Below are 70,660 nucleotides of genomic sequence, written 5' to 3' on the forward strand. Positions count from 1 at the left end.
TCAGCACTTGAAGAAAACCCAACAAAAAATTCTCCCGCGTAAGCCCTGCGTAGTTAAAGATGAGTTTCATCCCCTGCTCCCGTGGAACAGGTCACATTCTCCAATTGGGAATCAACCTTTTGTTTTGATAACCATGCACATCTTGGCAGACACCTAGAGAAGTGTCCTTGGTTCTCACAGTTGAAGATTGTAGCCTCCACATTGCATCTCACCCTTCCCTCTCCCCCCAGTTCTTTGGCAAGTTGAAAAGGCTAAAACATATGAAGGACGGTTACAGGGACTGGCCATGGCTAGTCTAGTGAAGGATCATGGGAGATATGGTATCACTGTTCTAATGTTTGAGGGGCTGTCATAGAGAGGAGGTCAACCTGTTTTCCAAAACACCCGAAGGCCAGATAAGGACTCATGGATGGAAACTGATCAAGGAAAGATTCAACCTAGAAATGAGGAGGAACTTTCTGACAGTGAGAACAATCAACCGATGGAACAGAAGTTGCCTTCAGAAGTCATGGAAGCTTCATCCCTGGAGGCTTTCAAGAAGAGACTGGACTGCCATCTGTCAGAAATGGGCAGGGGGTTGGACTAGATGACCTACAAGATCCCTTCCAACTCTGTTAATCTGATTTAGCAATAATAGTCACAGAAAGCTTTAAACATTTTTCAATCTTGACACATCGTTTGTTTGGTACTAAACGCACAAGCTAGAACTTGTGGTCAGCTACCGTGCCATTCTCTACATTATTTCTGATGGGAAAAATTTGTTTAGTACTCATAGTTTTTGGTACTCCTGAACCAATTAACGCTCGTACTGAGGTACCACTGTAAATGATTTCAGTTTCCTTTCGCTTTCCATTCCAGCTGGAGACACAATGACCATCAAAGCTGAGCAGCCGCGCCTGTGCCCGGAAGAGTCGGTGAGACCTCGGGAGATGCTCTTCCAGGGAGAATCTCCTGCAGCAGCCGTTCTCGCTGTTCCTCCAGCAGCGGAAAGCTATGAGGCTCCTCGTGGGCCACCTGTCAGCCCCACCAAATGTAGAGCGGGTAAATCTCTGGAGTTAGACAGTGAGCTGCAAAGCATCCTGGGCCCTCCTCAGGGCTCTGCTGAACGGCCCCACGGCTGCAGTGAGTGCGGCAAGATGTTTGGGGTGAAAAAGAGCCTCAAAGTCCACCAGCGCAGCCACCACGGCCAAGCCCGGCCGTACGAGTGTGCCGAGTGCCGCAAGAGCTTCAACTGCCACTCAGGCTTGGTGCGGCATCAGATGACCCACCGGGGTGAGCGCCCTTACAAGTGCGCCGAGTGCGGCAAGTGTTACAGCCGCAAGGAGCACCTGCAGAACCATCAGCGGCTGCACACGGGTGAGCGCCCTTTCCAGTGTCCCATCTGTGGGAAACGGTTCATCCGGAAGCAGAATCTGCTCAAGCACCAGCGCATTCACACGGGCGAGCGTCCCTACCAGTGCGCTGAGTGCGGGCGCAGCTTCCGCTACAAGGAGTCGCTCAAGGACCACCTGAGGACTCACAGCAACGAGGCCTCGGCCCAGCGACTCCTGCCCGGGTTGGGGGGTGACGGTCTCCCTTAGCACCCCATAGCAGCGGGAGAGAGCCCAGCCTCTCAGCCCGTCCATCCAATCGAGCCCCCCCCCCAGCACTCCCTCTGCAGCCCCCAGTCCCACACCTTAATTCTAGCTGATGTGGAAAAACAGCTGGACAGATGGGCTGCAGTAGACAGACTCATTCTGAGCCAGAATCTGTGCCAACTGCCATAAAACCATTTCTGAAAAAGGACATGACAGTGTGCAGAGGTGATGTATAGCTGTTTGCAACCAACTACTGCACAAGTCTCAGTCCTTTTCAGCTGAGGATGGTACGTGCACGTGTGCAGGATGTTATTCCTTGCATGTAAGACACTTAACGACAAGCGGTCTCATTTTGCTGGATGCTCAAAGACATTGTGTGTCTTTCGGGCTTCTGTTGGATGCCGCCGGCTGCACAGTTATACTTTTCCCATAGGTTTCTGACAGAGTGACTCACAACTTATAGCGGCAGAACTACGCTCCGGATGGATCCTGTGCTTTAAAAAAAAAAGATGTTTTTCCAGATGTACGGATGGAACCATTTACATGGAAAACTTTACGTTGTGTAGCTCGCATTCCGTGAGACTTCTTGTTCGAGCCACCAATTGTTTCCTTTCTCTTTCTTTTCCTCTTCACTTCCTTTTCTGGTTCCCCGTTTTATTGCGAGCGCGGGAAAATCTTTCGAATTTTTGAAAGAAATGTGGGTCTGACCTGCAGCAACCATATTAATTTGTTCTCCCTGGGCTCTCTCCTCTGCTGCTTTTAGGATTTTAAAACTCCCTTTTATCTCATAAAATGTGGGCCGCCTCGTTTTATTTTTTAAACGAACAATATATTATTCACCCACAGAGAGACGTTCTTTTCAGGATGTAGTTTTGTATTGAAGGTGCATTGCAAATAAAGACAAATTACCAAAAAATGGAAAGAGAATCAGTTGGATTTTTTGTTCATTCATTTCAGGGATGTTTGCAGATAGAAATGGGCAAAAAGGCTGGGGAATAATGCAGTTACAGATAAGTCCTAGATTTACGGCAGTTCATTTAGTGACCGCTCAAAGTTACAATAGCACTGAAAAAGTGACTTAGGACCATTTTTCACATGTCTGACCATTGTAGCATCCCCATGGTCATGTGATCCAAATTCAGGTGCTTGGCAACTGACTCATATTTATGACCGTCCTGGGGTCACATAATCCGCTTTTGCGACCTTCTGACAAGCAAAGTCAATGGAGGAAGCCAGTTTCGCTTAACAGCCATGTGACTCACTTAATAATTGCAGTGCTTCACTTAACGGTGGCAAGAAAAATCGTAAAATGGGGCAAAACATATTTAACCGTCTCTTAGCAACATAAATTTTGGGGTCAATTATAATTGGAGGTCGAGGATTACCTGTATTTATCACTAAGGAACATCATCAGTGGGGTTGAAGGGAGGATGTAGAGGAGGTGGTGCATTGATGGATGATATTTCATCAAGTTGGTGTTGACATATCTTCCAGTTGCCCACTTCTCTTTCTTTCTATCCTCTCCAGGATCACGCAGTTTTCCAGAAACCAGGCATTATATATTGATGATTAAGTTCCTCACATCAGTTTTAATTCTTAGTGACCACATAGGTAGATCTTCCCCATGGCAATCTCTCCTAACCTGGTCTTTCAGGTCTTCTAATGATGCCCTCATGTCCATCTACCTTCTGCTGGTTGTCCTCTTTCCTTCCACCGTTCCTAACATTATGGACTTTTCCAGAGAAGACTTCAGGTGTCCAAAATAGGATAATTTGAACCTGGTCAACTTTCTTTCCATCTTTCCTACTACTATAGACTTCTCCAGAGAAGACATCGGGTGTCTAAAAAAAAATAATTTGAGTTGGGTCATTTGTGTCTTCAGTAGTTGAATTGATCTGTTCGATGATCCATCAATTTGATTGCTTGGAATTGTCATGAGTCTTCTCCAGCACCAAAATTCAAAAGTGTCAATATTCTTCCTTTCCTGTTCTTCAAACTCCAGTTTTCTCTTCCTCAGAGTGTCACAGGGTATACCATGCCTTCTGTGATTTTGATTGTTGTAGGACATATGGCATATGACTATCTTTTCCAAGACATTCCTAGATGTTCTACCGAGGGCTAGTCTTGGTAGATGGAAGTATTTGTATCTCAGTGTTAAATTGTGGGGTCCTTGGTACTCTCTGAGCTTGGTAGTTTTCTTGCAGACATTTTAGGATTCAATTAAGGAACAGCATCAGTGCTAGAAGGAAGGGGGGCTTTCAGGGACAAGGAGAAAGGGGGAGGTGGAGTAGAACTGTGGGATCCTTGGTGCTCTGAGTTGCATGGTTTTCTTGCAGACGTTTTGTGATCCAACTAGGGAACATCATCAGTGCTAGATGGGAGGGGGGGAAGGTTTGCAGGAAAGAGGAGGAAGAGGAGGAGGACAATGATTATGGGGGTCCTAGGTGCTCTCTGGGTTGGATGCTTTTCTTGCAGACATTTCATGACCCAACTGGTAAGATTTTATATACCTGGATTGATCTTATATTGCACTTTATATGGCTAAGACTTGGATTGTTAAAGAACTATGATTTTGCTTTTCCCTAAAAGTAAAATACTATAAAACCCAGTTTGTATGTTATTCACAATTACTCTCAAAACGTTTCCGTGCGTAAAACTCTTAACGGTACTCTGCTTTATAAACCACAACTTCGGGTGTAATTCAATAATAATCCTTAACAGTGCTGATTGTTGATCCTGAAAGCTGGCATCAACATCCGAGACGTCGGCCACAAACCTTGGAGGGGGCGCACAGTCGGCTGTTGGGTACTGGATGTTGGCATTAACGCAAAAGGGTGGAGGGGCATGAAGGAGAGATAGCTGCAGCCAGATCAGAGGCCATGAAGCCAGGCCCAGAGAATGATTGCTGGAGCAGGCCGGTAGCAGGCATGGGTGGGGCGTGCCAAGCCCTCATAGCCAGCTGGCTGGCGAAATTCGGTCATGCTGGCTAGAAAAGCTTCTGTTGTGTTCACCATGTGCCGAGCCGAGAGACCAGTAAAACCATTTGTTGGACTCCCACAGTGAGGTCATTTCTTTTGCTGTCCAAGCTTGGAACAGTGACAGATTGCTAGCATTACCAGCCGGCTGGGATATACTTTGTCCCCCATTTCAATAAATTCATTGCCAATTCTGAGGCCTGATTGTTCTTCTAGTTGCCCTGAATTTAATATTTAAATTCATACTTTAACATTTAATTTTGATTTCAACTATTTCCAATTTCATCCCTAAAAACATTTATTTCATGATTAAATCAGTATATCCCTTGACTTGTTCGGCTATTGAATTTAGTAGCTGGAGCTGGCGAAACGCACAACAGGGCAGAACTCGCAGTTGTGGTCTGTGAGTTAGAGAGGGCTGACTCATGCGTGAGGCAATCTGCGCTGTGATTGGTTGCCATCTGTATAAAGGAGGTGTTTCCCTTTTTTCCCGCCTTTTTTCCTTCTGTCTGTTCACTCTTCAATTTGCCTCATGAAGTTCCTGAGAGTTTCATTTTTCTTTCTTTCTGGGGGATGACAAAGACGGCTGTTAGCTTGAATGTTAAATATACATACCTGTATATACATATATGCTATATATTATATACACATATATACATGTATACTTATACATAACACACATAAAGTGGCAGGAATAGTCAACCCCCCAAAAGACAAGCTTAGGATCCAAAATGATGGGCCCCATCGGACAACATGAAATTAAATGTGGAGAAAAGCTAAGTTTTACACCTAGGCAGGGTTTGGGCATGTCTAGTTTAATAAAGAGAAGGACTAGGGGAGATATGATAGAAGTCTTCCAGTATCTCAGGGGCTTCCACAAAGAAGAGGGAGTCAAGCTATTCTCCAAAGCCCCTGAGGGCAGGACAAGAAGCAATGGGTGGAAACTAATCAAGGAGAGAAGCAACTTAGAACTAAGGAGGAATTTCCTGACAGTGAGAACAATTAACCCGTGGAACAACTTGCCTCCAGAAGTTGTGAATGCTCCAACACTGGAAGTTTTTAAGATGTTGGATAACCATTTGTCTGAAGCAGTGTAGGGTTTCCTGCCTGGCAGGGGGTTGGACTAGAAGACCTCCAAGGTCCCTTCCAACTCTGTGATTCTATTCTATTCTGTTCTATTTATATTATACATGTGACACATTAAACATAATTATACAGATACATACATGTACATCTACAATGTATATGTATAATGTATGTGTGTCTGTATATATAGATACACACATATACACACAAATATATATTTCATTTAATACTTTTTAATAGATAATGGGTAATAGATAAATATTAATATTTGATACCCTGTTTTCCCCTAAAATAAGACATTCCCTGATAATAAGCCCAATCGGGCTTTTGAGCACATGGCAATAAGGCCAAGCACTTATTTCAAGGTTCAAAGAAATATAAGACGGTCTTATTTTTGGGGAAACATGGTTATCTATCCATCCATCCATCCATCCATCCATCCATCCATCTACCATAGATACCGTAGATAGATAGATAGGTAGATAGATAGATAGATAGATAGATAGATAGATAGATAGATAGATAGATAGACAGACAGACAGACAGACAGATACCCTGTTTCCTCCAAAATAAGACACCCCCTGATAATAAGCCCAATTGGGCTTTTGAGCGCATGGCAATACGGCCAAGCGTTTATTTCAGGGTTCAAAAAATATAAGACATGGTCTTATTTTTGGAAAAACATGGGTAGATAATGGGTAATAAATATTAAATAATATTTAATAGATATGGTTAATAGCTATTTGATACGTAAATAATATTTATTAGTGTTACAATTGAAAATACCTAACCTGTTTTCTGTAAATATGTATATTTATATATATGTTAAATGGGATGCCCAGCCAAGTCCCCAGATTCCCTCGACCTGGAGAACCCACCCCTTGTGGCAAAGCGAGCTATCTGCACGTCGGAACGCGGACGCGTGTTGCAAAGACGCGAGTTTGCAACCTGGGAGGTGGGGAGGGCGTGGGGGCGGTGGGGGGGGGGCGGTCTCGTTGACAGCCGCTCTTTCCGCCTCTGGGCTGGGCAATATAAATTGCGCTGCAACTCATTCGCGATCCTTCCTCTTGCGCGTCAGTCCGCGGGGTCAACCCACCCGCCGTCCTTCTCGCTATTCGAGGTCCAGCTCGGGTAGCCGAAGAGCCGTCCGGATGGCCGGCAGAGAAGTCGGGGGAGTCCAGGGAGAGGTAGGTGGGCGAATTCCCGCTTGGCGCCCACTGCTCAACGGGGTTCCTATGCGGGGGGCGCCCGCTTGCAAATGGACCGACGGTCAGTTGCAAACGCTGCGCTTCTCGGCAGTGCAATGCGGGGAGCGTCCCGAGTGGGTGGGTGTGTCTCGACTTCTGACTTTTTCCCCCTTTTGGCCATTCCCCATCTCCGGGGGTCCGCAGCTTGGAACAGTGGGGACAGCCGGGAACGCAGAGTCCGCGCTTAAATCTTGAGCCCTATTCAAGATTTACTCTTTAGCAGCTAGCAAGTGCGAGTCTGAACTTGAATTTAATTTTATTCTACGCTTTTAAAATGCTTTTTACGTTATAGTATTTTACTTTTTAAAATAGAGTAAACCTTGAATAGGGCTCAGGATTTTAGCGCGGACTCTGCGTTCCCGGCTGTCCCCACTGTTCCAAGCTGCGGACTCCCGGGGATGGGGCATTTTACAGATTATTACTTGAATATTATTTTTATTTATTTATGTATGTATTTGATTTCTATCAGCAAACGACTCAGGGCGGCTCACAATCCATATTAGTTATTAAATGAAATTTCTACACTCTTTCTACCTTTTAATTTTTACTTTATTAAGTTCTTAATGCCACCTGTCTCTTCTATAAGGTGACTCTGGGTGGGTTAGAAATTAGGAATTTACTGTTAGTCCTTGATTTATGGCCACAATGGAGTTTGTAAACCCAACATTAACATTGCTAAACGAGACTGTTAATTGAATCTTTGCAGTCTTAAGTGAATTCCTGTAGTTGTGGTTTTTTTTTTTTTGGTTTTTTTTGCTTTAATTTATATGCCGCCGTTCTCCGGAGACTCAGGGCGGCTTACAATGCGTTAAGCAATAGCCTTCATACTTTTGTATATTTTATACAAAGTCAGCTTATTTTCCCCACAAACTGGGTCCTCATTTAACCTACCTTTGAAAGGATGGAAGGCTGAGTCGACCTTGAGCCTGGTGAGAATTGAATTTGCAGTAATTGCAAGCAGCAGATGTTAATTACAGTGCTTTACTCCACTGTACTACAGGCTCTTCCTAATTGTTAAATTAGACCCCTAGTTGTTAAAGTGAACTTAACTCTTTCACTTTCTTTATTTAAAGTAATTTTATGCCACCTTTATCTCCCTAAAAATGACTCTGGACAGCTTACTGATTATTACTTTTACATTCTACATTTGGCTTTACTAAAATAAATTATTACATTGAATTAAATTTCTATCCCACCCATGTTGCCTTAAGTGACTCTGGACAATATACCATATTTTCCTCCACTTAAGATCACAAAGGAGTCCAAATTTTTTCTTGCCAATGAGATGTTGATTAAGTGAGTCTTGCCTCATTTTACAACCTTTCTGGCCACAGTTGTTAAGTAAAGTACTGCAGCTGTTAAGTTACTGATACGATTGTTAGCAAAAGGGGATTGCGTGATCCCAGGACACTGCCACCATCGTAAATATGACTCAGTGGTCAAGCGTCCTGAATTTTGATCATGTGACCACAGGGATGCTGCAGCGGTCATTAAGTGGGGAAAATGGTCATAAGTCCCTTTCTTCAATGCTGCTGTAATTTTGAACAAACTGTTTGAAAAAACTCTTTTTTTAGGGGTGGTGTAACTCAGAATGGTCACTAAACGAATGGCTGTAATTCAAAGAGTCACTTTTGGCTTTTGCAATTTGAAACATGCCGGCTTTGAAAACCCATAATTTTATTATGGCTTAAATTGTGATCAGGTGCCGTTTCCATAGAAAATTGTGCAGTTTGGGTAAATTAAGCTTTGCTTTTCGGCTCTTCAGCCTTGCAGGAGTGAATGTCAAATAAAGCCAATTTGCTGATTTTACTTCTTTCTGGTGTTTAATTCCTTTTCTTTTGTTTTCAAAAGAAGAATGATTGCAACTTCAGAGAAGGTCAATCTTTTGCATCTGGCACCGATGAGATGTCAACAATTCTGGCTGGGAAAATTAAAAGTTTTTGAGACCCAGAAAATTTTCACTCTCAGTTAGTAGTCCCGGTAGGATAAATCCAAACAATTTGAAGAACTGATGGACAACTTTAGCTGCTTTTTTTCCAAAATAATTTCTTATTTTAAGTGGTTCTCTCAAAGGAGAAGCCGGATTCACTTAACAACTGTATTACTAACTTAGCAACTGCGGCAAGAAAGATCATAAAATGGAAAAAGAGTCACTTAACAAATGTCTCACTTAGAGACATTAGATCAATCTGTGTGGGCTGAAATAAAAATACAGGTAGTCCAAAAAAAGGCTGGTAAGTGAGTGGCACCCAATTTTACTGCCTATTTTGTGACTGTTGTTAAATCAATCACTTGGTCCTTAAGCGAATCTGGCTCCCTGCACCCCCCATTGGCTTGATTGACTGGAAGCTGACTAGCAAGGTCAGAAACGGTGATCATGTGACCCCAGGAAGCTGCAGCTGTGGTACAGGTAGTCCTCTACTTACGACCAGAATTGAGCCCAAAATTCCTGTTGCTAAGTGAGACATTTGTTAAGTGACTCTTTCTCCATTTTATGACCTTTCTTGCCGCAGTTGCTAAGTTAGTAATACGGTTGTTAAGTGAATCCTTTGGCTTCTCCTTTGACTTTGCTTGTCAGAAGGTTGTAAAAGGGAATCCCATGGCCCTGGGAGACTGCAACCGTCATAAGTATAAGTCAATGGCCGAGCTCTGAATGTTGATCACGTGATCCTGAGGAAGCTGCAAAGGTCTTAAGTGTGAGTAATGGTTGTGAATTTTTTCAGTGCTGTTCTAAGTTTGGACCGTCACTAAACGAACTGTTGTAAATAGAGGACTACCTGTATATACATGCCAGTTGCCAAGCATTCGAATTTTGGTCATGTTTCCGTGGGGATGCTGTGATGGTCGTAAGTGTGAGGACTAGTCCTAAATCACTTTTTTGCCACCGTAACTTCGAATCATGGCTAATCGAATGGTGATAAGTTAAGGACTCAAAAAAAATTTTATACTGCCAAGCATAATCTTACAAATCTTCGTTTAGTGACTATTCGACCTTAGCTTTGTTCCTACGGAACCTTGCACCCGTTTAAGCCGCGTTCACACAACCGGTTAGAACGAGGCTTGAGTTTGTGCAATAACTTGCCGCCAACTAACCAACTTTTAGGTTGTGTGTGTGTTTGTGAACCCTCCACTTTGCAAGGAAGAAGAGTGAATGGTTTGTTCTGTGCCCTCAACCCAGGTTCCAACCTTTGCATGTGTGAAGGGACCCCAAGAGTTATCCCAGAACTGATGATGTTTAAGCCAAGCTGATTTAAGCTTAGATTTGAAGACCAGACCTTGATCCTCTCTTTCTGTCCCCCCTCCATGCTTGTTTCCCTCCACTCAAAAAAAAATATTGGGTTGGGGAACCAACTTGCTTGTTTTTCTCCCATGCAGCCTTTCTCCTTGGAGGGGTCGATGGCGATCAGTTTCGACGACATTGTCATATACTTCTCCCCGGACGAATGGCGGTTGCTAACCAAGGACCAGAAGCAGCTGTACTGGGACATGCTGGAGGAAAACTACCAGTCCCTTCTTTTCGTTGGTGGTGAGCAGGCTTGATGTGGGGCTCGGGATGGCCAGACTGCGGGGGTGAACCAAGGACAGGTTTGTCTATAGAAGCATGAGAAGTGGGTTCGAGTCCTGCTCAGCCACAGAAGAGACTCCTGGGAAGGACTTCCTCTGTCTTGGACCAGGGTGGTTGTTTGGGATGAAAAGGAACAGACAAAGGGTGCGTGATACCACCCCTAATGAAAAGTGGGGTCGAAATGTAACCAACAAATCATTTAAACGACCCGTCCCTCGAGAGCTTAATTATAACACCCCTCATCCCCAGCATTTCTGCTTTCCTAACTGGGAATGAGGGACAGTGGGTGGAAGGCAGGGAGTTGGAGTCCAAGCATGCTGGTTAGAGAATTCTAGGAATTGAAATCCAGGCATGTCGGCTGGAGAATTCTGGGAGTTGAAGTTCAGACCTGCTGGTGGGGGAATTCTGGGAATTGAAGTCCAGGCATTGTTGAAGCGGGGGAGCCCTGGGACATCTTCTCTGATCAGCCTGTTTCCCTTCAAGGAAGATGTCCTATCAGCCCAGAAGAAGTCGTCTCCTGGGTTGAAAATAACGAATATCTGAAAATCTGCATGTTGTCGAGATTCTTAGGAGACCTTCCTCCTGGGATCCTTTTTGTAGGTGAGTGACGCATATATACAGGAGCCTTGGTAGTACAGTGGTTTAATGCACCCTGTTATTAATACAGCTGCCTGCAATTTCTGCAGGTTCGAATCTTACCAGGCTCAAGGTTGACTCAGCCTTCCATCCTTTCTAAGGTAGGTTAAATGAGGACCCAGTTTGTGGGGGCAATAAGCTGACTTTGTATAAATATACAAAAGGATGAAGGCTATTGCTTAACGCATTGTAAGCCGCCCTGAGTCTCCGGAGAAGGGCGGCATATAAATCAAATTAAAATAAATAAAATAAAAATAAATATGGGAACCGGACAACGGGCAAACAATCTTAGGGCTGTTCTTACGTTAGCAGTCGTTGCTGCTTTCCTAATTCCATCTTTTCCGATTTACCGTCTCCTGGAGTTCCGAACTACAACTCCCATCACTTCAGTGGTAGGAACTTCAGAGTCCTGCACGTATGGAAAATGTTTTTGAGGTTGAGCCACCCTTCCCTCAAGACGCCCTCGTGGCAGGCTGCCTGCTTTGGGAAATGCTCTTTTAATTGAGTGGGAAAATTTAATTAAACGTCCAAAGAGGTTAATCATCACTCTTCCGCATTTCTCTTAAACTTCTCCCTCTCTCCCTTCTCAGCTCCTGACGACCTCTCCACGGACATTTCTGTAATTTTTGAAGAAATGATATCCTTGGCTGTTGCCTTTTTTCAACCTGTTTTTGCTTCCTCATTTAAACTACGGCCCTATGATCTCCTGGTGGTCACTTTTCCCTGAATCAAATACCTTTGGTCATACTTTGCTTCTTATAAAATCAGCCAGGGTAGGCTGGAGTCCCCCCCCCTCAAAGACGGGACACACTCCTCTTTTCCTCTGTCACAATTATACATTCTCTTTTTCCTCCAGATAAAAAGCAACCCCAAATGGACAGAGACAGCTTTCCTGAGCAGGTGGGCCCTCTCAAGGCCATCTGTAAAGAAGAGGATACCTACTGTAGCGATGTCGAGGGGCATCCTTGTGTATCGGCAACTGAACAGAGAAGCGTGCCCGATTCTGGCGGACAGCTACGGACAGAATCGATGCAGTGGGCTTCAGGTGACGCGAGCACAAAGGACATCATACGGCCATGCTACGTGTTGATAGAGCTTCTGCCTGTAGTTTTGCCTGTCGTGGTGCCAGAAAAATCCGCCGAGCTGCCGTCTCGCAACACGACGATCCAGCCCCAGCATGATTTTGCCATGAGTGCGGAAGACCTTGTGAAGGAAATTCAGTTTGCGGATGCCACTTGCGACGAGAACTCCGTGGACGTATGCTGTCAGGCTGTGGCGCCAGCTCTGGCACGGAGCACAAGGAAGGCGCAGGATACTCGGCCGTCTCCCCTGGCAGCCCCCACCGAGGAGAGAAAACGCTACTTTTGTGCTTGGTGCAAAGAACCATTCAAACTGCAGATTAACTTGGAAGTGCATTATAGGTATTGTCGTCAGAAGCAAAATCAGCCCAGGCTTCTCTTGAAAGGCCTGAAGGTTCCCTCTGAGCTGGACGCAAGTGGGTCAGGCAGCACTGGGGACTTGGCGGATTCTGTCCTCCTCCCACAAAAGCCTGCCCAAGGCCCATCGTCCAACGATGGCGAGGAGGCCTTCTCGGATTGCAGACTATGGCAACTTCAACAGAGACAGAGAGTGGTAAAGTACAAAGACATGTTTGACGCCAGAAGGGGTACCACCGAGAGAGTGCGCAAATTGGCGGCAACGACCTGTGCGATGAAGAAGCTGTGGCGGTGTCTGGAATGCGAGGAAAAGTTTGTGTACAAGTGGCAATTCATGGCTCACCTGCGAAGTTGCACGGAAAACGTGCCTGGGGAAAACCACCTGCCCCCAGAGTCCCAGGGCTTAGCCGCAAAGGGGCTCTCCAACAGTGAGGAAACACAAGAACCGTGTGTCGCACCGGTTGTGCGTCCGAGCACTTCTAAAAGCTCGACACTATATCCATGCGACAAATGCGGCAAGAATTTAAGCAAGTGTTACATACCCACGCACCGTGCCTTCCACGAGGGACAAAGGTACAAGTGTATGTGGTGCGGGAAAGTCTTCAACTTTCGGAGCGCGGCAGTGAGGCACAAAAAACAGCACTACAAGCTTGAGGAAGACATCAAGTGTCCCAACTGCGGGAAGCCAGCGGGCGACAATGATTGCTTTTGCATGATCAAAAAAATCACTGTCGCTCCCGATTCGGATGGCGGGGAACAATCCAGGCCGGAGGAGCCCAAGTAGCTTTTTTGCAAAAGACAGGCAGTTTTTTTGTTTTTGACTGCTGCAGGTTCAAGAGATACCGCAACAGGGGTTTCAAGCGCCACTCCTGCGTGAGAGGTTTGGAACTTCGCTCGGCCTCTCTGCCCATCGGGAACACTATGCAAAATATGCTTGTTCCAGATGTTGCGAGAAATGCCTTTTTCGTCAGCCCCTCGGCAGACACTGGGAAATACACGTGAACTGTATATACAGCTGTACACCAGGAAGACACTACGAATGAAGTTGCCTTTTATTTGCTTCTCACTTGCACCCCGGATCCCGAAGCAGCTTGATATGCTCTGTGGGCACCGGCTTGAGGATGGATAATAGCCATAATGTACACCAGCAATTTTACTTTGTGCCTTAGCTAGATTTGTAAATATTCTGTGATAAATCTGGTATGATAGAAGGAACGATGATGCACGGATCTATTTCACCAATGTCTTAAGACAATGTTTCTCCACCTGGGCAGCTGGAAAATGGGTGGACTTCAATTCCCAGAATTCCCCTGCCAGCTATGAATTCTGGGAGTTGAAGTCCAGAACGGACCGTCCTCCAACAGTCCAGTTGAGAAATGTTGTTCTAAGAAATCAAAAATTTGGGGTGGCAAGGGTGTTTGGGACCTGACTCCAGCACATGTGGACAACTTGACTTTTTTTCTTTTTTTCTTTTTAACCTCAGCCCACCCAAATCCTTCTATCCCCTCCCCAAAGCCTAATTTAAGGTCCTCACCATTTTGTGGCTAATTTTGACTGATTACTACACTACAACGCGTAAAAAAGTTGTAGGAAGAAAAAAGACATTTTCATGGCGGACTTCAAAATAATGTTCTTTAATTTTGGATGAATTGCAAACAAAGAGAAGACTGTTTGCCATGGTTCTGGATGAATTTGAAATGCCAATTCATTGTAGCGTAAATGTAATTAATTGTCAATAAAAGCATAGATGGAAGTCCTTTCTGTGTGTATGAATTCCAAATTCTGGCAATATTAGTACAGGAAGTCCTCGACTTACAACGGAGCACAAACTTTTCGTTGCTAAGAGAGACGGTTGAGTTTTGCCCTATTTTGTGAACTTTGTTTGTCCGCCGTTGTTAAGTGAATCACTGCGATTTTTAAGTTAGCCACATGGTTGTTGAGTAAATCTAGTTTGCCCATTGAGTTTGCTGGTCAGGAGGTCGCAAAAACTCTGGGTCACTGCAACCGTCATAAATATGAACAGTTGCCAAGCATCCAAATTTTAAACGGTTACTAAACGAAAGGTTGTTATATTGAGGACTACCTGTATTTGCTGGCCCCATGACTTTCCTTACAATAATTTATTTTTCAACCACCAATGATAGAAGTGTCCTAGAGTCCTTGAGATAATCTAGTCTGACCCACCCAGCTCAGAAATCAAGCATTTTTTGTGAGTTGACAGGCTGAGCTAAGAACTAGATTTCACTATGGAATGGATAACTAGAGAAACGGCATTTCATTCCAGATGCAGGCAGTCCTCAACTTGTGACCATTCATTTAGTGACCAGTTACAGCAGCACTGAAAACAGTTGACTTAGGACTGTTTCTCACATTGACATCCCCATGGTCACATGATCAAAATTCGTTACTTAAGTGATCCGTGTTTGATTTTATCTTCTTTTTTTTTTTGCCATGGTTGTTAAGTGAATCACAGGTCATTAAGGAAACCCAGATTCCCCTATTGACTTCACTTGTATGAAGGCGGCTAGGAAGGTCACAAAATGGTGATCACATGACCCCAGGAAGCTGCCCCCGTCTTAAATACATGCTATTGGTCAAGCTCCCGAATTTTGATCATGTGACCGACCGTGCAGTCATAAGTGTGAGGACCAGTCGTAAGCCACTTTTTTCCAATGGAGAAAAAAAGTTAACTAAATGAAGAGTTATGAGGGGAAGACTGACCATCTGTAGTGCCAAGTTTTTCAAGCTTGGCCACTTTTAAGACCTGTGGACTTCAACTCCCAGAAACCCCCAGTGAGCCTAGATAGAAGAAACAGGAAAGACAATCAGCGAGTCTCATAAATAAAACTCAACACAGGAAGGTTTTATTGGTGCTTTTTCTTCTAAAAAAAAATTTACAGATTATATATATATATATATTTATATATTTGTTTTCTGAGGTTTTCGCGGGTGTTTGTAGGTCTTTGGTTATTTGGGTTTTCTCCCGCGTAAAATTGGAAGTGTCTTGGCGACGTTTCGACGAAGTCTCATTCGTCATCTTCAGGCTGGTGTTTTCGACTTCGTGCTTCTAGGAGCATTCTTCAATGTCTGCGATCACACATTGCTCCTAGAAGCACGAAGCCGAAAACACCAGCCTAAAGATGACGAATGAGACTTCGTCAAAATGTCACCAAGACACTTCCAATTTTACGCGGGAGAAAACCCAAATAACCAAAGATCTATATTTATATATACATATACATACACCAGTAGAGATGGAAGGGACCTTGGAGGCCATCTAGTCCAACCCCCTGCTCAGCAGGAGACCTGTTCTAGGGATTCAAACAGCCCAACTGCCAACCTTTCTGATCGACAAGCTCAGCGTCTTAGCCACTGAGCCATCTAGTCAGGCTAAACAAGACTACATACATACACACACATATATACATACATACTCATACACACGTTTTCCCCAAAATAAGACCGGGTCTTATATTAATTTTTGTTCCAAAAGACGCATTATGACCTAATTTCTGGTTAGGTCTTATTTTGGGGAAAATGCAATACTAAACTCCTCTGTTCATGATCTTAACTGGGGATTATTTTTGGGGGTAGGGCTTATATTACGAGCTTCCTGAAAAATCACCCTAGGGCTTATTTTCCAGTTGGGTCTTATTTTGGGGTCTTACACACATATACACATACATACATACATGGATATATGCATATTACTTCATGAAATGAATGTTGAGAAACTCAAAAGAGTCATTAAGAATTTATCCTGCCATGGAGACACACTTGGACGGCAGATCTGTTCGGAGGGGCACCTTTTGCACTGACACGCCTATCCATGCGTGCCCGTCTATGCCATCTCTTCTCTGGTTTTATTTGACCGGGGGATTTGATAGAATTGATTTTGTTCTGCCTTGATATACTCCTCGACTTACGACCACAATTATGCCCAAATTTCCACAGCTACGCAAGAGTGTTAAGTGTGCTTTGCCCCATTTTGTGTTGTTAAATGATTCGCTGCAGTTGCCAGTAACATGGCTGTGAAGCAAATCTGGCTCCTCCACTGATTTGGGGAATCTGACAAACCAGAAGGTCGCAAAAGGGAAATCACATGACCCTGGGACACTGCAACTGTCATAAGTCCATGCCAGTTGCCAAGCGTCTTGCATTTGATTATGTGACTACAGGGAGGCTGCAACCACGTGTTCTGATATTAGAGTTGTGCGAGAAAACAGTCCCCGATGACTTCCACATTCGCTGGATACCCTGGCTGTTCGGGGCACGTAGCATGCCCAAGTGTCCTCACACATGACATGTCCGTTAATCCTGGGCTTTGCAAGTGCTCATCCCACCTATCTGTTGCTCACCAACAACCTTTTGTGACGAGACACGGACCCTCGGGGACGCCCCCTCCCCCGCTGGGGCATACCCTGAGGACTTCTGAGCTCAATACCCCTCTCTCCCCGCCCATCATTCAGCAAAGATGCTCCCACGAGGCATGATTCGGTTTTGCCGGGGTAGAACAGTGGGACATGTTCAGATGACGGCTTGGGAAGTGATGCCTTGGGTTTCGGAGACAGGCATGGCAAAGTGAGCTCCGCGCCGGTTGGTGAAGCACGTTCCTGGCGGGAAGCTGCCCGTTCCTGCCGCAAACACCGCAGCTCGTCACGGATCTCAGTGAGGACAGTCAGCAGCTGCAGCTGGAGGTCCCTGTCTCTAACCCGCTCCTCCCGTTGCTGGGCTCGTTCCTCTTGCCACACAGCTAACTCATGGTGGTAGAGCTGGTCCCACTGGTCTTCCATCTCCATTAAGCGATAGAGAGTGGCCCTGCAAGGTACTCGGCGGTTCTCCCGCAGGCGGGAGCCCCCAATTCTCCACGGCAAGGAGTGCGAAGGAGATAACCGCTCTGTGCAAGGTGATATAGGAGGCAGGGACTCCTCTGTTAGAGTCCCCGTGCCGAGTGGAGATACAGATGGCTGCTGCTGCTGATCCTCGTATGGCTGCTTCTCCCACGCCGGACCCATCAGTCCCCGTGGGAAGGAGCCTAGATCAGTATTGGGGGGCTCTGACTCTTCCTCCTCTGTTTGGGGTCTCAGGACTGGAAGGTGAGCACTCCTGTCGTGACCGTACTCAGAGTGACCACCCGCCCGAGTAAGCGTGTCCTCTAGCTCAGATGCGAGCGATCCCTGTGAACTCCAGCGATGGAGGAGCATTCCCTGCCGGTTGGAGAACTTCAGGTCTTCCTCGGCTGAGAGCTGTGGATCGAGACCCTCATCCCCATCCGGGTCTTCCGCGTCCTCCTCTTCGGAAGTGTAGGAAACCCGGGAGTCATTTCTCAGTGGGGGTGAGACAGTCGACATTTCGGGAATCTGCAGCTCTGGACCAGAGTCAGCTGGAGGAGAGAAGGAAACAAAGTTGACCTGTCAGGAGTGAAATGCTCCCGGTTCGGACTGGATCGCCCGATCCGGTAGCGATGGAGGCGGGTGGTTCGGAGAACCGGTAGCAAAAATCCCTGCCCCCCACCCCCATGCCCAGCTGAGCCGCGCAATTATCGGAGCCTTTTTTTCTTTTAAATGCCTCTGACGATCCAAGCTGGGATTATGAGAGCCTTTTGAAAACATTTTTTTACAACCTCTTCACTGAAGAGGTTGTAGAAAAAATGGTTTTAAAAGTAAAAAAAAAAAATGGCCACGCCCACCCAGTCACATTACACCCCCCCCCCCAAACCAAGCCATGTCCACAGAACCAGTAGTAACAAATTTTAGATTTCACCACTGGCTCCCATCCCAGGAGATGGTGAGTTCTAGTCCCACTTTAGGCATGAAAGTGAGCTGGGTGACTTTCGGCCAATCACTGGGAGATAGTGAGTTCGAATCCCACTTTAAGCATGAAAGCAGATGGGTGACAATGAGCCAGTCACCAGGAGATGGTGAATTCTAGTCCCACCTTATGCATAAAAGCTGGCTAGGTGACTCTGAGCTAATCACCAGGAGACAGTGAGTTCTAGTCCTGCTTTAAGCATGAAAGCTGGTTGGGTGACTTTGGCCCAATCACTCTATTTCAACCAACACACCTCACAGGACTGTTGTGGGGAAAATCAGAGGAGTAAGTTATGTTGGATTTGTTCACCACCTGGAGTTTGTTGTCAAAATAATAAAGGCGGATACACGAATAAGAAAATTCAACCTCTCTACTTTGGTCTCACACCCTCCGAGCGTAACTTTGAACTATCGCTAAACAAACGGTTGTAAGTCAGGGACTGCCTGTCACTTTAGGGTTGTAAGTCAGGGATTGCCACTTTAACGCAGGGGTCCGCAACCTTAAACACTCAAAGAGCCACTTGGACCCGTTTCCCACAGAAAAGAAAACACCGGGAGCCACAAAAACCCTTCCCATGCCTGACTATTTCTTGGAGCGGCTACAAAACGAGCCTATGTAGTCGAATTAAACATTGTTTTCTTCTGAAACTTTTATTTTCTTGGATTTATCCATGGTTGGCCTACCGGGGGTTGAAAAGTTCAATAAATCGCGTGCTGGCGGGTGTCACACATTTTGAGTGACAGGGAGGTGCAGCAGAGAAGGGTGAAAGAGCCACATTTGGCTCCAGAGACGCAGGTTGCTGACTCCTGCTTTAACGGATGTCTTTGTGCCAGATATAGTGGGGAGGTGGATGCCAAGAGAAGGGGGCTCGAGCCCAGCACAGAGCCTGCACTAAGCAGAGGACTCCCCCCAACCCTCGGACCGCTCGTGGGTTGCAGCCTATCAGGAACTGGTCCGCATGAGTGGTGGGTCTCACCTGCGGCCGGGCAGCGCACACCTGTGCAGCTCCATACGCACGAGTAGCCAACTGGCGCATACATGCCCATGCCTGCCCACCGTTTGTGAGTTGATCTGCACGAGGGGTGCAACAGACCAGGGGTCTCCAACCTTGGCAACTTTAAGCCTGGCGGACTTCAACTCCCAGAATTCCCCAGCCAGCAAAGCTGGGAGTTGAAGTCCGCCAGGCTTAAAGTTGCCAAGGTTGGAGACCCCTGCAGTAGACCACCACTCGTGGCCCAGTTCCTTCCCCCCCTCCCCAAGCCAGGCCGCCAAGCCACAAAGGTTGGAGACCGCTGGACTAGATGAACCCTGAGGTCCCCTTCGAACACTACGATCCTAGAACAGCAGCCTCGCTTCCCTGGTGGACAGTCTAGGCAGCGTCCAGTTGCCTTGGAGGACTTACCAGAGCTGCTCTGCTCTTCGCCTCTGCTGTAGTCTCCAATTAGTGACAGGTCTGGACTCCGGACACCCAGGTGGGGTCCAATGAACCCCTCCATTTCTGGCAGAGTGGACGGCTGCCCGTTGGTGTGGATATAAATACCAGGGTGGCTGGTGGCAGCCTTCATGGGCCCAAACCTCCATTGGGAGGTTCCTGGGAAGTAAATCTCTGCAAAACAAGATCACCCCGTGTTTGTGATTTTCGGGGTATCCACCATCTGCCACCCACCCACCTACCCTTGTTTCCAAATTGCTGTTGTTTTGCAACAACCGCCACATTATTTTTGTCTTGCAAATTTCTAATCCGCCTACAATCTGAGAATGCAGGGAGTCCTCAATTTACGACCGTCATCAGGAGCAGAATTTCCATGGTTAAGTAAGGCGGTCCTTGAGGGAGTTGCACCCAACGGCTTTATCTTTGTCCTGGTTGTGAAGTGGATCGCAGCAGCTGTTAAATCATGCGTTCGTTAAGGGAATCTGGCTTCCTCCATTAGAGTTTGCTGGGTGGAGGCCGGACGGGAAGGTCGCAAATAGAGATCATGTAACTCCAGGATGACGCAACAGGGGGCATGTCCACCAATGTTATGACTATTCATTTAGTGACTGTTTGAAGTTACAAGTGACTTATGACTAGTTTTCTCTCTCTCTCCCTCCCTCCCTCCCTCCCTCCCTCTCTCTCTCTCTCTATTTATCTTCCCATCCATCATCCCATACCATTTATCTATCCATCCATCTACCATCCATCCATCCATCCATCCCCTATCTCTCTCTCCCTCTATTTATATCTATCATCTATCTATCTATCTATCTATCTATCTATCTATCTATCTATCTATCTATCATCTATTTCTATCTATATAACTATCTCTATCTATCATCTATTATTTCTATCTATATCTATCTCTAATCTACAGTATCTATATTTCTATCTATATCATATCACTTGTCTATCTATATCTATCCATCCATCCATCCATCATCCATCCATCCATCCATCACCTATCTCTCCCTCTATTTATCTATATCTATATCTATCTATCTATCTATCTATCTATCTATCTATCTATCTATCTATCTATCTATTTATCTATCTATCTATCTATCTATCTATCTATATCTATATAACTATATCTATCATCTATTATTTCTATCTATATCTATCTCTAATCTACAGTATCTATATTTCTATCTATATCATATCACTTGTCTATCTATATCTATCTATCTATCCATCCATCATCCATCCATCCATCCATCCATCCATCCATCCATCCATCCATCACCTATCTCTCCCTCTATTTATCTATATCTATATCTATATCTATATCTATCTATCTATCTATCTATCTATCTATCTATCTATCTATCTATCTATCTATTTTTTTTAATTTAATTTATATTTATCTATTTCTATCTCTATCTCTATCTATCTCTAATCTACAGTATCTATATTTCTATCTATATCATATAGCACTTGTCTATATCTATCTATCTATATCTATCTTATCTATCTATATCTATCTATCTATCTATCTATCATCTATCACTTGTCTCTCTCTATCTCTCTATCTCTCTATCTATCTCTCTATCTATAATCTATCTATATTTCTATCAATCATCTATCACTTGTCTATATCTATTTTTCTATTTTTCTATCTATCTATCATCTATCACTTGTCTATATCTATCTATCATATCTATCTATCTAATCTATCTATCATCTATCACTTGTCTATATCTATCATCTATCTATCTATCTATCTATCTATCTATCTATCTATCTATCTATCTATCTATCATATCTATCTATCTATCTATCATCTATCAATCTATCACTTGTCTATATCTATCTATCATATCTATCTATCTATCTATCTATCTATCATCTATCTATCTATCTATCTATCATCTATCTATCTATCTATCTATCTATCTATCTATCATATCTATATCTATCTATCATCTATCAATCTATCACTTGTCTATATCTATCTATCATATCTATCTATCTATCTATCTATCTATCATCTATCTATCTATCTATCTATCTATCTATCTATCTATCTATCTATCATCTATCTATCTATCTATCTATCTATCTATCTATCTATCTATCATCTATCACTTGTCTATATCTATCTATCTATCTATCTAATCTATCTATCTATCTATCACCCATCCATCCATCCATCCATCTATCATCTCTCTCTCTCTCTCTCATCTAGTGTTATTCACATTTAACGACTGTTGCAGCATCCTGGGAGTCAGGTGATCAAAATTCAAGTGCTTGGAAACTGACATGTACTTAAGACAGTTGCTGCGTTTGGGGGTCACGTCAATGGGGAAGCCAGATTCTCTTAACAATGATCACTGAACAATTAACATCTAGCTGAATAACTGCAGGGATTAATTTAACAAGGGTGGGGAAGAAAGGATCTGAAAGGGGACAAAACTCACTTAACCACTGTCTCATTTAGCAACAGAAATGTTGGGCTCAATTGCGGTTTTAAGTCAAGGACAACCTGTCTGCTTATTCCTCTTTCACTCCCCTTTTCACAGCTGTCTGCCCCAGCTAAAATCAAGATAATGACATTTCCTCCCACTTTTTAAATTCAAACTGAAACAAAAGGACTCCCAATGTTTCCACACACTTAACAGTGGTCCTCCCCATCGGGCCCAGCAGTTCCCCCCTCATTGAATGTGCCTTGGACAGTCATCCCTCAGGGATGTAGTAATCCTTTGGGGGATGGACTAGATGACCTCGGGGCGCAGTTTCCATTCTAGGATTCTCACAGCAGTTTGCTAGTGGAATGACTAATCCAGGATGCGGAAGACCTTCACTGCACGAGGACGGTCACTGGACAGTGACGTTGAATTTAGGGACCGTGCCAAGGAAGGGGTTAGACTAGATGACCTTAAAGGGTCCCTTCAAAGTTGAGATTTGATTCCTTAACAATCTGGATCCTAGTTTCTCAACTTTGGCAGCTTGGAGAGGTGTGGACTTCCAACTCCCAGAATTTCCCAGCCAGGATGCTTTAAGAGGAGAGGGCTTCCACTCCCAGAATCCCCCAGCCCAGATGCTGACTGGGAATTCTGGGAGACCCTTCTGACTGTCCCGCAACTACCCTGAAATGGCGCTCTCTATACTTAAGGCCCAAATTTTCCCCGCTCACCGGGGTCCAGGACGATCTCCGGTTCTGGGTCATGGGTAGGCTGAAGGAAAGTGGAAGCCACCATCTTCTCCAGAGGTGTCAACTGTGGTTTGTAGGGGGTTCCAGCCTGGTGGGCAGCCTGAGGCTTCTTGGCGCTGATCTTCTTCTTGACGTCCAGCCGTAGATCCCGCCATTTGTGCTTCAGATCGTCGATCGAGCGCTCGGTGTAGCCAAGAAGGTTGACGCGGCTTTGAATTTGGGTCCAGAGCTGCTTGCGGCGTACGGGGTGCGCCCGGAAAGTTTCGGAGCCGTACAAGGCGCTAAAATGCCGGACTACATTCCAGACCAAGGCTTCCATCTCATCGTTGGAGAAGTTCGCTTTTCGTTTGCGTCCAGGAACTACGCTCAGAGATGCCACGGATGAAATAGACGGGGAAGGGTCAAACTGGACGCTCCATCGCTCGTTCGCCGCAGCTGAGGAAAACATGGGACTCCCGGGCCAAATCGTGGCGCAGGGGGACTGTGAAAATTCAGATGGAGGAAAGACGGGTGGGGTGTGGGGTTAGGCTAGATGTGGGGTGGTCCCTAATGGGTCTGAAGGTCCGTGGGGTCTTTTCTGACTTGTGGACGACTAAAGTTGTGGTCCAAGGTTGTGCAGTGTCATCTCCAGGACGTCTGGCAAAAGGTGGAGAAAAACAAACAAAGAAAAAAGGATCACAAACTTTCAAAAATATGTTGTCTGCATTGCAAACTCTCATTTAGTGACCGTTTGAACTTACAACGGCCCTGGAAAAAGTGACATATTCAGATGCCTGGCCACTGGCATGTACTTATAATGGTTGCAGTGTCGCGGGGCCTTCTGACAAATAAGGGGGAAACTGGATTCGCTTAATGACTGCATGATTCACTTAACAACTGCTGTAATTTGCTTAACAGCGGTATCAAAAAAGGTTGTAAAACGGGGCAAAGCTCACATAACAACCGCCTTGATTAGCCACGGAAATTGAGGTGGTATGTTACTTATATATCATTGAGGGATGGAAGTTCCTGTCCCGATTGTCGTTGTAAGTCGAGGACTACTTGTAACTGTTTAAAAAAAATCATCTGGGGAACCCTAGCAAAAAGAAAAAAAAAAAGAAAGAAAATCTTGCCTCTAAAATGATTATTTTAGGGTCTAAGAGTTACAGCTCCAAGGAAAAGGGTTAAGGTTAGACTCAGGGGTCTGCAACCTTAAACACTCAAAGAGCCACTTGGGTCCTTTTCCCACAGAAAACAAAACACCGGGAGCCACAAAACCTGAGTGGGCGTGGCCAACTCGACATCACTCACTCCCACCCAGTCACATGACATACACACACACACCCCAGCCTCACCTCCCCAGGTTTTGTGGCTCCAGGTATTTTCTTTTAAACAGGTCTCTCTCTCTTTCTCCCTCTCTCCCTCTCGCCTCTTTCTCCCTCTCTCTCCTTTCTCCTTCTCTCTTTCTCCCTCTCACACTTTCTCATCTTTCTCCTTCCCTCCCTCCATTTCTTCCTCCCTCTCTCATCTTTCTCCTTCTCTTTCTCCCTCGTCTTTTTCCCTCTCATCTTTCTCCTTCCCTCCCTCCCTCTTTTTTCTCCCTCCCTCATCTTTCTCCCTCCCTCCCTTTCTTCCTCCCTCTCATCTTTCTCCTTCTCTTTCTCCCTCTCCCTTTCTCCCTCTTACACTTTCTCATCTTTCTCCCTTTCTTTCTCCCTCTCGTCTTTCTCCCTCTCCCTTTCGCCTTTTTCTCCCTTTCTTTCTCCCTCCTTCCCTCTCTCCCTTTTTGCTCCCTCTCATCTTTCTCCCTTTCTCCTCTCCCTTTCATCTCTTTCTCCCTCTCTCATCTTTCTCCTCTTTCTTCCTTTCACCTTTCTCCCTCCCTTTCTTTCTCCCTCTCTCATCTTTCTCCTTCTCTTTCTCCCTCTCCCTTTCACCTTTCTCCCCCTCTCATCTTTCTCCCTCTTACACTTTCTCATCTTTCTCCCTCTTTCTCCCTCCCTCCTTCTTTTTTCTCCCTCTCATCTTTCTCCCTTTCTCCTCTCCCTTTCACCTCTTTCTCCCTCTCTCCCTCTCCCCTTTCTCCCTCCCTTTCTTTCTCCCTCTCTGATCTTTCTCCTTCTCTCTTTCTCCCTCTCATCTTTCTCCCTCTCATCATTCTCCTTCCCTCCCTCTCTCTCATCTTTCTCCCTCTTACACTTTCTCATTTTTCTCCCTTTCTTTCTCCCTCTCATCTTTCTCCCTTTCTCCCTCCCCCTTTCTCATCTTTCTCCCTTTCTTTCTCCCTCCCTCCTTCCCTCCCTCCCTTTTTTCTCCCTCTCTCTCAACTTTCTGTCTCTCTTTCTCTCTCATCTTTCTCCCTCTCTCTTTCTCATCTTTCTCATCTTTTTCTTTCCCCATCTCTGTCTCTCTCTCTGTGTCTCTGTCTCTGTCTCTGTCTCTGTCTCTGTCTCTGTCTCTGTCTCTGTCTCGTGTGTGCGGGGAAGGACCATTTCCAAAAACAGGCGAGAATTGGTTTGTTTTTTTTTTCCTTTCTTCTTCGGGTGCTTTTTACCATACAATTTAATTTTAAATCGAGTCATTTCAGGATAAATGAAACCCTTTTGTTCCCCTGCTGTGGCTCCCTGTCAGCTGGCTGTCTCCGTCCCCCCCCCCACTCTCCCTCCTGGCCTGCCCTGAGAAGAGAAGGGCGGTGGAGGCGGATGGAGACTCGCTCCGTATTTCAGAGCGCGGAAGCAAAGTGCCCCTCTGCTTAGTCTTTTTCTCCGGCCCTGGTTGGGAGATGCGCAACTTTCTCCACCCCGAGACACCAGTTGGGCCACCCCAGCCCATGCTCCACATCGTGATGGGCTCCAAGAGGAGGAGGAGGAGGAGGAGGGGACAACATGTCTCCCCCCATTGTGCAATGCGCTGTTTACTAAGCCTACTACCACCAATAGCCTCCCACCGTCCGGTATGCTCCCATAGAGAGGGGCTCCTCCGGGTGCCGTCGGCCAAACAATGTCGACTGGCGGCCCCCAGGGGGAGAGCCTTCTCTGTGGGGGCACCCGCTATCTGGAACGAGCTCCCCCCGGAGATACGGAGGATCCCGGATCTGCGCATCTTCCGCCGCGCTCTCAAGACTTTTTTATTCCACCAGGCAGGCCTGGCCTAATCCTTTCCCTCTTTTTAATTATGCAAATTTTAATCGGTTTTTTAAATGATTGGGGTGTTTTAATCTGTCTGGGCCAAATTGTTTAATTCGATTTTACTTTGTTTTTAAATTTTGTATCTATGTATTTTTATTGTTTGGCTGTTCACCGCCCTGAGTCCTTCGGGAGGAGGGCGGTATATAAATCAAATAAAGTAAGTAAAGTAAAGTAAGTAAATGCAAGAGCAGAAAGCAGCCACAGAGGCGGACAGAGGAAGATGGGGAGATGTGTGACTTTCTCCGGCTGGGGGGCATCTTTCCCATCTTCCTCTTGCCACCTCTGTGGCTGCTTTCTGCTCTTGCATTTAAACTTAGCGCACTGCACAATGGGGGAGATGGCGTCTCCTCCTCCTCCTCCTCCTCCTCCTCCTCCTGGAGCCCATACACGCAGCATCGGCTGCAGCCGGTCGGCCCAGCCAGTGTCTCTTTGCTCTGGCGTCTCTCCCAGCGGCCGAGATGCGCACAGCACCAACAAGGACCGGGGAAAAAAAGAGGGAAGTAGAGGGACGCTTTGCTCGAGCTCCGGACTACAGAACGAGTCTCCATCCGCCTCCACCGCTCTTCTCTTCTCAGGGCAGGCGAGGAGGGAGGGACGTTGCCGACCTCCGGGCTAGAGGAAGAAATGAGCGGGGGGGCGGGGGTCAGCCTAGATGACCTCTAGGGTACCTTCTAAAGAGAATTCTCCTGATTGATGGGATCTTGTGTAGCCTAAGGCAGCTGAACAATCTCTGTTAGGGGATGCTCATTGTGGGGGGGCATATTACGCCTCACCTTCTAAGTCTTAACAACCGACGTACAGGTAGTCCTTGACTTAACAAGGAGATTCATTTAGTGACGGTTCGAAGTTACAGCACTGAAAAAAAAGTGTCTCAAGACCGGTTCTTGCACTTATGACGGTCGCAGCATCCTGGGGTCCCATGATTGCCCTTTGCAACCTTCCCACCTGGCTTCTGACAAGCAAAGTCAAGGGCGGAAGCTGGATTCATTTAACGACCGCATGATTCACTTAACAACCACAACAGAAAGTCATAAAATTGGGGGCGACTGATTTAACGGTCGCTTGGCTTAACAAACAATCTTCTATTGTTTGCTGTTAGCAGAGTGTTGGTTACCCAGCTTGGAGATGTGTGGACTTCAACTCCCAGAATCCCCCCCCAGCCAAGGGGATTCTGGGAGTTGTAGTCCACACATCTCCCAAGCTTCCTAAGGTTGAAAAAAGCACTGCATTAGGAAACAATGTTTTGAACAGTTCGACTCTTTTTTTTTCCTCCCAAAATCATGAAATGATTTTAATTGTTTGGCTTCTTACCGCAAATTTTAGGCTGCATGTCTCAAAACCTTATTTATTTATTTATTTATTATTTAAATTTATATACCGCCCTTCTCCCGAAGGACTCAGGGTGGTGTACAGCCAAAAATAAAAACATAAAAATATAAAATTTAAAACAATTTAAAAGTATATTAAACAAATTTGGCCCATATTAATTAAAAGTAGTATCAATTTATACCTGAAGTATCAAATATAAAATTATAGATAAAATTAAAGTATTTTAAATTTAATTCAAGCTTTATCTCAAGTGTTTTCCCCCAACCCATCTGGGACTTTTTGCAAGGGTAATGATGAAAGGAAAAAAGGATGAGAAATTTATTCGAAACGAACTGGAATCTCTCCTGTTGGGGACCCAGGCCTCTTCCCCACGACCCCATTCCCTAGCACAGCGCTGACCCGCATTCCGGGTGCATGCCTGCAGATTTTTTAAATTTTATTTTATTATAATTTGTCAAAACAAAAACAGGAATAATATAAAAATACAACGACAGGGACGATAGCGCGCTTAAGCACGCCGCTCTACGGACCTCGTTATGTATGAAGTGAGGTCCACGGAATTGCACGTGTGTACGCGAGATCCGTTTCCGGCCAAGACTCCCCGCGGGAATTCAGAGACCAAGTTTTGGCTCCAGCAATGCGAGAGATTTTTCTGGCGTTGAGCCTCTTTGCAAAATGGCGCCAGGGAAGATGGGGTGTCTTGCACCCCAAATCAAGAGTGGGGCGAACTGGGGCTCTTGGGGCGCACCCCGAAGTGAGCTGCTGGGTGCATTGCAAGCCCCGCTCCATCTTCCGCTTCGGGACCCAAAGCCCCCTGGAAGGAGAAAGGCTCTTCGCCATGCAAGCGGTAAAAGGCCGGTTGCAAATGCGCCCCCCGATCTCCGGGGCAAGAACGACGCCGCCCAAAGCCCGGGCAACGGGCCCCTCCGTGCAAAACGCGGGGATGGTTGCAAAGGACCTGCCTGGTGAACGGGAGCCCCCTCCGAGCCCCCCCAAAGCGGGTAGGGGGCGCGGAGGGGCTGCCCCGCCCTTCCGGCCAGAAGAGGAGCTGGCGCCCGCGGGCGCCTTACCTGCTGTCGCTGGGCTGGTAGTTCCTCTCTGGCTTGCTTGGCAGCAACGGGGGCTGAATGGCTGTGGGTCCCGGCCGCCGAGGAAGAGGAGGCCCCAACCGGCTGCCTACCCGCCCCCCGGCCCTGCCCTGCCCTCCGTCTGCTGGAGCCCGCGGGGGTGGCGCTGCTGCCCGCCTCTGCAAGCGCCTGGCACGGGGTGGGGCAGGCGAGCTGCCCGACTGGCCTTTTGCAAGAGCCCCCCCCCTTTCCCCTTCCCAAAATTTTGCACACCGGGGAATACCTTCAAAGGGTCTTGGCGCTCAGACTGGTCCAAAGTGGGTGGCTTGGGGGGGGGGGGGAGAGAAGAAGGAAGGAGAGAGTAAGAAAGAAGAGGAGAAGAGAGGAATGAAGAAGAGAAAAAAGGAAGAAGAGAAGGGGAAGAAAGAAAAATGAAGGATAAGAGAAGAAAAGATATGAAAAAGGAGGTAGAGGAAAGGAGAAAAGAAAAGAAAAAGGAAGGAGAAGAAAGGGAAGGAAAAGAAGAGAAAGAAGGGAGAAGAGAAGAAAGTAGAGAAAGAAAAGTAAGAGAAGGGAAGAGGAAAAAGGGAAGAGAAGAGAAGGAGGGGGGAAGAAGAAGGAAGAAGAAAAGAAAAAATAGAAGAGAAAGAAGGAGAAGGAAAGAGAAAATGAAACAAGAAAGAAACACAAGAGAAAAGAAGTGTATCTTGCTGGTTTTATTTCATTTTATTTGGCTATATACATCTCTCTTTTCTGGGGCTCAAAAGTATTTCCTAGCAAATAAACCTTTAAAAAAAAATCCAGAGTCCCCCTTAAAACCTGAACTACTGAAGTGCCCCTTTTTCAAGAAAACAGCATAGAAAATCTTAAAAAGTGGATTCGGAGCCTTTGCAAAAGTTCTACTTTATTTTTCTAGATTCATGGTGATTTTCCATGGAAAGTGAAACAGAAAAAAAAATTGCAAGAATCTGGAAAGGGCTTGGTTGTCCTTGAAATTGCTCTAAAAGAAGTGGATTGTTTCAATTTCAGTGAATTGTTCACTGTCGGGGGCCAGATTAATAAATCCAGTCATCTCTTTTGGGGCTGCAGTCAGAGAGTTTACTAATACAAGCATCAGTTTTAACAGATTACCAGTTAGAAGGGACCTTGTAGGTCATCTAGTCCAACCCCCCCAATCTACACCAGTTCTGATAGATGGCAGTCCAGTCTCTTCTTGAAAGTCTCCAGTGATGAAGCTCCCACAACTTCCGAGGGGAACTTCTGTTCCATGGATTGATGGTTCTCGCTGTCAAAAAATTCCTCCTTATTTCCAGGTTGAATTTCTCCTTGTTCAGTTTCCATCCATTCTTCTTTGTCTGGCCTTCGGGTGCTTTGGAGAACAGCTTGACCCCCTCCTCTCTGTGGCAGCCCCTCAAATATTGGAAGACTGCTCTCCTGTCTCCCCTGGTCCTTCTCCTCACTAGACTAGCCATGCCCAGTTCCTGCAACCGTTCATTGTATGTTTTAGCTTCCAGTCCTCCCATCATCTTGGTTGCTCTCTGTACTTTTTCTAGAGTCTCAACATCTTTTTTATGGTGTGACCAAAACTGGATGCAATACTCTAGGTGTGGCCTTACTCGGGCTTTATAGAGTGGTATTAGTACTTCATTTGATCTTGATTGTATCCCTCTATTAATGCAATTTAGGATTGCGTTGGCTTTTTTTAGCTACCGCTGCACACAGCTGGCTCCTATTTAGCTGGTTTGTGCACTAAGATTCCAAGATCCCTCTCACTGTTACTGATATTAAGCCTGGTTTCCCCCAGTTTATATGCGTGCTTTAGGTTTTTCTTACATAAGCGTAAGAATTTACTTTTCTCTACACTGAATTCCATTTTGTTAGATAGGGTCCAGTGTTCAAGTCTGTCAAGATCCATCTGGATCTTGAGCCTATTTTCTAGGGAGTTAGCTATTCCTGCGAGCTTAGTTATCTGCAAATTTGATGAGTTCTCCTTCTATTCCCTCATCTAAGTCGTTCATGAAGATATTGAAGAGTCCTGGCCTAAGACAGAACCTTGTGGCACCTCACTGCTTACTTCTCTCCATGTAGACTTAGACCCATTAAGGACTACTCGTTGAGTACGGTTTGTCAGCCAGCTGCGAATCCATCTGGTGGTGAAGCTATCCATCCCACTTTTTTCTAGCTTACAGAGAAGTAGGTTGTGGTCTACTTTGTCAAATGCCTTGCTGAAGTCTTAAGTATATTATGTCCACAGTATTTGTCCTTTGCTTGAAAGGAGGTTTAAAATTTGGAAAAAAAGTGGATTTTATTCCTGACTTCTTAGAACGGTGCTTCTCACACTTGGACCTTTTAATATGGAGGGCTGGACTTCAATTCCCAGAATTCCCCAATCAGCATGAGGGGGGGAAAACACCCCAAAACTCCATCTGGCCTTCTTTTCAACTGACTTTGGTTCCGAGCCGGAGGCATTTTGAAATGGACCTTCCTGTTTCAAAGATGGCCACTGCCAGATCAGCAAAAGCCCAATTTTGCAAGAAGCCGAAAAGGGAGGCATCAGGAGTTTCTTAAAGAAATTTAATTTTTAATAAGGGCAAAACTGCCTACTGTGGGGGTTTTTTTCTCCCTTGCAAAGGATAGTTAAAGGAAATTTTTATTTTCTCACAACCATCTGGAATGCAGTTGCTAGCACTAACAAAGCTTGCAAAAATGCGGGTGCATGCCAAATATAAGGGTTCCTCCCCTGACTGGGGGTTGGACTAGAAGACCTCTAAGGTCCCTTCCAATTGTATGATTATATTCCTATTCCTATTCATTGTGAAAGGAATTGTATTGTAGACTAGAAAGTTTCTGCTCAAGGAGGAACCAGATCAGTTGGGGAAGTTGAAGTCCACTTCCATGGCTGGGGAATTCTGGGAGTTGAGATCCAGGCATGCTGGATGGGGAATTCTGGGAGTTGAAGTCCATGTGTGCTGGATGTAGGATTTGGAAAGCTGAAATCTAATGCATGCGTGTCCAGGGAATTCTGGGAGTGGAAGTCTTAAAGTCGCTAAGATCGAAAGACACTGATCCGACGCTGAAATGACCACCTGTCTTATAACAACAGGGACTAGTACGGGCTCAGCAGACTGATAGCATTGTGATTAACACCAGCTGTCTGCAATTTCTGCAGGTTCGAATCTTACCAGGCTCAAGGTTGACTCAGCCTTCCATCCTTTCTAAGGTAGGTAAAATGAGGACCCAGATTGTGGGGGCAATAAGCTGACTTTGTATAAAATATACAAAAGAATGAAGGCTATTGCTTAACGCATTGTAAGCCGCCCTGAGTCTCCGGAGAAGGGCGGCAGATAAATAAATAATAATAATAAAAATAAAAAAAATAGTGTTTTAAGAAAGCATTTTTTCCTTTCAAAGTCTACAAATCAGGTATGTTCCTTGATAAGCTTCGTTGAAATGCCTATGTTTAAGCTAGGTATAAGCTTTAAGAAAACACGCTAGAGTCATCGGAAAAACACCTACACATGTTCTTTTGCTTTATGGTCTCTGACATGTGTCTCTCTCTTCCTCCAACTTCGATAAACGTTTTCAAGTTGGAGTAATTACATAGAACTGCCTCCAGAGGGCAGCAGCACACTCCCCGGAGGACCAGTGCCTTCGCATAGTTCAATTCTGAGCTACAGATATTTTTTTTCTTTCAAAATAACATTTCCTATTCACAATTTATCGTTGGCTCCTCTTAAGAAGATGAACTGTTTAGCTAGGTTTTTGTCTTGCAATATTATATTGATTTTGTTTTTTAAGGAGAGACTGGACAGTCACTTGTCTGAAATGGTAGAGCCGGGGCTGGACTACAAGACCTCCAAGGCCCCTTCCGGCTCTATTCTGATTCTGATTCTCGACTGGGAGGGATTTGTGTTTATAGAAATAATCTCAATAAACAACTGATTAAAAAAAACCAAACCTTTCACTCGGTGAACCTTTAAAAGTTGCCTTGTTTTTAAAGTTATATTAAAAAAAATGCAAAAGTCTACGGACAGTCCTTGATTTATGACAGTTCATTTAGTGACCGAAGCAACAACAGCACTGAAAAAAGGGACTTTTTCACACTTAACGACCGTTTGCAGCATGATCAAAATTCAGACCTCTGCCAACTGACTCATGTTTATGACAGTTGCAGCATCCCGGGGGTCAGGCAGTCCCCCTTTTGCGACCTTCTGATGAGCAAAGTCAACGGGGAAAGCCAGATTCGCTTAACGACCGTGTGACTCACTTCACAACCGCAGCGATTCACTTTTAACAACCCTGAATTGGAACCCTGAATTTGAATTTTTAAAGAAAAGACTTGAAAGGGTATCAGGTTTCTTGCTTGAGCAGGAGGGGTTAGTCTAGAAGACCTCGAAAGGTCCCTTTTAGCTCTGTTCTGATTGATCGATCTTCAACAAATTTGACCCCGAAAATATGAATCCCCAATTAAGTGATCCAACAGAAAGTCATCACATACAGCTAATCCTTGAGTTACGATTGTGACTGAGCCCAACATTTCTGTCGCTAAGTGAGACATTTGTCAATGTCACCCCAATTTATCAGCTTTCTGGCCACAGCTGCCGAGCGAATCACTGCCATTGTTAAGTTAGTCAGTTTGTTTCACTTAACCGGGTTTTCCATTGGACATGGCTTGTCCGAAGGTCGTAAAAGGGGATTGCGTGACCCTGGGACGCTACAACTCTCATAAATAGGAGTCAGTTGTCAAACATCTACATGGTCACTAAACGAAGATCTGTAAATTGGGGAATAGTTTCTAAGTTGGTATGAAAGTTAAAGATTTGCCAGAAAAAAAATTGGAAAGGAACGCAAATGCAGGAAATTCTGACATAATGGATATTACGAAGGATAAACTGGACTTTCTTAGCAAGGGGAATGCTCTGTTTTTATGAATTTTTCAACAGTATGTGGGTGCAGAGCAATTTACATTTATGAACTTTGGGAGGTAGTCCTCGACTTACAATGGTTCATTTAGTGACTGAAGTTACCTCGGAACTGCAAAAAGTAACTAATGAGCTTTTCAGTGCCATTGTAACTTCAAACGGTCACTAACTGAATTGTTGTAAGTTGAGCACTACCTGTATTTCAAATGTATGTTGGAAATGTAAATGCAACATTTACATTTAGTGACCAATGTTACAAAGGCACTAAAGTGACTTAAGAGAAGTTTTCACACTTACGACCATTACAGCTTTCCTATGATCACATGATCAAAATTCAGACTCTTGGCAACTGACTCGTATTTATGACGGTTGCAGTGTCTTGAGGTCACGTGATCTCCTTTTGCGACCTCCTGACAAGCAAAGTCAAGGGGGAAAGCCAGATGCACTTAATAACTATTTAGTGACTGTTCAGAGTTACAACGACACTGAAAAAAGCGATTTAACGACCATTTTTCACACTTAGAGACCGTTGCAGCATTCCCAGGGTCACATGATCGAAACTCAGATGCTTGGCCACTGACTCATATTTATGACGGTTGCAGTGTCCCCAAGTTCATGTGATCCTCTTTTGCGACCTCCCAACCGATAAACCCGATGAGAAAGTCCGATTCGCTTAACAACCATGTGTCTAAGTTAACAACTGCAAGGATTCACTTAACAACGGTGGCGAGAACGATCATCTAATGGGGTAACACTCACTTAACAAAGGTCTCACTTAGCAACAGATTGAGTCAATTGTGGTCGTAAATTGAGGACTGCCTGTATTTGAACCTGGATGGATCAGGCATAATGAGATGATTTTGGTGATTTTTGGTAGATAAAAAACCAAGTAAAATACAATAACAGATTTATTAATAGAGTTCAAAAGGCCTGAACTTTAACTCTGCTGACGTTTAATTAGGTCACTAGTTAAAGACAATCGATGACAGATCAAATCGGGTTGCAAATAGATCTAGAAGTTAATAAATTTTGAACCTATTTTGCAAGAGGGGGAAGTCATTGTTGCTACAATATTCAACTAAGGGAGACAACGTGCATTTTTGTTTTTGGTCCTTTTGATTCGTATTTTTTCAATGTTCGTGACTACTTTCGTTTTGCTTTTGCTCATATTTTTTCCCCCTTTGGATTTTAATCTTTTGAATAAAGTCAAAATTAAAAGTCAAACGAATCCAAGGGCTGGAAGGAACTTTGGAGGTCCTCTAGTCCAACCTAGTCCCAACCCTACCTATACAGGTAATCCTTGATTTAACAGCCAGAATTGAGCCCCAAATTCCTGTTGCTAAGTGAGACGGTTGTGAATTTTGTCCCATTTTACGACCTTTCTTGCCACAGTCGTTAAATGAATCACTGCAGTTGTTAAGTTAGTTGTTAAGTGAAACCGGGTTTTCCGTTGACTTTACTCGTCAGAAGGTCGCAGAAGCGGATCACGTGACCCCGGGAACGCTGCAACCGTCATAAATACGAGTCAGTTGCCAAGCGTCTGAATTTTGTTCGTGTGACCACAGGGAGGCTGCAGTGGTCTTAAGTGTGAAAAATGGTCGTAAGTCACTTTTTTCCAGTGTCGTCGTAAGTTTGAAACATCATTGAATGAACTGTTGTAACTTGAGGACTACCCGTAGACTCTAGCATGCCAGCTTAGTGGCTTCCGCAGAACATAAAAGTAAATAAAATACGGCGCTACCACAAAACAACACAACGCTGACAAAACTAAGCAATAAAGCAATAAATAAAGATGGCGTAATCAAACGGGATCAAAACATCAAGGTGCCTTCATGGCTTGGGACCAGGTGATCTGAGGGACCATCTCTTGCCGGTCACATCTACCCGACCCATCAGAGTGGGGAGGCAGGGACCCAGAAGAAGGGCCTTCTCCGTGGTGGCTCCCTCTCTCTCTGGACCATCATCCCCCCAGAGATTAGAATGCCCCCCCCCACTCTTAACTCTCTTCCGGAAGGCGCTGAAGACATTTGTTCTGCCAGCGGGCCTGGGGAACACAGAGCGGGAGGGAGCCCATGAAACGGTTCGTGTGATCGGCTGTCGCCGGGGCAGGAGGTGATTTTATTATATTATATTAATTTATTTGATTCTGGTTTTTTTTAGTTTTTATTGTTTTAAATGCGGTCGTTTATTCTGTAAGCCGCCTTGAATCGCCATGGGAGAATAGGCGGCAATACAGATTCAATAATCTGTACGTCTGGACTATTGTAACACTCTCTACATGGGGCTCCCCTTGAGGTGCGCTCGGAGGCTCCAACTGGCGCAGAGTGCGGCCGCGTGGGTGGTTATGGGGGCGGCGTGGAGCTCCTCTCCTGCGCAAGCTGCACTGGCTCCCGGTGGTCTTCCGGGTGCGCTTCAAGGTTCTGGTTACCACCTTTAAAGCGCTCCATGGCTTAGGACCTGGTTACTTACAGGACCGCCTACTACCATCAATAGCCTCCCACCGACCAGTACGCTCCCACAGAGAGGGGCTCCTCCAGGTGCCGTCGGCCAAACAATGTCGGCTGTCGGCCCCCAGGGGGAAAGCCTTCTCTGTGGGGGCACCAACGATCTGGAACGAGCTCCCCACAGAGATACGGAAGATCCCGGATCTGCGCACCTTCCGCCGCGAGCTGAAGACTCTTTTATTTCATCAAGCTGGCCTCGCCTAAATCTTCTCCTTTTTAAGTGCAAATTTTAAATTTTAATGTGTTTTAAAATATGGGTATTTTAAATTATGGGTATTAATTCAGCCAAATTTATTTAATTCATTTTATTCGATTTTAAATTTTTATATGTATGTGTTTTATTTCGTGGCTGTTCACCGCCCTGAATCCTTCGGGAGTAGGGCGGTATAGAAATTCAATAAAATAAAATAAATAAATAAATAAATAAATATAAATAAATAAATAAATATATTCTGTCTTCCCTCTGTCTTCTGTCATCTTCTGTTTTCTGTCTTCTCTCTTTTGTTTTCTGTCTTTTTCCCCTCTTCTTTCTTCTTTTTCTCTTTTCTGTATTCTCTCTTATTTTCTCTCCTCTCTCTTCCTTCTTCTCTCTTCCATTTTCCATCTTTCCATCTTTCTTCTGTCATCTTCTATTTTCTGTTTTCTGTCTTCTGTTTTTCCCCCTCTTCTTTCTTACTTCTCTTTTCTGTTTTCTCTCTTTCTTCTGCCTTCCATCTTCTTTTTTCTCTCTTCTGTCTTCCCTCTTCTGTCTTTTGGCTTCCATTTTCCATCTTCTTTCTTCCATTTTCCATTTTCCATCTTCTCTTTTCTGTCTTCCCTTTTTCTTGTCTTCCATCTTTTCTGTCTTCTCTTCTGTCTTCCCTTTTTCTTCTGTCTTCCATCTTCTCTTTTCTGTCTTCCATTTTCCTTCTTTCTTCTGTCATCTGTTTTCTGTCTTCTCCCTTTTGTTTTCCGTCTTCCCTCCATCTTCTGTCTTCTGTCTTTCCCCCCTCTTCTTTCTTCTCTTTTCTGTCTTCCCTTTTTCTTGTCTTCCATCTTTTTTCTGTTTTTTTCTGTTTTCTCTCTTCTGCCTTCCATTTTCCATCTTCCTGGACTAGAAGACCTCTCAGATTCCTTCCAACTCTTTTATTCAATTATTCTGAATGCGTGACCATGGGACACTGCAACCATCATAAATATTGGTCATTTGCATTTTAATCCTGTGAACATCAGGACGTTACTGAAAGGTTGTAAGTCTTGAGGACCGGTTGTAAGTGACTTTGTTCAGGGCTGTTGTAATACTGAATGGTATCTAAACAAAATGGTCGTAAATTGAGGACTACTTCTACATATATTGGTGAAGGTGCTGTCCTAGAAACTAGGAAGTTGGGAGTTCTAGTCCCACTTTAGGCATGAGTGCTGACTGACGGACTTCAGGCCAATCACCAAGAGACGGGGAGTTCTACTCCCGCCTTAGGCACAAGAGCCAGCTGAGTGGGCCAATCACCAGGAGACGGGGAGTTTTAGTCCTGCCTTAGGCACAAGAGTCAGCTGAGTGGGCCAATCACCAGGAGACGGGGAGTTCTACTCCCGCCTTAGGCACAAGAGCCAGCTGAGTGGGCCAATCCCCAGGAGACGGGGAGTTTTAGTCCCGCCTTAGGGACAAGAGCCAGCTGAGTGGGCCAATCCCCAGGAGACGGGGAGTTCTACTCCCGCCTTAGGCACAAGAGCCAGCTGAGTGGGCCAATCACCAGGAGACAGGGAGTTTTAGTCCCGCCTTAGGCACAAGAGCCAGCTGAGTGGGCCAATCCCCAGGAGACAGGGAGTTTTAGTCCCGCCTTAGGCACAAGAGCCAGCTGAGTGGGCCAATCCCCAGGAGACAGGGAGTTCTACTCCCGCCTTAGGCACAAGAGCCAGCTGAGTGGGCCAATCCCCAGGAGACAGGGAGTTTTAGTCCCGCCTTAGGCACAAGAGTCAGCTGAGTGGGCCAATCACCAGGAGACAGGGAGTTTTAGTCCCGCCTTAGGCACAAGAGCCAGCTGAGTGGGCCAATCACCAGGAGGCGGGGAGTTCTACTCCCGCCTTAGGCACAAGAGCCAGCTGAGTGGGCCAATCCCCAGGAGACAGGGAGTTTTAGTCCCGCCTTAGGCACAAGAGCCAGCTGAGTGGGCCAATCACCAGGAGACAGGGAGTTTTAGTCCCGCCTTAGGCACAAGAGCCAGCTGAGTGGGCCAATCCCCAGGAGACGGGGAGTTTTAGTCCCGCCTTAGGCACAAGAGCCAGCTGAGTGGGCCAATCACCAGGAGGCGGGAAGTTTTAGTCCCGCCTTAGGCACAAGAGCCAGCTGAGTGGGCCAATCACCAGGAGACAGGGAGTTCTACTCCCGCCTTAGGCACAAGAGCCAGCTGAGTGGGCCAATCACCAGGAGACGGGGAGTTTTAGTCCCGCCTTAGGCACAAGAGCCAGCTGAGTGGGCCAATCACCAGGAGGCGGGAAGTTTTAGTCCCGCCTTAGGCACAAGAGCCAGCTGAGTGGGCCAATCACCAGGAGACAGGGAGTTCTACTCCCGCCTTAGGCACAAGAGCCAGCTGAGTGGGCCAATCACCAGGAGACGGGGAGTTTTAGTCCCGCCTTAGGCACAAGAGCCAGCTGAGTGGGCCAATCACCAGGAGACGGGAAGTTTTAGTCCCGCCTTAGGCACAAGAGCCAGCTGAGTGGGCCAATCACCAGGAGACGGGGCGTTCTACTCCCGCCTTAGGCACAAGAGCCAGCTGAGTGGGCCAATCCCCAGGAGACGGGGAGTTCTAGTCCCGCCTTAGGCACAAGAGCCAGCTGAGTGGGCCAATCACCAGGAGACGGGGCGTTCTACTCCCGCCTTAGGCACAAGAGCCAGCTGAGTGGGCCAATCACCAGGAGACGGGGCGTTCTACTCCCGCCTTAGGCACAAGAGCCAGCTGAGTGGGCCAATCACCAGGAGACGGGGCGTTCTACTCCCGCCTTAGGCACAAGAGCCAGCTGAGTGGGCCAATCCCCAGGAGACGGGGAGTTCTAGTCCCGCCTTAGGCACAAGAGCCAGCTGAGTGGGCCAATCACCAGGAGACGGGGAGTTCTACTCCCGCCTTAGGCACAAGAGCCAGCTGAGTGGGCCAATCACCAGGAGACGGGGAGTTCTACTCCCGCCTTAGGCACAAGAGCCAGCTGAGTGGGCCAATCCCCAGGAGACGGGGAGTTCTAGTCCCGCCTTAGGCACAAGAGCCAGCTGAGTGGGCCAATCACCAGGAGACGGGGCGTTCTACTCCCGCCTTAGGCACAAGAGCCAGCTGAGTGGGCCAATCCCCAGGAGACGGGGAGTTCTAGTCCCGCCTTAGGCACAAGAGCCAGCTGAGTGGGCCAATCACCAGGAGACGGGGCGTTCTACTCCCGCCTTAGGCACAAGAGCCAGCTGAGTGGGCCAATCACCAGGAGACGGGGCGTTCTACTCCCGCCTTAGGCACAAGAGCCAGCTGAGTGGGCCAATCACCAGGAGACGGGGCGTTCTACTCCCGCCTTAGGCACAAGAGCCAGCTGAGTGGGCCAATCACCAGGAGACGGGGCGTTCTACTCCCGCCTTAGGCACAAGAGCCAGCTGAGTGGGCCAATCACCAGGAGACGGGGCGTTCTACTCCCGCCTTAGGCACAAGAGTCAGCTGAGTGGGCCAATCACCAGGAGACGGGGAGTTTTAGTCCCGCCTTAGGCACAAGAGTCAGCTGAGTGGGCCAATCACCAGGAGACGGGGCGTTCTACTCCCGCCTTAGGCACAAGAGTCAGCTGAGTGGGCCAATCACCAGGAGACGGGGAGTTTTAGTCCCACCTTAGGCACAAGAGCCAGCTGAGTGGGCCAATCACCAGGAGACGGGGTGTTCTACTCCCGCCTTAGGCACAAGAGCCAGCTGAGTGGGCCAATCACCAGCAGATGGTGTCAGCTAGCTGTCTGTTTGCTGCCATGGAATTGGGGTGGGTGGGTGGGGCTCAGTGGAGAATTTTTCTTCGCAGGTTTGCTACAACCGGTCTGGGCTTTGCTTATCTCCCCAAGGTCATTTCTCCTAGCTTCGGCATGCGACAACCAGAGACGATGCACTTGAATCCAAGACTTTCTCAAAACATTTCCTGGCCGGTTGCCTAGCTACAAGGGGGGGGGGTTGTTTTTTAGCCCTATGTTTCAATATGATGATGCTTCATGCACTTTTGGCTCTCCAAGTCTTGCCTGACTCGAGTTGCATTCAGTTCTTTCCTAGTAAAAGTACCACCTTTCCTCTAAGTCTACGAAGCCCTTCTTTCGTAGCCATTGGAAGGAAGCAGCCCCGACAGACGCCGAGTTCTAATCCAGCAGGCTGGATTGCTTTGGGCTTCTTCCTCTCTCTCAGCCCAACCCACCTCACAGGGTTGTTGTGGGAAAAACAGGAAAAGGAAGGAACGTGAAACACGTTTGCTGCCTTGAGTTATTAATAACAGTCATAAAAGTTGATGGAAACATCCATAATGACAGATGGGTGCTACTGGACTATTGTGAATGTTGTCCTCAGCTGCCCTGACATTTATTATTATGCCGATTAGTGGTTTTATTAGGTTTATCTTGGTTAGCTGCCAAGAGTTGCCGTTACAGGTGGCTGTAGAAATGCACTAGGTGAACTAACCGCACGGAGAAGCTCTACCGAAGTGGTGACTCAGAATCAACAAAGGCTTCAGGGAACATAATTAGAAGACAGAAGAGAAAAGAGGGAAGATTTAGAATTTAGAATAACAGAGTTGGAAGGGACCTTGGAGGTCTTCTAGTCCAACCCCCTGCTTAGGCAGGAAACCCTACAGCATTTCAGACAAATGGCTGTCCAATCTCTTCTTAAAAAGTTCCAGTGTTGGAGCATTCACAACTTCTGGAGGCAAGTTGTTCCACTGGTTAATTGTTCTCACTGTCAGGAAATTCCTCCTTAGTTCTAAGTTGCTTCTCTCCTTGGTTAGTTTCCATCCATTGCTTCTTGTTCTGCCCTCAGGTGCTTTGGAGAATAGCTTGACTCCCTCTTCTTTGGGGCAGCCCCTTAAATATCGGAACATTGCTATCATGTCTCCCCTAGTCCTTCTTTTCATTAAACTAGACATACCCAGTTCCTGCAACCATTCTTCATATGTTTTAGCCTCCAGTCCCCTAATCCTCTTTGTTGCTCTTCTCTGCACCCTTTCTAGAGTCTCCACATCTTTTTTACATCGTGGCGACCAAAACTGAATGCAGGATTCCAAGTGTGGCCTTCCCAAGACATTATAAAGTGGTATTAAGACATCACGTGATCTTGATTCTGTCCCTCTGTTGATGCAGCCTAGAACTGTGTGGGCTTTTTTGGCAGCTGCTGCACACGGCTGGTTCATATCTAAATGGTTGTCCACTAGGACTCCAAAATCCCTCTCACAGTTACTACTATTGAGCAAGGTACCACCTATACGATACCTGTGCATTTTCTTTTTCTTGCATAAATGTAGAACTTTACTGTTTTCACCATTGAATTTTCATTTTGTTAGATAGCGCCCAATCTTCAAGTCTGTCAAGATCCTTCTGTATCTTGAGTCTATCTTCTGGAGTGTTGGCTATTCCTGACAGCTTGGTGTTCATCTGCAAATTTGATGAGTTCCCCATCTATCCCCTCCTCCAAGTCATTGATGAAGATAGTAGACAGAAGAAAGAAGACAGAAGAGAAAAGGCAAAAAGAGAGAAGACAGTAGAAAGAAGATAGAAGACTGGAGAGAAGAGAAAAGGCAAAAGACGAGAGAGAAGAAAGATGACAGAAGACAGATCAATCAATCAATCTGTTGATTGATTAGAGGAAATTGGGAAAGGCTACAGTTGAGACCTTATGGATGCTAGCTGGTTGTTCCTGATCTCCTGTTTGCTTAGGGAGCCAATAATTTTTCAGCAGTTCTAGATTCAGACATAAAGCAATTCGACAATCAGTCATTTTCTTTCAATGATTTAAGTTACCTGAGAAGTTCAGTCTTGAACACAAGAGACCAAAAATTCTCCTTGCAAAATCCGTTTGGGCAGAAAAGAGGGGGAAAGAGAATGAGGAAGGATGAGAAAAATGATCCTACCTACCACCTTTTTACCTCCTCCTCATCCCCCTGATTCTCCTTCACCTCTTCCTTCTCTTCCACCTCTTCTCCTCCATTCCTCCCACGGCTTTGCAATCCAGAACAGCCATTGGTGGATTCTCCCCAAGGAAATAAGTGGCTGTGCATTCTCTGACCACCTGTAGAGGAATAAAAACATGCTGAGAATGAAGCCACCTCCCAGAATTGATTCCATGGAGACCATCATCTTGTTTTTCTATAGGAAAGATCTTGGATCAGCAGCCGAAGTTGCTTCAACCAACTTTGGACAAATTAAGCTAGATCAGCCTCTCCATGCACACTTTGGGGTAAAGGAAACAATGATTGTAGGGTACAACGAGTCCTTTCTCTATCCATGGATCTTGGTCAAGGAATTGACTTGAAGAACCAAGAGAAATAATGTCCCTCAAGACAAAGGTAGAAGGGAAAGAGACAATCTTAAATATGATCTTCCTTCAACCCAGTGGGGATGGACAACCAGTTTTATCTCTGCCAAGAAGATCCTACAGAGGTCCTATGGCCCTGTCTCCATCTACAATAATGACCAATCCCATCATTGGTATCAACCACTCACCCCGTCTTCCTTGAAGTCACATTTATCCAAGGAACCTTCGTCTTCTGCTGGACAGATCGTCTCTTTGATGGTGAACTTCAACATTTGGGTACCTTCAGAATTGGGATCCTGAAAGAAGACATGGCCAAGCAAAGGTGTTACTTTGAAGACCCCCTGCACCTTCTCCCATTTTAGACTGGGACCATTTCTGAATGAGTCTTGATGGAGTCGCCTGAACGTGGCTACACAGAAGAGTCCATGCAGGTTCCAGATGTTCTTCATACAAGGCCTATCATCCTGATTGACCATAAATGAAGGCTGTTCAAGCTAGGAGAACAGGATGGGCAGAATCTTTCATATCAGCTAGCTCCCCCAAATTCTTAAAATTGCTTCCCACAAGGGATGGGTCTACTCTGCAAAAACTCAAGTCCAGCATGGACCTGAAGTGAAGGGTACCTACCCAATCAGGTTGAGGAACAGCATCCAGGAGCTGGTAGAGGGAGTCTTCTTGTGCTTTGCTGTTGTAGTTGGCCACTCCCTGTTCCACAGCCCCATCATAGGTGAGTAGTTTCTGGGATGGTGCAGAGTGTCCAGAGGCTGAAAGAGCCCCAACCACCAGCAAGGTCTTCCAGAAGAAATCTTCCATCGTTGGTTCTTCTGCTATGAAGCTCCACAGGTGATGTGGTTCCTGGGACATCTGCTTGGTGGCTAGTGGCCAAGGGTTTTCCCCCAGTGAATTTTCCTTCCTTCAAAGCAGGAGCTCCTTCCTTGAGAGAGGAGACAGATAAACCAGGACTTTGAGACTTACTTATTGTCCTCAATGTTCTTCTGGCAGGTCTCCAGATCAACATTCACAATTTCCCAGCATGGAGGAGGAATTCTGGGAATTGAAGTCCAGCTCTCTTAAGTTGCCAAGGTCTTCAGATCAGCCTAAATTCCATTATGGAATTTTGTATGGGTCTTCTACCTCTATACTCCTACTCTACTCCAACTCCTTATAGACTTCAACTCCCATAAGAAACTTTCTCCTTCTCCTTCTCCTTCTCCTTCTCCTTCTCCTTCTCCTTCTCCTTCTCCTTCTCCTTCTCCTTCTCCTTCTCCTCCTCCTCCTCCTCCTCCTCCTCCTCCTTCTCCTTCTCCTCCTCCTCCTCCTTCTTCTCTCCTCCTCCTCCTCCTTCTCCTCTTCCTCCTCCTCTTCCTCCTCCTCCTCCTTCCTCTCCTCTTTCTCTCTCTCCTCTTTCTTCTTTTCTTCTTCTTGGAAAAAAACAGTCCACTTGCTTTTTGAAAAAGTACCTTTGAAAGAGCATTTACATTGGCTACTAGTTATAACTTCATTTGTTTCTACATGTTGGCAGATCTGGTTTTTTTTTTTTATTCTTTTTTTCCAGTATCTTCCCAGGTACTGATGTTAAACTGATTGGTTTGTATTTCACAGGTCTGTATTTTTTCCCTTTTTTGAAGATGGGAACCTTTTCCAATCCTCAGGTAATTTCCCGGTGCTCTGGGATTTTTGAAAGATATAATACAGAGTTCCGTTGAGGCCCACCTGTTGATCAGAAGACCTCCAAGGTCTCTTCCAATTCTGCAATTCTGTATTCTGTACAGATAGTCCTCGACTTACAACAGTTTGTTTACTGACTGTTTAAAGTTACAACTGTGGCACTGAAAATGTGACTCATAACCGTTTTTCACAGTTGCGACCATTGCAGCATCCCCATGCCCCTAACCCTAACCCCATGATCCAAATTCAGATATTTGGCAACTGATTCGTATTTATGACGGTCACAGTGTCCCGGGGAGGGATGTATCACGTGATCCCCTTTTGCAGCCTTCTGACCAGCAAAGTCCATTGGATTCACTTAACAACCAGGTTACTCATCCATCAACCGCAGCGATTCACATATCCACTGTGACAAGAAAAGTCGTTTCACTTAATAAAATGTCTCACTCAGCAGCAGAAATGCTGGGGTCGTAAGTCGAGGACTATTCTGAAGGTGTCTTGCTTTTCGTCCTGACTGTTGGGGAACCAGTCCTGACCAAAGACCGTCCTTCTCTTCCTCTCTAGGATCAGCCCAAACGGGTGAAGAGATTCCTCCCAGTTTTCAAAAAGCTCAAGAAAGGCCTTAGGAAACTGTTCAAGAAAAAGAAGATGGTTACCGGACACGTCACCTCCTAAGAGAAGATTCGGAACGATCCCGTCCCAGATCTCCCATGACGGTGATCGCCCTCCATTCCCCCCCTCCCTCTTAGACCTGCATTTGGGGACCGTGGAGGACGTCAATCAGACACGAGCTTTGCCAATGATTGTGTACGTTCAAATTTGTAATAGAATTGAAGTCTGAATCGAGGTGGGAAGGGAAAGGTTGCAGCCTGCAGAAGAGACCCGTTTAGGGAAATAGTGAAGTGGAGAAATTTCAGAAATGTTTTTGTTTTAAGAACAAGTCAATAAATGATGAAATGAGACAGAGCGAGGCCGTTTCTTGCAAAATGCAATTCTTGTCAGGAGGGAAATGGGCTTTTACAACACTTGTGGGAATTCCTTCCTGGTGAAATTTGGGGCTTCCAAGTTCCCCCCCCCCCCAACATATTCTTCTTTTGTTCCATTATCTGCATTTTATTTCCTTCATTATGTTTAATCTCAATTGGAAGTTCACTTTTCTTAGCCTTTTTCCTTTCCTTTTCTCCTCTTCTGCTTAAATTCTGATTTTGATTCTCATTCTGACTCTCATTCTGATTTATTCTGATTTATTTTTAATTTTATTTACTTTAACTTTAATTTTTATTTAACTTTAACTTTAATTTTTATTTAACTTTAACTTTTATTTATTTTCATTAAATGGATTCTTTGGAGAATTTCCCCCCTGTTTTCAAGACCAGGCAGCCCTTAGCATCTCTCACTAGGTAGATGAAATAAGAAAGAAAAAACAGCTAATTTACAGTCTCGACTTATGACCACAATTTCCATTGTTAAGTAAGACACATAAGCGAAGGCTCCCCTTTGCACTTCCCACCCCCCCACACACACCGGCTGAGTTGTGGGTTCCCTCTTTGGTGAGGACTTTCCCCACGAAGTTCAGGTGACGCAGCCTGTCCTTCTCCTCTCTGGAGTTGGCCTCATCACAGCCGTCCTTCGAAGGGACACACGACAACGGGAGGGGAGGGGGGCAGACCCACAACAATGAGGCCTTGCGCAATCAGCCTCCTTTGCGCAACTGTGTGGTGCCACACACACGACAATCTTTGATGGTGGGTAAATATCTCTCTTCTATCTGTCTCTCTTTCCTTCTCTTTCTCTCTCTCTCTGTCCTCCCCCCCCCTCTCTCAACTATCATCTCTCTGTTCCTCTCTCTGTCTGTCTGTCTCTGCCAATCTATCATCTATCTTATCAATTCTATCCATCTATATATCTTTTATGTCTATCCTCTCTCTCCCTCTCTCTCTCCATCCATCCATCCATCCATCCATCCATCCCAGGCAGTCTTTGACTTACAACAGTTCATTTAGTGACCATCCAAAGTTACAACGGCACTGAAAACAGGACTTAGGACCGCTTTTCACACTTAACGACCGTTGGCAGAATCCCCCTAGTCCCGTGATCAAAATTCAGATGCTTGGCAACTGACTCAGATTTATGACGGTGGCAGTGTCACAGTCAAGGTCAAGATTGACTTAACAACCCTGTGACTGACTTAGCAACGGCAGCAAATAACACTTAACCGCCGGGGCAAGTAATCATCGTAAAATGGGGCGATACTCATAGCACTGGGGCCTTAGAGGTCATCTAGTCCAACCCCCTGCGCCAGCAGAGACCGTGTGCCATTCTGGACCAATGGCTGTGGACTCCCTTCTTTGAAAACCCCCGCAGAGACCTTTTAGCAATGATTCTTCAGCCCACTTTTGAAAACCTCCATTGATGGAGCATCCCACAATTTCAGGCCCACAAATCTTCAACAAATCTTAAATTTTGGGAAAGTCTCTACAGACTTTAGACTCTGCAGAGGGTAACCAAGGAAACCTTTCTCTCCTCCTTCTCTTTCTCCTTCTCCCTCTCTCTCCCCCCTGATCAGAATAATCGAGTTGGAAGGGACCCTGGAGGTCTTCCAGTCCAACCCTTCTCGCTCTCCGTCTCCTCCTTGGCAATTCAAAGGGCACGTTCAGATGGGTTGACCTCAACTCCTCGCCCCTCCCCAAACTTCCCCAGCCTGAGATGCTGGGGAAATGCCAAGATTGAGAAAACCTGACCTGGAAACCTGCCAGAAGAACATTTAGGACGGTGAACAAATTTCTACTCCCTGCCTCTCTGTGCCCCTGTCTCCTTTTCAGGAAGGACCGTGGAGAATTCAGTGGGGGGAAACCCCTGGTGGCCTCTCAACAAGGAGATGACCTGCCCATCAGGGGATATAAGGAGGCCTCCTGGTCCCGGGAGCCACATCAGCTGTGGAGCTCCATAGCAGAAGACGCAAGGATGGAAGGCTGCTTCTGGAAGACCTTGCTGGTGGTTGGAGCTCTTGCAACAGGTGGGACCTCCTCACTACAACACAAACCCCTGAGCTATGATGAGGCTGTGGACCTTGCAGTGAGCATCTACAACAGCAAATCTGGGGAAGACTCCATGTATCGTCTCCTGGAAGCTGTTCCTCAACCTGAGTGGGTACGTACTCTCCAGTTCAACTCCACCGAGGACTTGATCCTGACCTGTGTAGAGTAGAGTAGGGTGGACCCATCCTTTGTGGGAAGCCATCCTGAGGGCTAACTGAAAAAGAGCCTGTTCTCCCAGCATGGAGATCTCGAGGAGCCTTCATTTCTGATCTACCTACCCTTCAGTTTGGGTCCATTGTAACTTCTGGAGGCAAGTTGTCCCACTGGTTGATTGTTCTGTCAGGAAGCTTTTCCTTAGTTCCAGGTTGCTTCTCTCCCTGATTAGTTTCCATCCATTGCTTCTTGTCCTGCCTTCAGGTGCTTTGGAGAATAGCTTCACCCCCTCTTCTCTGTGGCAACCCCTCAAATATTGGAAAACTGCTATCATCACCTCTAGGCCTTTTTGTCTCTAGACTAGACTTGATTTGTCCCGTTTACACTTTTTGCACTTCCCTCGTGGGAAGCTAGGTGAAAAGGGGGAATCAGTTCCACCACAAAGACCTTCAAGATCCTTCAACTAGGACCAGTCAGGATGGTGGGCATGGAATCCAGAACTTCTGGAACCTGCATGGACTCTGCTCTGTAGATGTATTCTGGTGGCTCCATCAAGACCCAAGCAGCATGATCCCAAGGGAAGGTGGGAGGAAGGTCAGGTGGCCTCCAGACTAACCTCCTGGGTGACCGTGTCTTCTTTCAGGATCCTCTTTCTGAAAGCAACCAAGAGCTGAACTTCACCATCAAGGAGACGAGGTGCCAGGTTGAAGAAGAACGTTCCTTGAAAGAATGCGACTTCGAAGAAGACGGGGTGAGTGGCTGATTTCCAAGCTGGGTTGGAAATGTATTTTAGATGGAGACAGGGCCATGGAGATTCTGTAGGACCTTCCTGGCAGAGATGAAACTGGAGTTCTCCTTCCCTGCTACTTTGGTCTTGAGGGACGTCCTTCCTCTCGTTTCTCCAAGTCAACTCTTAGCCCCTGGATAGAGGAGGGATAGAGGACAGAACAAGAGAGTTGGAAGGGGCCTTGGAGGTCCTCTAGTCCCACCCCCTGCTCAAGCAGAAACCCTTTTCTCCTTCCCCTTTCACCTTTTCTTTCTCTCCTCCTCCTCCTCATCTGCTGAGTAAGAGAGTTGGAAGGGACCTTGGAAGTCTTCTAGTCTCACCCCCTGCTCAACCCCCACCTCCTCCTCCTCTGAATTCCTTTCCTTCCCCTTCCCTTTCTCCTTGTCCTCCTCCTCCCCTCCTCCAACCCGCTGCCCGAGCTGGAAACCCTCTACCATTTCAGACAAATTGTGTCGAACCTCTTTCACATTCCTAGGAGGGAGGAGACACATTCCAGAGTTATAAAAGGGACCGAAAAGTTTAGAAGCCGAAGTCGGCTGCTCTCTTAGAGGTTTTTCACAGGCTGCCTTAAATTTATTTATTGGTTCGATTTATACGCCGCCTTTTCCGGAGACTCGGGGCGGCTTACAATGCGTTAAGCAACAGCCTTCATACTTTTGTATATACCTGCTTAGTAGGACTTTCGGGCCCCCCCAAACGGTGTTCTTTTTTATACAAAGTCAACTTATTGCCCCCACAATCCAGGTCCTCATTTTACCTACCTCGGAAGGATGGAAGGCTGAGTCAACCTTGAGCCTGGTGTGATTTGAACTCGCACTAATTGGAGGCAGCTGGTGCTACTTAACAGCACTTTAGTCTGCTGCGCCACCAAGGCTCTTCTAAATAATTCACATACTTGCTCATAGTTTGCCAAGATTTCAGTCTGCAGGCGTGCAAGAATTAAAAGAAGCTACTTATAAAAACATCAGCATTTCTTTTCCTGGTTTCTGGAAACCGTCAGGGCATAAGAGATTCACCCATCGGCAGCCTTGGAAGCAATTCCCCTGAAGTATAGGCAGTCCTCAACTTACAACACTTCATTTAGTGACCGTTCAAAGTTACGACGGTGCTGAAAAAAGGGACTTAGGACCGTTTTTCACACTTAACGACTGTCACAGCATCCTCACGGTCACTGATCAAAATTCAGCCGCTTGGCCACTGACTCGTATTTATGACGGTTGTGGCTTCCCGGGGTCCCGTGATCCCCTTTTGTGACCTGATGAGCAAAATCAAGACAAGCCACTTAACGGCCATGTTGTTAACATAACAAGTGCAGTGATTCACTTAATAACGGTGGCAAGGAAAATCGTAAAACGGGGCAAAATTCTCTCAACGAACATCTCGCTTGGTAATTTTGGGCTGAATTGTGGTCGTAAACCGAGGAGTACCTGTACTTACGACCGTCCCTGCCTCCCCACGGTCACGTGATCAAAATTCAGAGGCTTGGCAGCTGACTCAGATTTATGACGGTTGCAAAGTCCTGGGGTTCACATGGTCCCCCCCTTTTGCCACTTTCTGACAAACCAGAAGCCAGGTTCACTGAATGACTAACTGCAGGGATATGCTTAACACGGTCATAAAACGAGGCGGAACCCGTGGGGTCTCGCTTAGCCATGAGAAATGTTGGGGTTGATTCTGGTCGTACGTCGAGGACCACCTGTACCTAGGGAGACCTTGGGGCTGAACCATCTTAATTTGTCCAATGTCCTCCTAGCAGGAGGTGGTTGGAGGTCGGTCGGGGCGAATTCCTCCGTAGGAAAGGAGATGGTCGTCTCCGCGTAACGAAGTCTGTCTGCTGTCATCGTTCTCACCCTGCTGTCTTCTCCTGCACAGGTGGTCATGGAGTGCAGGGGCTACTATTTCTTTGGGGAGACGCCCTCAGTGCTCGTTCTCACCTGTGAACCGGTGGCTGAAGAGGAGGAGGGGGACAAAGAGGAGGAGAAGGAGGTGGAAGAGGAGGAAAAGGAGGAAGACGAGAAGGTAAGAAGATGGTATGATGGTTGGGAGGACTTACAACGATCAGATGCGATTTTTTGCTTAGTGGCCATCCTAGACCAACAACAGTTTCGTTTAGTGACCAGAGTTGCAACAGCCCTGGAAAAAAATGACTTATGTCCATTTTACAGCTAGTCCTCAACTTACAAAAGCTTGTTTAGTGACCGTTCGAAGTTGCAACGGCGTTAAAAAAAAGGGACTCAGGACCCTTTTTCACGCTTAACGACCATTGCAGATCTCCAGGGTCACGTGAGTTACATTGGCAACTGATTCACACTTATGACGGTTGCAGAGTCCCAGGGTCAGGTGATCCTCTTTTACGACCTTCTGACGAGCCAAGTCAATGGGGAAACCCAGATTCACTTCACCACCAGGTGACTCATTTAACAACTGCAGTGATTCGCTTAACGACAGAGGCAAGAAAGGTCGTAAAATGGGGCAAAACTCACTCAACAAAGGTCTCAGGGAACAGCAGAAATTCGGGGCTCGGTTTTGATCGTAAATTGAGGGAGGCCACCTGTAGAGTCTTCTGCTTTTAATTCTTAAATTAGGAATTAAACTCTGCCCACAGGCAGAAGTGGGGAGAATCTCCTTCTTAATCTGCAAAGGGTGTAAAACAGAGTCATACATTGTGTTGTGTGGAAATGCCACAACTGCACCCTTTGCAGAAATCCAAGCCCGATCCCGGGGCAGTGGGGAAGCAGGAAGAGGAAGGGGCTGCAGGACCCCCGGGGCCACCCATTGGGGACCCAGCCCTGACCCCAGTCCTTCTCTTCCTCTCTAGGATCAGCCCAGGAGAGTCAAGAGATTCAAGAAGTTTTTCAAGAAGCTCAAGAAAAGCGTGAAGAAACGTGTCAAGAAATTCTTCAAGAAACCGAGAGTCATCGGGGCCTCCATCCCCTTCTAAGAGGGGATTCGGAAGGACCCTCCGACCCGAGGAAAACCAGCAGAGAAAAATGATGTTCCATCCAATCATTCCCCAAAAAGATACTCCAGCAATAAATAAATGAATAAATAAATATATATATATATATATATACTCAGACATGGCTTTTTCCTACTTTCCTATGTTTAAAAGACTAACAGAATTAGGGAGTTGGAAGGGACCCTGGGGGTCTTCTACTCCAACCCCCTGCTCAAAAGGGGAACCTACATTATTCTGGACATATGTTTCTCCAATCTCTTTTTTGAAAATCTCCATGGAGACCTGATAGCTTCAGTCCACTTTTGAAAACCTCCATTGATGGAGCATCCCACAATTTCAGGCCCACAAATCTTAAACTTAAAGGAAATGGGGTGCAGAGAGTTTGTGTTATAGTGGGGCTGGTCCTTGGTGTGGGCTCGGGGGATGGGTGGGTGGGATTGTGTATGTGCTGGTCCTAGTATGTGACTCTCTCAAGAGGTCATTCTTAATTGTCCTTCCCGATGTCTGTTGGCTTCCCTTTTGTTGTGTGGAGGGTGTCTGAGCAGCCTCTTTGTGGCTACGGCCAAGTGTGACTGAACAAATCCTTTGTGGGGTTTATTACTCTTGCCCACAACCTGGATTTTGGTGTTTAGTTTTGCTATGATGGCCAGTTGATGGTCAGGGAGAGGTGCAGTTTAGCAATCCATTGTCACAATACATCTCTCACAATTTCCTTCCTTCCTTCCTTCCCTTCCTTCCTTCTTTCCCCATATATCTCCTTCCTTCCCTCGTCCCTCTCTCCTTCCTTCCCTATATATCTTTTTCCTTCCCTTCCTCCCTTCCCTCCTCCCTCCCTCCCCATCCCTTCCTTCCTTCTTTCCCCATATATCTCCTTCCTTCCCTCCTTCCTTTCCCCTTCCTTCCCCATATATCGCCTTCCTTCCCTCATCCCTCCCTCCTTCCTTCCCTATATATCTCCTTCCCTTCCTCTCTCACTACTTCCTTCCTTCCTTCCTCATATATCTCCTTCCTTCCCTCCCTCCCTCCCTCCTTCCTTTCTTTCTTCCCCATGTATCCCTCCCTCCCTCCTTCCTTCCTTCTTTGCCCTTTTGCAACCTTCTGCCAAGCTAAATCAAGGGGAAGCCAGATTCAGAACAACCATGTTCCTAATTTACCAACTGCAGGGATTCACTTAACAAATGCAGCAAGAAAAGTCATAAGATGAGGCCAAACTCACTTAACAATGTCTCACTTAGCAACATAAATTTTCGACTCCATTGTGATCATAACTCGAGGAATGCCTGCGTTAATCCGTTTGTGCAATGGGTGGCCATAGAAACAATCTCAATACAGAACCGGCAAAGAAATAAGCCTCTCTCACCAGTGATCTTCGAAAGGTTGTCCTGTTTTTAAAGTTATAAAAAGGAGGAAGTGTGAAGGTCTATCCTGGGGAATCTGATTTGGGGAGTGTTGACTTGTTTACTTTTCTTCTAATGATGGTTCACTCATTGACACATCAAGAAATGTCAATTTTCTGGGTTGTAAAATAATTAGAGTCTATCAGATGGCTCTGTTGCAATATTTTCAGGATCAGACTCAATAAATTATATAAGAGTTAAGAGTTCAAATATATTTTCTTTTATTTACATAAGGCATTCTATATTCACTGAATATTCACAGATAGAAGCAAAGAAGAGAGTGTGTGCAGCTCCTTATATATACAATGGGTGGAGCTAGATATGGGAGTGGTGAAATATGAATACATTAAGAAGTAAATTAACCCCTGATTAAAGAAATTAAATTAAAGAATAAATTAACCCCTGATATCCCGTTCATATACTATTTACATATTAGAGAATAAGGCATTTACATGTGACAAATCCCCCTCTAAATGCCGATTCGATATGCTACATCTATTACATTCAGATTCTGAACAATATAATACATATAACTTGGAAGTCAAGTATTTATGTTGTTTAGATGGCAAAGGCTTTGTCAATATGTCAGCTAGTTGTTCTGATGTCTCACAATGCACTGCTTTAATAAATCCATCTTGAGATAATTGTCTCACATGTTTAAATTTTATGTCTATATGTCTAGATCTCTGTCCAATGGCGTCAGATCTAGATATTTCAATGGCCGCTTTATTGTCTTCATGCATGACAAAAGGTAAAGCAGGTTTTTTCCAAACATCAGAAATTAGATCATTAAACCATACCAGGTTATTTGCTGCTTTAGATAAACAAACATATTCCGCTTCTGTCGTTGAAGTGGCCACTAAATCTTGTTTGCCAGTGTACCAGTAAACTGGACAACCGTTTAGGAGAAATAAGTAACCAGATGTACTTTTTCTGCATGAAGTGTCTCCAGCCCAATCTGCATCTGCGTAACATGTGAGTTTCGGTTCCTTGACATTATTAGGTTCTAACATTAAGCAAAAATCTAAAGTATTTTTTAAATATCTTAATATTCTTTTAACAGCTTCCCAATGATACATTGTTGGTTTGCTGACATGTCTGGACAATAAATTGAGGGGTAAAGCGATATCAGGTCTTGTCCAATTAGAAATGTAAAGAAGTGAACCTATGATTGATCTATAAAACGTGTTATCTTTGAATTCAGGGGATGATTCATCAGCATTTCTTAGGAAATCAGTTTGCATTGGAGTGTCACAGGGTTTTGCATCATTTAGATTACATTTGTTCAAAAGTTCTATGATCTTATCTTTCTGAGAAAGCTTGAATCCTCTTCTAGTTTTACTAATTTGAACACCAAGATACTTATTTACTTTACCTAAAGATTTCAATGAGAAATGTTCATTTAACTTTGTTACAAATGTTTCTCTTCTTTCTTTATGTTTACCTATATATAAAATGTCGTCCACATAGATCAATACAAATTCTATGTAATCATTACCCTTTTTAACAAAGAAACAATTATCAGCAGTAGTAGCATTGAATTCCATAGTTTTAAGTACTTTCACTAAACAATCATACCATCGTTTACCAGATTGTTTTAACCCATATAGACTTTTGTTTAATAACCAAATCTCATTCTTGTTTGTGTATTGACTGTGAGGTGCTCTTACATATATTTCCTTATCTAATTTTGCGTGTAAATACGCAGTCTGTATGTCATACTGGAATACATCGAGATTGAGTGCTGATGCTACAACTAGAGCCGTTTTGACACTTTCAGTTCTTACTGTGGGGGAGTATGTGTCAGTATAGTCCTCTGGATATTTCTGTGCATAACCTTGTGCAACTAATCTAGCCTTGTATAGAGTATTGCCTCCCTCTAAATTTTTAATTTTATATATCCACCTAGTGCCAATAATTGTTTTGTCCTTTGGTGCAATTGCAGGTGTAAATACATTTAATCCTTGTAAACTTTCCATCTCTTTTGCCATTGCTAATTCCCACTTTTCTTTTTCTTTAGGAGGAAGTTTTAACACTTCCTCATATGTGTTAGGTGTCGTAGATTCTCCATCCATATGCATTATATAATCTTTGTATTTGTTTGGCATTTGGTTTCTAGTGTTTCTAATTGTTTTCTCAGGTTTACTATTATTGTCATGCAAATATCTTGCTTCCTTTTTTGTTAATGTATCTGTCTTTATTTTGTGTTGACTGTTTGTCCATGTTTTAGTTTTGTTTCTATGTTTGTTGTCATTTTGCTTTTCTACAGTTCTTTTCTCTTGGGATTTTGTCTCTGTGTTGTTGCTTGGGAATATTTCATTAAGATGTATTTTAGACCAGTTGGCCTGTTCATGAAACACAGCTGTTCTGGAAACTATAAATTTGTTATTATTATCAATGAATCTGTATCCTTTTGTACCTGTCTCATATCCCATAAATCTAAGTCTTCTAGACACATTTTTTCCCTTTCTTCTTAATTGTTTAGGTATGTGTACGTCTGCGGTGACTCCAAATATGTGCATGTGTGCTAATTTTGGTTTCCTATTATACATCACTTCATATGGTGTCTTATTTACAATGCTGGACCAAGTTCTATTTTGTGTGTAATTGGAATATTGTAGGGCTTCTGACCAGAATTGTTTGCTTAAGCCAGCATCTTCCAATGTGCATCTAATCATGGTTTGTAATGTTGAGTTCTTCCTCTCTACAATTCCGTTCTGGAATGCGGAAAATGGGCTAGATGTGTAATGTAACATTCCTTTGTCCTTCAGCCATTGGGAGAATTCCTTAGACATGAATTCACATCCCCTATCTGTCATTATTTGTTTTATTTTGATGTTGTGTTGTGTTTCTATGCGTTTGTAAAACTCTTTAAATTTCTGAAAGGTTTCATCTTTGTGTTTTAATGTGTAAACAAATCCATAGCGACTATAGTCATCCACAATAGTTAAGAAGTAACGCTTTTTATAAATGATTGATGGAGTTAGTGGACCAACCAGGTCCATGTGTACTAAATCAAAAATTTGATTAGTTGACCTTGTTGATTTTCTAGGCCTGGGACTAGTTTTTAGTTTTGTAGATTTACATACTGAGCATTCCAAATAGTTTTCACAATTTTTTATTTTAACACCTTCTGCGTGTTCAGTCATTTTCTGTACTACAGGAAAACTGGCATGTCCTAACTTCCTATGTAAGACATGAGCACACTCATCATGAATTGGCTTACCTATTTTTGGTTTTTTCTCATTATGTGCATCCTTGTTATCATGAGCTATTTTACATTCATCATTGTCACTGTTGCTAATGTTTCCATTATCTGGCTCAATACAATCTTCCATATTTGAATCAATGTTGTGTAACCATTTCTCCTTAGTTATTAAATAAGGTAGGCCTCCTTTAATCATTACTGTACCTATATCTGTTTTATTTTTCTCCAAAGTTGCTTTTCCTTTTGAAAACACAATATTAATATCAGAATCTCTGCTTAGTTTTATGGCACTTAATATGTTATGAGGTATCTCAGGTATCAGTAATACCCCCTCTATTTTTCCTAGACCAGGTAAGGTTACATTCCCTCTACCTAATACTTTGACCTTTTCTTGGTTAGCTACCTTTATTACAAATTTATCTTCTATAAATGAAGATAATATATTTTTATTATTAGTGGTATGATTGGTTGCTCCAGAATCAATAAGCCAATTATTATCCTCAGTTTGCTGTATGTTAGTGTTGTCTTGCTTGTTTAGTCCATTTAGTGAACCAGATTTTCTGTCCTTTGAATTATCTCTGCCCCCTCTATACTCTTTGTAATTTGGTGGGCTTCTTTATCTATGTCTATCAATGGAAGACTGTCTATAGGTGTATTTGTTTCTGTGTTCTGACCTATGTCTTTCTTTTGTAATTTTGGGACAATCTCTTCTATTGTGTTCCCTGGATCCACAATTGTGGCATCTGAATGTTTCATTATATCTTTCTTGGAAAGCTACTTTTCTATATGGTTTGTGTTCTATGTGATTGTTAGAGCGACTCTTCCTTGAATTGTCTTCAGCTATTAACTTATTGGATAGACTTTCTATGGATAAGTATCCTAGATTGATTGTGTCTAAATGTGACATATAATTGTTCCATGATGGGTCAAGTGAGTTGATGATAACACTTTTCATTGTTTGGTCTGAAATCACCTCCCCCCTTAAATGCAGTTCAGCTCTTATTTTGTTTAAAGATATTAAATGTTCACTTATGGAAACCCCTGGTTTTATCCTAGAAGAAAAGAAATCTTTAGACATTCTTGTGGTGGTAGCTACACTATCACTGTGAAACAAATTGAACATGCATTGAATAATTTCTGAGACAGTCAGATTTTGCTTAATGCTGTGATACATGGCAGGAGATACACTAGAAATTAATAAGAAAAATGCTCTATGGTGTAAGCAGTCTAACTTTAAAGTCCAAGGTCTTTTTGGGGGATTAGTGATGAAAAACAGTAAGTTTTCTTTCATAAAGACAACCTGGAGCTGCTGATACCATTCTTGTAAATTAATGCCATCTATTCTCAGCTTTGGGAAGTCACTGGGCAAGTTTCCGACATTATTAGGTCCATTACTTACAACCGGAGGTAGTCCGTGGTCTTGTAAATGGTGGAAATTACAAAACGGCGTGGGAATGCTCGCGACGAGTCTGCAGGGTCCTTTCAGCAACTCATGTCTTCCCGGGCCGTCTGCGTAGTCTCGCGCATGCGCGTTGCTCATTTCGTTCCTGGAGTCGTCGTGAGAGGTTCTCGTCGTTGCGGCTCGCTCGTTCAGCTCCTCCTCAGATGAATCGGTCTCCGGCTCGATCTTAGGGGTTCTTACGATGGCGGTTGTTCTTTTTCTTCTCTTGAGAGCGTTGGTGCTTGCATCGGTCTGCGGTGTGGGACGGTATTTGCAGGGCTCTCTTGGTTCAGGCGTCGGTGCTCTCGTCGTCAGGATGGGAGCGGGTAGATTTTGAGACGTTGGCTTGCTCGTTCGTTTTCTGGTTGACTTTTTGGTGATTTTTAGTTTTGGGCCAAATGCAGCAAAAAGCGTCTTCATTGCTGACTTTATTTGAGTATCTGTTGAATCACCTTCACTTTCTGATTCTGATTCTTCTGAGGTGTTTGATTTTTCTTTTTCGTTTTCATTATCTAGTAGTGCCTTTCGCGCCAGAAGTTTTGAATCAAGCTTTCTGATTGGCTCTGCTTCGCTCACTCTGGAGGTCTGTTGAAACCAAGATGGCTGCCATTCAAAATTTTGCACGGGATCACCGTTTTTCTTCTTTATAGCGTTCTTTTCTGTAGTCGTATCACTTACTATTTTTGAGTCTTTTGACTTTTCGGTAGCGACGTGCTTCTCTCTCGCTGCTCCGCTGTTTTTCAACATGTCTTGGAGGTTCGCGATGAGGCTTTCATCGTTTTTCTGGCTCTTTAACAGTTTTAATATTTCTGACCTGAGTTCGTTGTTTTCTATTTTAATTTCCTCTCGGTCATCATCTTCATCTATTATTTCTTCGTCTTCAGTTGTGTATTCTTCAGATTCTCTCGAAATTGCATTTGTGGACTCATCTATTATTTCTTGATCCGTTTCCATTTCTTTGCTGTATGCCCTGGTGTATAGACTTAAATAGACATATTTAAGTTTTTATTGAGTCAATTCAACCATCCTCTGCTACCAGCTTGTTGCAATATTTTCAGGATCAGACTCAATAAATTATATAAGAGTTAAGAGTTCAAATATATTTTCTTTTATTTACATAAGGCATTCTATATTCACTGAATATTCACAGATAGAAGCAAAGAAGAGAGTGTGTGCAGCTCCTTATATATACAATGGGTGGAGCTAGATATGGGAGTGGTGAAATATGAATACATTAAGAAGTAAAGAATAAATTAACCCCTGATATCCCGTTCATATACTATTTACATATTAGAGAATAAGGCATTTACATGTGACAGGCTCAAAACAAAATAATAACTTGGATATCACCATTGTTTATAATCCTTTAACCTGTCTCGATAAAAACATTTTTGAAGCTGGCAGCCTCCCCCATTGTGGCGTGACAGAGCCTTGGTGGTACAGCAGACTAAAGTGCTGTTAAGTAGCACTTAGCTGCCAGCTGCCTGCAATTACTGCGAGTTCAAATCTCACCAGGCTCAAAGTTGACTCAGCCTTCCATCCTTCCCAGGTAGGTAAAATGAGGACCCGGATTGTGGGGGCAATAAGCTGACTTTGTATAAAAAAAGAACATCGCTTAGGGCCCCCCTGAAAGCCCTACTAAGCAGGTATATACAAAAGTATGAAGGCTATTGCTTAACACATTGTAAGCCACCCTGAGTCTCCGGAGAAGGGCGGCATATAAATCGAATCAATCAATCAATCAATCAATCAATAATGAAGGGAAAGAGTTTATTTTTCTGCTGCCGACAAACAGCTGTCTTTGCCACTAAATTTGGTAATTTGGTTGCTTTGCTCCCTGTTTTATAAAGGGAGACTAAGAAGGACCTAAATTGTTTTTTGGAAGGAACAGAGCCAAGTTGGATGCCTGCAATTCTCAGTAAGGAGTAATCCAGGAAGGTTGGTGTCCTTCTTCCTTCAGCTGCTCGTTTTCTTAAGTATGCCTGGTTGTTTATTGCACTTTCGAAGCTTTCCAGTCTCCGGGTTTGTGACTTCTGACTTGTTTCATAACCCCTGGCTGGACTTTTACAAGTTTTTCCCGTAAAGAAAAGTTTTTCTTGATTATACTTTTTTGAATAAAATAAAATTGTTAAACAAAAAAGTGGTTATTTTGCAAAGAAAAGACCTATTCTGTTCCATTTCAGCATTTATTTCCACAAAAAAAAAAAAAAACAACCCTGCATTACAAATATTTCTGCCGTTTCCCCATTTCTCTAATGGATCTTTTCCTTCCCACATCAATTCGGATCTCAAATTCTATTTCAAATTTGAATTTATATAAAAATTTAGAAAGCCTGGATCTCATCGCCATGTTTTTTGCAGAAATTATTCCTTCCTTCCTTTCTTCTCCTATTTCACGTTCTTTTTCCTTCTTTCATTGCACTTTTTAATCTGTCTTTCTCTCCTTCCTCCCTTCCTCCCTCCCTCCCTTCTTTCCTTTCTTCCTTCCTCTCTCCCTCCTTCCTTCCTCCCTTCCATCCCCCCTTGTCCCTTTTTCAACCTTCTGACAAGTGAAGACAAGGGGAAGCCAGATTCACCGTGTTCCTAATTTACCAACTGCAGTGATTCACTTAACAAATGTGGCAAGAAAAGTCATAATAACACGAGGTAAAATTCACTTAATAAATGTCCCACTTAGCAACATAAATGTTCAGCTCCTTTGTTGTCGTAAATCGAGGACTGCCTGCATTAATCTTTTTGTGCGAAAAAGGAGAGAAAGATTTTCTTGGTTACCCTCTGCAGAGTCTAAAGTCTGTAGGAACTTTTCCCAAAATTCCCCAAGTTTAATATTTGTGGGCCTGAAATTATGGGATGCTCCATCAATGGAGGTTTTCAAAAATGGACTGAAGAATCATTGTTATAAGGTCTCTATGGGGATTTTCAAAGAAGAGGTTCGACAGCCATTTGTCCAAAATGGCACAAGGTCTCCTGTTTGAGCAGGGGGTTGGACTAGATGACCTCTAGGGCAGTGGTGAAATCTAAATTTTTTTATACCGGTTCTGTGGGTGTGGCTTGGTGGGCATGGCAGAGGAAGGAAACTGCAAAATCCCTATTCCCTCCCCGCTCCTGGGGGAAGGATATTGCAAAATCTCCATTCCCACCCCGCTCCTGGGGGAAGGATATTGCAAAATCTCCATTCCCACCCCACTCCTGGGGGAAGGATATTGCAAAATCTCCATTCCCACCCCACTCCTGGGGGAAGGATATTGCAAAATCTCCATTCCCACCCCCCTCTGGGGCCAGCCAGAGGTGGTATTTGCCAGTTCTCCAAACGTGCTGGATTTCACCCCTGCTCTAAGGTCCCATCCAGGGATTCCATATTCCAAATGATTGGAGAAACATTTGTCCAGAATAATGTAGGTTCCCCTTTTGAGCAGGGGGTTGGACTAGACCTCCAGGGTCCCTTCCAACTCCCTAATTCTGTTAGTCTTTTAAACATAGGAAAGTAGGAAAAAGCCATGTATGAGTATATATATATATTTATTTATTTTTTCATTTATTTATTGCTGGAGTATCTTTTTGGGGAATGATTAGATGGACTGGAACATCATTTTTCTCTGCTGGTTTTCCTCGGATCGGAGGGTCCTTCCGAATCCCCTCTTAGAAGGGGATGGAGACCCCGATGACTCTCGGTTTCTTGAAGAATTTCTTGACACGTTTCTTCACGCTTTTCTTGAGCTTCTTGAAAAACTTCTTGAATCTCTTGACTCTCCTGGGCTGATCCTAGAGAGGAAGAGAAGGACTGGGGTCAGGGCTGGGTCCCCAATGGGTGGCCCCGGGGGTCCTGCAGCCCCTTTCTCTTTCTGCTTCCCCACTGCCCCGGGCTCGGGCTTGGATTTCTGCAAAGGGTGCAGTTGTGGCATTTCTACACAACACATTGTATGAGTCTGTTTTACACCCTTTGCAGATTAAGAAGGAGATTCTCCCCACTTCTGCCTGTGGGCAGAGTTTAATTCCTAATTTAAGAATTAAAAGCAGAAGACTCTACAGGTGCCACCCCCCCAACTTACGATCAAAACCGAGCCCCGAATTTCTGCTGCTCCCTGAGACCTTTGTTGAGTGAGTTTTACCCCATTTTACGACCTTTCTTGCCTCTGTCGTTAAGCGAATCACTGTAGTTGTTAAATGAGTCACCTGGTTGTGAAGTGAATCTGGGTTTCCCCATTGACTTGGCTCGTCAGAAGGTCGTAAAAGAGGATCACCTGACCCTGGGACTCTGCAACCAGGGTCATAAGTGTGAATCGGTTGCCAATGTAACTCACGTGACCCTGGAAATCTGCAATGGTTGTTAAGCGTGAAAAAGGGTCCTGAGTCCCCGTTGCAACTTCGAACAGTCACTAAACAAGCTTTTGTAAGTTGAGGACTAGCTGTAAAATGGACATAAATCATTTTTTTTCAGGGCTGTTGCAACTCTGGTCACTAAACGAAACTGTTGTTGGTCTAGGATGGCCACTAAGCAAAAAATCGCATCTGATCGTTATAAGTCCTCCCAACCATCATACCATCTTCTTACCTTCTCGTCTTCCTCCTTTTCCTCCTCCTCCACCTCCTTCTCCTCCTCTTTGTCCCCCTCCTCCTCTTCAGCCACCGGTTCACAGGTGAGAACGAGCACTGAGGGCGTCTCCCCAAAGAAATAGTAGCCCCTGCACTCCATGACCACCTGTGCAGGAGAAGACAGCAGGGTGAGAACGATGACAGCAGCCAGATTTCGTTACGCGGAGACGACCATCTCCTTTCCTACGGAGGAATTCGCCCCGACCGACCTCCAACCACCTCCTGCTAGGAGGACATTGGACAAATTAAGATGGTTCAGCCCCAAGATCTCCCTAGGTACAGGTGGTCCTCGACGTACGACCAGAATCAACCCCAACGTTTCTCATGGCTAAGCGAGACCCCACGGGTTCCGCCTCGTTTTATGACCGTGTTAAGCATATCCCTGCAGTTAGTCATTCAGTGAACCTGGCTTCTGGTTTGTCAGAAAGTGGCAAAAGGGGGGGACCATGTGAACCCCAGGACTTTGCAACCGTCATAAATCTGAGTCAGCTGCCAAGCCTCTGAATTTTGATCACGTGACCGTGGGGAGGCAGAGACGGTCGTAAGTACGGGTAGTCCTCGGCTTACGACCACAATTCAGCCCCAAATTACCAAGCGAGATGTTTGTTGAGTGAATTTTGCCCCGTTTTACGACTTTCCTTGCCACCGTTGTTAAGTGAATCACTGCACTTGTTATGTTAACAACACGGCTGTTAAGTGGCTTGTTGTGATTTTGCTCATCAGGTCACAAAAGGGGATCCCGGGATCCCGGGGGGGTGCAACCGTCATAAATACGAGTCAGTGGCCAAGTGGCTGAATTTTGATCAGTGACCATGGGGATGCTGCGACGGTCGTTAAGTGTGAAAAACGGTCCTAAGTCCCTTTTTTCAGCACCGTTGTAACTTTGAACAGTCACTAAATGAAGTGTTGTAAGTTGAGGACTGCCTATACTTCAGGGGAATTGCTTCCAAGGCTGCCGATGGGTGAATCTCTTATGCCCTGACGGTTTCCAGAAACCAGGAAAAGAAATGCTGATGTTTTTATAAGTAGCTTCTTTTAATTCTTGCACGCCTGCAGACCGATATCTTGGCAAATTATGAGCAAGAATGTCAATTATTTAGAAGAGCCTTGGTGGCGCAGCAGACTAAAAGCACTGTTAAGTAGCACCAGCTGCCTCCAATTACTGCGAGTTCAAATCTCACCAGGCTCAAGGTTGACTCAGCCTTCCATCCTTCCAAGGTAGGTAAAATGAGGACCCGGTTTGTGGGGGCAATAAGTTGACTTTGTATTAAAAAAAAGAACACCGCTTGGGGGGGTGCGAAAGTCCTACTAAGCAGGTCTATACAAAAGTACGAAGGCTGTTGCTTAACGCATTGTAAGCTGCCCTGAGTCTCCGGAGAAGGGCGGCATATAAATTGAACCAATAAATAAATTTAAGGCAGCCTGTGAAAAACCTCTAAGGGAGCAGCTGACTTCGGCTTCTAAATTTTTCGGTCCCTTTTATAACTCTGGAATGTGTCTCCTCCCTCCCAGGAATGTGAAAGAGGTTGGACAGCCATATGTCTGAAACGGTAGAGGGTTTCCAGCTCGGGCAGCGGGTTGGAGGAGGGGGAGGAGGAGGACAAGGAGAAAGGGAAGGGGAAGGAAAGGAATTCAGAGGAGGAGGAGGTGGGGGTTGAGCAGGGGGTGAGACTAGAAGACTTCCAAGGTCTCTTCCAACTCTCTTACTCAGCAGACGAGGAGGAGGAGAGAAAGACAAGATGAAAGGGGAAGGAGAAAAGGGTTTCTGCTTGAGCAGGGGGTGGGACTAGAGGACCTCCAAGGCCCCTTCCAACTCTGTTGTCCTCTATCCCTCCTCTATCCAGGGGCTAAGAGTTGACTTGGAGAAACGAGAGGAAGAACGTCCCTCAAGACCAAAGTAGCAGGGAAGGAGAACTCCAGTTTCATCTCTGCCAGGAAGGTCCTACACAATCTCCATGGCCCTGTCTCCATCTAAAATACATTTCCAACCCAGCTTGGAAATCAGCCACTCACCCCGTCTTCTTCGAAGTCGCATTCTTTCAAGGAACGTTCTTCTTCAACCTGGCACCTCGTCTCCTTGATGGTGAAGTTCAGCTCTTGGTTGCTTTCAGAAAGAGGATCCTGAAAGAAGACACGGTCACCCAGGAGGTTAGTCTGGAGGCCACCTGACCTTCCTCCCACCTTCCCTTGGGATCATGCTGGTTGGGTCTTGATGGAGCCACCAGAATACATCTACAGCAGAGTCCATGCAGGTTCCAGAAGTTCTGGATTCTCATGCCCACCATCCTGACTGGTCCTAGTTGAAGGATCTTGAAGGTCTTCGTGGTGGAACTGATTCCCCCTTTTTACCTAGCTTCCCACGAGGGAAGTGCCTACTCTACAAAAAGTGTAAACAGGACAAATCAAGTCTAGTCTAGAGACAAAAAGGCCTAGAGGTGATGATAACAGTTTTCCAATATTTGAGGGGCTGCCACAGAGAAGAGGGGGTGAAGCTATTCTCCAAAGCACCTGAGGGCAGGACAAGAAGCAATGGATGGAAACTAATCAGGGAGAGAAGCAACCTGGAACTAAGGAAAAGCTTCCTGACAGAACAATCAACCAGTGGGACAATTTGCCTCCAGCAGTTACAATGGACCCAAACTGAAGGGTAGGTAGATCAGAAATGAAGGCTCCTCGAGATCTCCATGCTGGGAGAACAGGCTCTTTTTCAGTTAGCCCTCAGGACGGCTTCCCACAAAGGATGGGTCCACCCTACTCTACTCTACACAGGTCAGGATCAAGTCCTCGGTGGAGTTGAACTGGAGAGTACGTACCCACTCAGGTTGAGGAACAGCTTCCAGGAGACAATACATGGAGTCTTCCCCAGATTTGCTGTTGTAGATGCTCACTGCAAGGTCCACAGCCTCATCATAGCTCAGGGGTTTGTGTTGTAGTGAGGAGGTCCCACCTGTTGCAAGAGCTCCAACCACCAGCAAGGTCTTCCAGAAGCAGCCTTCCATCCTTGCGTCTTCTGCTATGGAGCTCCACAGCTGATATGACTCCCGGGACCAGGAGGCCTCCTTATATCCCCTGATGGGCAGGTCATCTCCTTGTTGAGAGGCCATCAGGGGTTTCCCCCCACTGAATTCTCCACGGTCCTTCCTGAAAAGGAGACGGGGGCACAGAGAGGCAGGGAGTAGAAATGTGTTCATTGTCCTAAATGTTCTTCTGGCAGTTTTCCAGGTCAGGTTTTCTCAATCTTGGCATTTCCCCAGCATCAGCCTGAGATGCTGGGGAAGTTTGGGGAGGGGCGAGGAGTTGAGGTCAACCCATCTGAACGTGCCAAGGAGGAGACGGAGGGGGAGAAGGGTCTCTTGCTTGGACAGGGGGTTGGACTGGAAGACCTCCAGGGTCCCTTCCAACTCGATTATTCTGATCAGGGGGGAGAGAGAGGGAGAAGGAGGAGGAGAAGGAGGAGAGAAAGGTTTCCTTGGTTACCCTCTGCAGAGTCTAAGGTCTGTAGAGACTTTCCCAAAATTTAAGATTTGTTGAAGATTTGTGGGCCTGAAATTGTGGGATGCTCCATCAATGGAGGTTTTCAAAAGTGGGCTGAAGAATCATTGCTAAAAGGTCTCTGCGGGGGTTTTCCAAGAAGAGAGTCGGCAGCCATTGGTCCAGAATGGCACACGGTCTCCTGCTTGAGCAGGGGGTTGGACTAGATGACCTCTAAGGCCCCAGTGCTATGAGTATCGCCCCATTTTATGACGATTACTTGCCCCGGCGGTTAAGTGTTATTTGCTGCCGTTGCTAAGTCAGTCACAGGGTTGTTAAGTCAATCTTGACCTTGACTGTGACACTGCCACCGTCATAAATCTGAGTCAGTTGCCAAGCATCTGAATTTTGATCACGGGACTAGGGGGATTCTGCCAATGGTTGTTAAGTGTGAAAAGCGGTCCTAAGTCCCTTTTTCAGTGCCGTTGTAACTTTGGATGGTCACTAAATGAACTGAACGTAAATCAAAGACTGCCTGGGATGGATGGATGGATGGATGGATGGAGGGATGGATGGATGGATGGATGGATGGAGAGAGAGAGGGAGAGAGAGGATAGACATAAAAGATATATAGATGGATAGAATTGATAAGATAGATGATAGATAGGCAGAGACAGACAGACAGACAGAGGAACAGAGAGATGATAGTTGAGAGAGAGGGGGGGAAGACAGAGAGAGAGAGAAAGAGAAGGAAAGAGAGAGAGCAGATAGAAGAGAGATATTTACCCACCATCAAAGATTGTCGTTTGTGTGGCACCACACAGTTGCGCAAAGGAGGCTGATTGTGCAAGGCCTCATTGTTGTGGGTCTGCCCCCTCCCCTCCCGTTGTCGTGTGACCCTTCGAAGGACGGCTGTGATGAGGCCAACTCCAGAGAGGAGAAGGACAGGCTGCGTCACCTGAACTTCGTGGGGAAAGTCCTCACCAAAGAGGGAACCCACAACTCAGCCGGTGTGGGGGGGTGGGAAGTGCAAAGGGGAGCCTTCGCTTAGGACTCTTCGCAGAACCTGGAAACCCAAAAAGGGAACTCTTGAATCTGTGTCTCACGATATATTTATTTATTTATTTATTTATTTATTTATTTATTTATTTATTTATTTATTTATTTTAATTTGATTTATATGCCGCCCTTCTCCGGAGACTCAGGGTGGCTTACAATGCGTTAACCTGGTTTTATCCGGTATTTCTTTGTTCCCCTCTTATTATTTTAATAAATCATTCAAGGCGGCTAATATTCCATCCTCCTCCTATTCTCCTCACAACAACAGTCCTGTGATGTAGGTTGGGCTGAGAGAGAAGGACTGGCCCAAAGTCACCTAGCCGGCAGAACTAGAACTCCCTGTCTCCTGGTGAAGGGCCCAGACAGAGTCACCCAACTGGAGTTCATATATAACGCGGAACCAGTTGCTAAGCTAGTTTCAATCTATGATTTATAAAAATAATAGAGAGTTTAAAACAAATATCTAAAAAGAAATACATACAATGAGTTGTATGCTTCTGTGTTGTTCTGACTGTTGCTATCCTCAGCTGCAATGGTATGCATTGTGAGGATTGTTGGGTTTTGCAATGCTTTAATTAGACGTTTGCGCAGAGTTGCTTTGGCAAAAGAGGTGATTGTATTAAAGGATTAAAGCGAGCAAACCACAAAAAGAAGCTCTACCCAGATGTTGGCTAAGATTCAACAATGGTTTGAGAGAACATAATCCTAAAAGAGATTAATCAATCAATCAATCATATAAGCTTGGACAGGTGGAAGATAGCTGGGCGTTCGCAGTTTCATGTTTCCTTAGAAAAATGGCTATTTTTCAGCGCTTCTGGATTTGGACATAAAACAAATCAATACAGGCAGTCCTCAATTTATGACCATTGATTTAGTGACCATTCGAAGTTACAATGGCATTAATGTAGGTAGGTAAATGCGGGTCCAGCTGGATGATCACTGAAGGGCCCTCTTTAAGAAAGGAAATGTGCTTGTTTGAGGGAAGCCAATTATCTCCAGTTGAAAGGAGAGAATTCCTTTGAAGTAGAAACATTCAGAAGAAGGGGCCCCTCAGTTGTCAGAGATAAGAGACATTTGGTGATATACAGTATGAAGGTTAAAGAGATCAAGTATGACCACATGTAATATTAACAAGAGATAATTTGAATCTATGCTTCAGTAATTGGCAAAAAGAATTATGATTGTTGGCAAAGAATAAATGAAACGGTAATTGGGAAGTGTCAATTAAATATGAGAAATGTATATGATCACATAAACTGCTGAGTTAACAGAATCCTTTGTCTAGAAGGGTATAAAAAGCCATTGTAGCTAATTTCTGTCTTTGTTCAACGCCTCATGTACAGAGCTTTGAACCTATTGCGCAATATACATAGTCTCTGATTAACCTCGAAATGTTGTGTTGGTCTTATTAAATCCACAACAGCATTGCAAAAAAAAGTGACTAATGACCATTTTTCACACTGATGACCCTTGCAGCGCCCCCATGGTCACGTGATCAAAATTCAGAAGCTTGGCGATTGACTCACGGGGTCACACAATCCCCTCTTGCGACCTTCTGACAGACAGGAAGCCAGATTCACTTAACAATCGTGTAACTAACCTAACAACCACAGCGATTCACTTAACAACGATGGCAAGGAAGGACATCAAATAGGGCAAAAGTCACTTGTGTCTTACTTAGCAATGGAAATTGTGGTCATAAGTTGAGAACTACCTGTGAATTAGCTGTTTTCTCTTTCTTATTTCATCTAGTGAGAGATGCTAAGGGCTGCCTGGTCTTGAAAACAGGGGGGAAATTCTTGAAAGAATCCATTTAATGAAAATAAATTAAAGTTAAAGTTAAAGTTAAAGTTAAAGTTAAAGTTAAAGTTAAAGTTAAAGTTAAAGTTAAAGTTAAAGTTAAAGTTAAAGTTAAAGTTAAAGTTAAAGTTAAAGTTAAAGCTAAAGTTAAAGTTAAAGTTAAAGTTAAAGTTATAAAGTTAAAGTTAAAGTAAATAAAATTAAAAATAAATCAGAATAAATCAGAATGAGAGTCAGAATGAGAATCAAAATCAGAATTTAAGCAGGAGAGAAGAAAAGGAAAGGAGGAAGGCTAAGAAAAGTGAACTTCCAATTGAGATTAAACATAATGAAGGAAATAAAATGCAGATAAAGGAACAAAAGAAGAATATGTTGGTGGGGGGGAGCTGGAAGCCCCAAATTTCACCCAGAGAAACCAGGAAGGAATTCCCACAAGTGTTGTAAAAGCCCATTTCCCTCCTGACAAGAATTGCATTTTGCAAGAAACGGCCTCACTCTGTCTCATTTCATCATTTATTGACTTGTTCTTAAAACAAAAACATTTCTGCAATTTCTCCACTTCACTATTTCCCTAAACGGGTCTCTTCTGCAGGCTGCAACCTTTCCCTTCCCACCTCGATTCAGACTTCAATTCTATTACAAATTTGAATGTACACAATCATTGGCAAAGCTTGTGTCTGATTGACATCCTCCACGGTCCCCAAATGCAGGTCTAAGAGGGAGGGGGGGAATGGAGGGCGATCACCGTCCTGGGAGATCTGGGACGGGATCGTTCCGAATCTTCTCTTAGGAGGTGACGTGTCCGGTAACAATCTTCTTTTTCTTGAACAGTTTCCTAAGGCCTTTCTTGAGCTTTTTGAAAACTCGGAGGAATCTCTTCACCCGTTTGGGCTGATCCTAGAGGGGAAGAGAAGGATGGTCTTTGATCAGGACTGGTTCCCCAACAGTCAGGACGAAAAGCAAGACACCTTCAGAATAGTCCTCGACTTACGACCCCAGCATTTCTGCTGCTGTGTGAGCCATTTTATTAAGTGAGATGACTTTTCTTGTCACAGTGGATACGTGAATCGCTGCGGTTGATGGATGAGTAACCTGGTTGTTAAGTGAATCCCATGGACTATGCTGGTCAGAAGGTCGCAAAAGGGGATCACATGATACATCCCTCCCCGGGACACTGTGACCGTCATAAATACAATTAATTGCCAAATATCTGAATTTGGATCATGGGGTTAGGGTTTGGGGCATGGGGATGCTGCAATGGTCGCAACTGTGAAAAACGGTCATGAGTCACATTTTCAGTGCCACAGTTTTAACTTTGAACAGTCAGTAAACAAACTGTTGTAAGTCGAGAACTATCTGTACAGAATACAGAATTGCAGAATTGGAAGAGGCCTTGGAGATCTTCTGATCAACAGGTGGGCCTCAACGGAACTCTGTACCGTATCTTTCAGAAATCCCAGAGCACCAGGAAATTACCTGAGGATTGGAAAAGTTTCCCATCTTCAAAAAAGGGAAAAAATACAGACCTGGGAAATACAAACCAATCAGCTTAACATCAGTACCTGGGAAGATACTGGAAAAAAAGAATCAAAAAAACAGATCTGCCAACATGTAGAAACAAATGAAGTTATAACTAGTAGCTTGCATGGGTTTGTTAAAAACAGATCACGCCAAACCAATGTTATTTCATTCTATGACAAAGTGTCTAAATTAGTATACCAGCAAACTGCTGTGGACATAGTATATTTAGACTTCAGTAAGGCATTTGACACAGTAGACCACAACCGATTTCTGGGTAAGCTAGAAAAATGGAGGATAGACAGCATCACCGCCTGATGGATTTGTAGCTGGCTGACAAACCGTACTCAAGGAGTACTCTTTAACGGTACTACATCTACATGGAGGGAAGTAAACAATGGGATACCACAAGGTTCCGTCTTAGGCCCAGGACTCTTCAATATCTTCATAAATGACTTAGATGAAGGAATAGAAGGGGAACTCGCCAAATTTGCAGCTCATACTAAAATGGCAGGAATAGCCAATACCCCAGAAGACAAACTTGGGGTCCAAAAAAATCTTGACAGACTTGAACAATGGGCCCCATCAAACAATATAAAATTTAATGTGGAGAAAAGCAAAGTTTTAATTTAGGCAGGAAAAACCAAAGGTACAAGTACAGGGAGAGACCTTGGAGTCTTAGTGGACAATCCCTTAAATATGAGCCAGGAGTGTGCGGCAGCAGCCAAAAAAGCTAATACCATCCTGTGTTGTCTAAAGAGAGGCATAGAATCAAAATCACGTGAAGTATTTTATAAGCCTTATAAGTCTTATAAGTCTTTATAAGGCCTTAGTAAGGCCCCACTTGGAATACTGCATCCAGTTTTGGTCACCACATAACAAAAAAGAGGTTGAGACTTTGGAAAAAGTGCAGAGAAGAGCATCTAAGATGATTAAAGGCCTGGAGACTAAAACATACAAAGGACGGTTGTAGGAGCTGGGTATAATGAAAAGAAGGACTAGGGGGGACATAATAGTCTTCTGGCGTCCCGGTATAGTCAGCTGGTACCATCGCTGACAATTGGGGATGAGATCTTGCTCCCCATAGAGAGGGCCCGCAACTTGGGTGTCCTCCTGGATT

The 70,660-nt window shown here is 45.0% G+C and overlaps 4 protein-coding genes and 1 pseudogene across 4 annotated transcripts in view; 3 read left to right on the forward strand and 2 right to left on the reverse strand.

The window, feature by feature from the left end:
* The window catches only part of LOC139326649 (zinc finger protein 282-like), a 19,222-nt gene extending 16,764 nt beyond the window's left edge, over positions 1–2,458 (forward strand). Inside the window, exon 7 of the mRNA XM_070956551.1 lies at positions 859–2,458. Within this exon, the coding sequence (XP_070812652.1) occupies positions 859–1,580 (722 nt within the window). The 3' untranslated portion in view covers positions 1,581–2,458. The remainder of the gene's footprint in view (positions 1–858) is intronic.
* A 7,823-nt stretch (positions 2,459–10,281) lies between these two features.
* On the forward strand, positions 10,282–13,524 carry LOC139326645 (zinc finger protein 560-like). The gene is made up of 4 exons (XM_070956547.1): positions 10,282–10,411; positions 10,934–11,050; positions 11,943–13,302; positions 13,353–13,524. The coding sequence occupies exons 1-4, from the start codon at positions 10,282–10,284 to the stop codon at positions 13,522–13,524; spliced, it is 1,779 nt and encodes a 592-aa protein (XP_070812648.1).
* A 21,918-nt stretch (positions 13,525–35,442) lies between these two features.
* Positions 35,443–43,261, reverse strand: LOC139326646 (cathelicidin-related peptide Oh-Cath-like; annotated as a pseudogene).
* A 3,800-nt stretch (positions 43,262–47,061) lies between these two features.
* On the forward strand, positions 47,062–51,072 carry LOC139326650 (cathelicidin-related peptide Oh-Cath-like). The gene is made up of 4 exons (XM_070956552.1): positions 47,062–47,266; positions 47,951–48,058; positions 49,967–50,113; positions 50,913–51,072. Exons 1-4 carry the CDS (start codon positions 47,081–47,083, stop codon positions 51,033–51,035), a joined length of 564 nt encoding a protein of 187 aa, XP_070812653.1. The 5' UTR covers positions 47,062–47,080; the 3' UTR covers positions 51,036–51,072.
* Positions 51,073–60,650: 9,578 nt separating this feature from the next.
* The window catches only part of LOC139326647 (cilia- and flagella-associated protein 251-like), a 14,334-nt gene continuing 4,324 nt past the window's right edge, over positions 60,651–70,660 (reverse strand). The window contains exons 4-7 of the mRNA XM_070956549.1: positions 64,506–64,833; positions 63,706–63,813; positions 61,652–61,798; positions 60,651–60,861 (exon numbers count right to left, since the gene is read on the reverse strand). Coding sequence (XP_070812650.1) covers positions 60,739–60,861; positions 61,652–61,798; positions 63,706–63,813; positions 64,506–64,833 — 706 coding nt within the window. The 3' untranslated portion in view covers positions 60,651–60,738. The remainder of the gene's footprint in view (positions 60,862–61,651; positions 61,799–63,705; positions 63,814–64,505; positions 64,834–70,660) is intronic.

Source organism: Pituophis catenifer, unplaced genomic scaffold, assembly GCF_029215685.1.
Source record: "Pituophis catenifer annectens isolate HBS135680 unplaced genomic scaffold, rPitCat1.0.hap2 SCAF_73, whole genome shotgun sequence".
NCBI classification, from domain to species: domain Eukaryota; kingdom Metazoa; phylum Chordata; class Lepidosauria; order Squamata; family Colubridae; genus Pituophis; species Pituophis catenifer.

Bases quoted from the DNA above. Each gene is read 5' to 3' on its own strand.
- LOC139326650 (XM_070956552.1), top strand. From the start codon at position 47,081: ATGGAAGGCTGCTTCTGGAAGACCTTGCTGGTGGTTGGAGCTCTTGCA. The intron at 47,267-47,950 runs GTACGTACTCTC...GTCTTCTTTCAG, and splicing joins CTGTTCCTCAACCTGAGTGG to GATCCTCTTTCTGAAAGCAA. The intron at 48,059-49,966 runs GTGAGTGGCTGA...TCTCCTGCACAG, and splicing joins GCGACTTCGAAGAAGACGGG to GTGGTCATGGAGTGCAGGGG.
- LOC139326645 (XM_070956547.1), top strand. From the start codon at position 10,282: ATGGCGATCAGTTTCGACGACATTGTCATATACTTCTCCCCGGACGAA. The intron at 11,051-11,942 runs GTGAGTGACGCA...TTTTTCCTCCAG, and splicing joins TCCTGGGATCCTTTTTGTAG to ATAAAAAGCAACCCCAAATG. The intron at 13,303-13,352 runs GTAGCTTTTTTG...TGACTGCTGCAG, and splicing joins TCCAGGCCGGAGGAGCCCAA to GTTCAAGAGATACCGCAACA.